The 72,089-nt window shown below is 35.6% G+C and overlaps 1 protein-coding gene and 2 pseudogenes across 2 annotated transcripts; all 3 read right to left on the reverse strand.

Annotated features, from left to right (window-relative positions):
- Positions 1–11,505: 11,505 nt before the first annotated feature.
- LOC149555713 (pentatricopeptide repeat-containing protein At2g13600-like) lies at positions 11,506–15,874 on the reverse strand (annotated as a pseudogene).
- Positions 15,875–16,817: 943 nt separating this feature from the next.
- On the reverse strand, positions 16,818–33,973 carry LOC149555714 (endoglucanase CX-like). Its single transcript, XM_089833683.1, has 5 exons — positions 33,876–33,973; positions 21,400–21,502; positions 20,911–20,960; positions 17,345–17,536; positions 16,818–17,087 (listed from the first exon to the last, which is right to left on the reverse strand). Exons 4-5 carry the CDS (start codon positions 17,486–17,488, stop codon positions 17,004–17,006), a joined length of 228 nt encoding a protein of 75 aa, XP_089689809.1. The 5' UTR covers positions 17,489–17,536; positions 20,911–20,960; positions 21,400–21,502; positions 33,876–33,973; the 3' UTR covers positions 16,818–17,003.
- A 12,929-nt stretch (positions 33,974–46,902) lies between these two features.
- LOC149555715 (dirigent protein 1 pseudogene) lies at positions 46,903–47,572 on the reverse strand (annotated as a pseudogene). The gene has a single exon (XR_016365336.1). The product of XR_016365336.1 is annotated as a dirigent protein 1 pseudogene (transcript).
- Between the last annotated feature and the right edge of the window lie 24,517 nt (positions 47,573–72,089).

The raw sequence follows: 72,089 nt of genomic DNA on the forward strand, positions 1-72,089 counted from the left end.
CTAGCCCATCATCCATACTATCTCCAACATGACTACCAAATGTGCATAAGGATCCATATGATGTGCACATGTGACTGCGATGCAAGAAGGCTCCTCTTCAACTAATGGACTTGAGTAATGAATGAGGGTCTGCGTCAAAGCATTAATAGTCCCTAGAGTGTTGGTCTCTACATGCTCCTTCACAACTAAAAGAATAATCACATGCTTACCCTATGGCTTGACAATAGGTGCCCTAACTACATTAGGGTCATGATGTGCCCCCGACCTCTCAAATGATAACCCCCCACCTCTACCCTGAGATTCAAATATATCAAAATAATTGGGGATCTCCTTAAGGAAAAATTCATAATATAATTTATTTAAGAAATACATTGGAACCTCATGATTATTGTAGGGAGGGGCATCAAAGACCATCCACCATCTGTCCCAAAAATTATTTTTAATACCATCATGTATGCATCAATGGATGGGGAATCTTTTAGTTATAGTTCTAACAATATTTTGTTCACCAAGCTTTTTAAATAATGCACAAATGCTACCTTTTTCTATTTCTTTTTTTTTACATCTTGATATGATAATTTGTTTGCATAATATCTTCTTTGTTCATCCCTCTTAACTTTCCAAATATCCAACTGACCACTAACAGAAGCTACATGGGTCATAATGGGCTCGAGGGAGGATGTCAATTATGCTTTCATCGAATTGGTTTGTCCACAAATTTTCAACCTACCAATGAGTGCTTATAATTCATTTTTTGCTCTTTCTATTGCATTCATTATGTTTTCTTGGGTGCTAGGAGGAGGTCTTCCAATCGGTGAAGGTTGCAAAATTTCTTGTTGTGGAGGGTTTTGATTTTCATCTTGTGGAGGGTTTTTGTTTTGTTGATTTGGCTAGGGATTTGATAGTTCATTATTCACTTTCCTAATAAAAAACCAATTGCAATCTAAATAAATAAACAAATTTAAAGAAAAATTGAAAAAACCTACAAAACAATGTAAAAACTTATAAAACAATACAAAAACATATAAAATAATACAAAAACAAGAGTAGAAAACATACGACATGATTTCAATATTGAACTTCGGTGATGAGGAGGCATTTTGACAAGGTAGGAGACAAAATTCTTTAACTTCTTCAATCTGTGTGCATGCTATTTGGGAGAAATGAAAAGCACAAATAAAATGATAAAATGGGTTGTTAGTTTGTAGTTCATTTATTAAAAAAATTCAATTTATAAAGTGCGTACATGCTATAGCATGCATGTGCTTTGGCTTGGGCTCCAGAAGCCTAAGCACACACTTTGGCTTGGGCTCCACAAGTCTAAGGCTTCTGGAGCCCAAGCCAAAGTGCATGTGTGTTATAGCACGTATGCGCTTTGTAAATTTAAAAAAAAACATTTGGTGTCATGTTTTTGGCACCACAACTTAGTGCACATGCCCAAAGACTAGACCACAAGAACATCTAAACTCAACCAAAACTAACAAAATTATTCTCCTATGATTTTGGAGATTGCATTTTGTGATGCCATATCATATATTCATATGCTATGAGTTGTTTTGTATCATTTTATAGTTCCTACTATACTTCAACAATTACAGAACCAATATACATTTTCAGCATAGCTAACAAACATGATTCTCAAAGATCCAAATTGTGATATAAAATGGCAATGCTTTTGGAATTCAAATATGTCTCACAGATGTTGGGATTATCCTTAGACAAAAATAATAATTACATGCAAATATACCCAATATCAAAAGATAATAAATTGCACAAAAAAAAACACAAGACACAAGGATTTAATGAGGTTCACCCAATCCCTAGTCTTCGTCCATAAACAACAAGTCTAATATTATTATTATTCAGTGATTACAATCTACAATCCTGTACAACTCAATACTCTAGAGAGAAGTTACAATATCACCATACATTATGAAATCCCTAACCCTAAGTCATTTTATACAAGCATTTGTCACTTACAAAATTAGGGCTAAAATAAGTAGTCCAATAGAAAAATAGTAATCGATGATTTTTACAATATAAGTTTATTTTTGGCTTCGGAGGTGCTACCTTCAAAAACCCCCATGAGGGCATTGCCCCTTGACCCCACCATGCACTGCGATAGGAAGTGCACTTGGGGTGTTGGTTGAGGACCCCACAAGGGGCTACCCCAAAACACCCATAGAAATAATATGGGGGAAAACCATGTAGAATAAACCTCTAAGTCTGATTAGGCTCCACATCACAACAATCTCTCACTTGGAGACTGATCAGACTCCACAACAATAACCTCCCGCTTGGAGACTAATTATATCACTACTAAACCTGTAGCTCCCACTAGAATATCAAATCACCCTAGACTATGTTGTTCTTTTATTATGTTCAATCTAGAAGAGCAATTAAACCTAAAAAGGAGTTCAACTTCTCCCTTGTTACTGCCTTGGTAAACATATCTACTAGATTATCATCTGTATGTATCTTCTCCTGCTTTACTGTTCATCATCCAAAATTGACCTAATGAAATGGTACTGCAACTGTATGTGTTTTTTCTTTGAATGTAGAGCATAATTCTTTGCAAGATGAATGACACTCTAGCTATCTGTGAACAAATAATTACCCCTCTGTGGGTTTCTCAATTCTTTCATGAAGAACAAAAGTCTTTGTAGCAGCAACATATTCTATCTCTATAGTGGATAAAACATTCACCTTCTATAAACGAGAAACCCAACTCACTGTTGCCCCACGAACATTAAATACATGGGTGAACCCACGATAATGGGTTCCACTTTAGTGGGATGAACAAAAGCAAAAAAAATTGCAAAATGCAAAATTGAGTTTACCAAATGTTCGTAGCGACATTCTTTTAAACCATATTCGCAACGAACATATTTCATATGTTTGCAGCAAACATACATAATAAATATGTTTGTTGTGAACATATGAAAAGTTGACTTTCGATGTTTTAAAATGCCATTTTTACCCTTTTTTTTGGGCTGCATGTTTGTTGTGAACATGTGTTTGCAACAAACATACGTAATATGTTTGCTGCAAACATACAAAATTACGTTTTTTGGGGCCCTTTTCTCTTTTAATCTTCCTTTTCTCTTTCAACACCCATAATTGCAGATAAATGATCCCCTATTGTAAAATAAAAAATGTCAAAATGTGCTGCTCGGAGCAAGCTTTCCAATGACTATAATTGTAATACATATTTTAATCATTAAGACTTTCAAATATGAGTTTAACTCATCATAGGTTCATTACCGATTGAACATCAACTGACTTCGACACTTTGGAAAAATTAGTAAATTAGGTCAATTTTTTTTTTGAAAAAATCTAGGAAATAGCTTATTGAGTTACCTTTCTATTCAAAAAAGAAAAAAAAAAGATTTATGATAAATTGACTTCAAGTTATCTGTGTCAAAACAAACGTATTTCTGAATTACGATTGGTGTCACTTCAAAACTTCATAAACTATACAATATTCAACCAAATGTATCCTCTGGATATTGATGTTAAAAATCCAACTTCGAAATAATTACCTCATTATCTTTTTTAGAAAAAAAGTTATGTGTGTCAAACAAACTGTCACTCTTTAAAAATATTAAATTTTATTATGTACCACTTTTCAGAGGTAAAGAAAAATTAACATAAATAATTTTTATTTTAGATTTAAAAATATAGTTACAAAGTAGGAATAGAGTACTAAAAATCACTAGTTTATGTCATCTTGAAATTATTTATAATTTTAGAGATATAGTCTCTCGAATGTGAGGTTTGCTTCAAAAATATTGATTTAAGTGTCAAAATTGGTCAAAAAGTGGAACCCATTATTGTGGGATCACCTACATAACCTATAGTACTCCATCTAGTATCAATATCCCCTACCAAATTTGAGTCAACATAGTGTTGTAAAGTAGTAGTAGTAGAGCCTCTAAAATTTAAGCACTTACTAGATGTTCCTCTCAAATATATTTGAATCCATTTAACTACATTCCAATGCTCAATTTTTGGATGATTCATATACATGCTAACAACTCTCACTGCATGTATATCTAGCCTTGTACATACCATAACATACATCAAGCTTCCTACATCTGAAGCATAAGGTACCTCGGACATCTTATCCTCCTTTTCTTGTGTCTTTGGATACCTCTTTAGTCAACTTCAAATGACTAGGTAAAGGTGTGCAAACTGCTTTAGCATTTTCTATAGAGAAACATTGCAACACCTTCTCAATATAATCGGTCTGAGATAATGTCATTTTTCTATTTTTTTGATCTTTGCAAATTTTCATACCAAGGATTTGTTTTGTTGTCCCCAAATTCTTCATAGCAAATAAATGTATTAATCGTTGTTTTAACTGCTTAATGTGATTCATGTTAGACCCAACTACAAGCATATCATCAACATATAAACATAAAATAATATTGTTGTTGTCATCCAACCTCTTAAAATAAACACAATGATCTAAATGAAACCTATTATATCCATGCTCATGCATAAAACTATCAAATTTTAGATACCATTTCTAAGGTGCTTGCTTCAAGCCATATAAACATTTATGCAATCTGCACACTAAGCTCTCCTTACCTTTGATTTCAAATCCCTGTAGTTGTGTAATATATATCTCTTCATCTGAATCACCATGAAGAAGGGTTGTTTTAAAATCTTTAATAACTACAATAATTAAAACAGTGTGAATAGAAGTCATTTTAACAACATGAGAAAATATTTCATCAAAATCAACGCCCTTTTTATTGTGAAAATTCTAGGTGAACATTGCTACAATGGAAATTCATTAACATCTACACAATATAACAAAATAGGACCAATTGGACATCATAGTTAATAGATGGTTTCACATATATTTGGGGCTCCACGTCATTTCATGCTCTCAATTGTATATATATTCAGATTAAATGATGGTACATGAAGAGGAACTAGTAAATTTCAAAAAATCTATAAATCGGTATTCCTCTGCAAAGCAAAGATAGAATCAAAGCAAGACACTGTGGTGATATATTTGATAGAACATTGAAAAGAATTATCATCAGGCAGCCTTGGCGTCGCCTCCAACCTCTCGCATTGCCATTAATGCAATTCTAGCTGAATAGCATGCGATGAAGACGAGTTGAATCCCGAGTAACAGAAATCGGATTCTACACACCCACAAAGAAAAACCACTATGCCTAAACACTTTGGAATAAAAAGATTTTCAAATCGTCCATCTTTGGTAGTGTCTAATCAGTGAAAGTCATTTGAGATTTATCTTTTCCTCGAAGAATCTACATGTGGATTCAGATCACAAAAACTAGTTCCAATCTAAATCTTCAAAACCAACAGAATTTTAAAATGAAATTAAATAACCCCACAGCATGAATCACTCAAATAAAGTACCCTAATATGGGTGTAGACAAACGAAAAAATAAAAATCTGCATTAAAATTCGAAAAATATGCAGAAGAGTACCTTGTTCTTTCACTGACGAGCGCTGCAATTCCAAAAATGAATAACTTGAAGAGCATCCCTGGATGCTCAAAATCATTCATATGTGATGGATTGAGAAGCCCATTAGCAAAACACTTAAAGTGGGTAGAATATAAAAACTCAATGCTCATATCCACAAAAGAGCCAATTATAATGAAGTATATCTCCAAGAACTTTAGAAATGGGTTTTTTCCTTTTACTGGAGCACATTTAAAGAATTCCTTTGCTTAGCTTATAATAAGCATGTGGGCTTTTGTATCATTTGGAACGATGGTATTTTATTGATGGCTCCTTCATATTAAAACATGTCATAGCTCCTTGAACAGGAACTTGTATTTCTACTGAGTGTTCTTCGTCTATATGTGTTTTCATCAGAAAATAAGGGTTTCTGATAAAACCTTCAAGTCTCTTACCCTCCTTTGGCCCTAAAGTCAAAAACCCTTACTATTTTGCCATAAACCTTGATGCTTGAAATCTGCAAAATAGGTGTGGGTCTATTTTCATCCACAGGAAACGCAGATTTGTAGATGAGGGTTTGAACTAAATTGCAAGTTGTGACAACTCATTTTTGCAATCTTCATACCTTTTGATGTGTTTTTCTCGTATCTTCTACTTTTAATGTAAATTGTGCAACTCTTTGTGATCTATAAACAGGCCGCTTTTATTTCTGTATGTATTGACGCTCTCGGGCTCTCATTCTGCGCAATCTGTGAAAATAAATAAGAAACTAAAACTTTCTTTGATACTTCCGTGCTTATTCTTTTCAGTAAACTGCAAATCTTTTCTATGTAATTCATTTTGAGGCAAAGGTTTTCTTGATATTAAAAATCAGGGCATCTCTGGCTGTCAGTGATCTTTATGTGCTGATAACACTTGTTTGTTTCTGATTCTTTGAATGCAGTCTTGTGATAACTCAGTTTTATTCATTCTATTGTAAACAACATTCAAATACTATAAAATGTTGTTCTAATAATGGACATTTGTATGGAACTAAATCATCAGTCATAGGATAAAAACCTTGTTACTTACCCTGTGACTTTACTGTTCTAAAACTGAAAATTACAACAATAGCATTAATGTATAATTCTGTGATGAACTTGGAACAATAATACCTGGTAAAATGAGTGTCCTTGTGACTAGAGCAGTTCCTTTTCTTTATTTTAACTGTCATTTGATCACCGTGGAATAGATTATCTGCTGCCCTTTACATGTGTTGAACATTTGAAATATATACCTTGTTTGTGATAAACCAGACCCCACACTCCGCTATGACAGCATTATGAAAAGGAGATACTTTTGTTTCAGGCATTGTTTTAGAGATATAACTGCTCCTTTACAGTTGCCCCTGGAGGGCATGTGTATATCTTCAACTGTAGTTATTTTGAATCTGATATATGAGACTCTGATGGTATGCTGGTTGATCTATACTACTGCAATTTGATGTTGCTCCATGATGTTCAATACTTGACTGCTCAAAACAATATCATTGCATTGGTTGTTCTATAACTTTTTGGTTGTTGATTATTATGCTGAACAATTACATCTAGCTATGTTTTGTACTAATTTAATAATGAATATCAGTGACCTTATACAGGATATCTGCTTTGATAGAACATGATAATATGATGTCTGTCCATTCACTGATACCCTCTTATTTGACATTCATTGCTGATAGTAAGTTTTCCTCTTTAGTATTTCATGCCATGACTATAGATGCTGCTGCTATCATTGTGCTATTTTCTGGATCATACTCGTGGATATTTTTCTGTTTCGAAATAAGACTGCAATTTATGAATGTATTTTCATACTTGACATATCAATAGTGGCATTGCCCTTTCTTTTCCCTTATGTTTTGATCTGAGAATGTGATTGAAATATACATGAATGGTAGCCAATTTTTATAGATAGGGCAAAGACCCCTCAATGCTCAGTCCCTTTGACTGACGCCATGCTTTTCCATTTTGCAGGTACCCAGAAGATACAAAGACAAGTCTTGAGAGGCTGGATACAACATAGTCCATCATTCCACCAGGCAATGATGACTCCTTGCCGTTCCCTTAAATTTTGACTTCTTTCATGTGTATTTCAGTCCCATTGTTTTAGGAGCTGTCCCACGACATTTGTGGGTTAATTGTGTATTTGTCCTTCCTCATAAATCTAAAGAAATGATTTAAGTTGCAAAATATGTATTGAAATGCTCTTTTTTTATCACTTTGTATATGAATGAAATGATGTTCTTTCATGAAACAAATGTTTTTTTTTTCCCTTGTGTGCATTTATTTGTTTTCATCTCAAACACTTTACTAAAAATGAAAATTGTGAACACTGAAATATGCCAAATGAAAAATCCCATGGCTTCTTTAGTCAGACACCTAAATCAAATTTTTATCAAACCATTCTTCGCATATATCAGAAGAACAAGCAAGGAGTCTTTTTACTTGGATTTTTTTCTCAAATACCCCAATAGAAAGCTCTTATGAATCAGAAAAGATCAATAAAACAAGCAACAACTTCATTCATTTGAAAAATCCAATCCTGATACCCAAATCACAGAATAAGTTTTTTGGCACTACTCAGCAGAAATCAGCCGACCAGAAGGACCGTCTGTTCATTTGATAAACCCATATTTTACAAACACCCACGTATGCAACTTTCTTTACAGTTCTTAGTAGCGATCAATACAAGAAAAAGGAAGTTTGATCATTTGGGCAGTTGACCGGCTATGCATTTTTGTTTTTTAAAATGAAATCATTAGCCTAGATAGATTGGAAACTCCAAAATTTGGACAGCTTTATGGGCTCATTAAAATAAAATCAAATGATTTCACTTTGATTGTGTCTAGAATCTTTTGGTTCTCAGTCAATTTATGACTGTTATGATGAAGAAAAAGTCCTTTCAGAATAGGGACGGAGAGCCCACATGTTTATGCTTGGACCAGATTTTTTAAAAGTCAACAACCATGCCCTCTAACTATGGGTAATTTGAGAGTAATTTTTTTAGTCAATAGGCTATTATAGGTGGGAACTTCACTTCGAACCTGTCCGATGCTGAGAATATTGGTGGTAAGTTGGTTAATGGTTTGAGTCATCTGTCAGTTATTCAGTCATCAAGAAAATCAATAATCCTATCAAACCAAATCTTTTCTAGATCATATCACAGATTTAAATCAAATGCAATCAAATCAAATCTTTGATAGATACAAATAGCATGTAATAAGAATTATGCAATCAAATCATATCTTTCATCGATACGAATAGGGAAAAATATGGAACTTGGAACTTTCAGCTCAGGACTCATTCCAGCAATTTTTAGGACTTTGATTGTCACAGAGAGGAATTTAATAATTTAGTTATGTCCGTGGATATTGTGAAGCGGACTAGCAGGAATGTCGAGCTCGTCATGGGAAACTCCAAGAAAATAATCCAAATCTATTTCGCCGGTCTCGGTCCGCGGTATCCTGGCAGTAGGTCGTATCAGGGGCCACAAATTCATCTCCAAAACCCTCATAAGATGTGGAATATTCACAATAGAAATCTCAAACACTTTAAATTTTTTTTTATCTAAATATAGTGAAGGGGGTGGATAGAGTGGATCAAAAACAAACACGAACTAAAAGATAAGCATTCAGTTCAATATGTAAAATACAAAGACTATGACAATGTGCTATAGCACTTCACACATAAATAAAATTTATTACAAGTCCTTAGAATGCTACATCATTCTATCCACTAATGATCCACAATGAGAAACCCAAAATGGGCTCTGGTGATCACAAGCCTAGTGCATTGTATTTATAGAAAATACATAGTAAATGCTATCTTGACTATGGCATAGAATTAGCTACAATATTAATGAGAGTAGCTGAGATGGACAACTGAGTTAGTTGGATGGTGCTTGGACAGCTAAGGACAGCTTTGGATGGCTACTTTTTTATTGTTGACGACTGTTTGTTTGTGGTTGTGGACGGTGGTAGGCAGCTGCACATCTTGCATGTCGATTGTTTGTCTGGCGGGTAGGTGGAGAAATTACTATCCACCAACACTCCCCCTTAATTTCTTCCACTAATGCTACTACATTTATATTGTTTTCCCTCATCTTAATCACTTTGGGTTTTACGGCTTACCCCTAACCAATGTAAATGGTTTCTAGCTGACCAAAAACTTTACATTTGAATGGTTTAGGCTAACCACGAACCTCACATAATAGTGGTTACAATAGAGCACAAACATTACAAATGGTTTCAGATTACCACTAACTCACATGATGGGAAAACTATCATCACTTTGGCTTTTCTCCTTCTTGACGTGCATCAAATTGGTTATTGAGTCCATATAAAAAGAAATACATCTAGCGAGATACATGGGTGCCGAGCCACTATACTCGCCAATTCTATAGGAATCTTTTTCACATACATGGTTGATCAATATGTCAAACCAAAAACCTTTGGGGTGTCGGAACAAAGTATATAAAGTATATATATAGAAAAAATGGACCATAGTATGGAAAGGAACAAAATTTCACTTATTTGGCTATATTTATTTTTTCTAGCTAATAGTCCATTTTTCAATTATTTGGCACACTTTGGTACCATTTCTCTATTTTATACCATATGCCTTAATGTATGTCTCTTTGTGCATTTCATTTATCACTTTTTTATTAGCTACATTTATGCAATTCCATATCCTCTCTCCCTAATTAATACAATTCTTGTGTTAAAGATATGGTGAGAAGATGCCCCTTGTAGTGATGCAAATCATGTTTTTTTGAAAATGAGTTGTATTGGCAATGTTCACATAGGACAATATCAGATTAATGGTCATTTCATCCAAACTTTTGCTTCTTGAAATTAGTTATCAACCACTTTTTGATTTGGTGGTTTTGTGGAAAAAATCACATCTTTTTTTGCGAGTGTGTGCTATTGAAATCCATTTATTCTTGTTCCAAAGAGATACTATCTACCACCTTGTACTACATACATTCTATTAAACTTACAAACAAAAATGTGTAGTTGCCTCTATTATTTTGCTTCAAAAATAGTTTACTAAGTGGGCAAAGCACATACCAATTTAAATATCTTTGTTTTTTTTTTTTTTTTTTTTTCGTTTTTACATATCTTTTTCTTTTATAATAAATGTATATGAATTTAACTATTTCATTTTATTAATGTTTATTTTGTTTTCTTCTTCTACATTTCCTTTAATATTATATTAATTGTTTGACAAAAAATATGTGGCCAATCTTCTTATCTCAACTTGCACTTTTTGTCACTATCGACGTACCCCTTGCTCCTTCAACTGCAAGTGCTAGTTTATCTTCCCTAACTGAGAATAGAATAGAAATTCACAATATAAAATGATGAACTAAACAACTCCTACATTTTCAAACTTCCAAATTTTGTTAACATCAAACATCGAACTTAGTAACCCTTAAAGCCAACAAACGCAAATGGTAGGGTTAGAAACCAACCTGAAGATGGAGCATTTCGGAAGTCAAGTGAGTCTATCTTGCAATGGCGGCATCCTATATATAGGAGAAGATAGTGGCATCTATCCATCTACCCCCACTTCCTGCCCTCTACTGCATCACAAACTAAATTCCATTTGCTACAATGCCAAGGTGGTAATACATCTATGGTAGAATGCAGTGGTGTCTATTTCACTAAGCGAGTAATGTTCCAAAGCCGAACATGTATATTTGGCATCTAAATAGGGGATTCCAACTTAGACGGGACAATTTCTGGTGTAGAATCCGATAGTAAATAGCCTAATTGGCTAATTACATATGAGTTGTTTTCCAATATCATTATACAATTTATTCAAACATCTAGACACTTGTGAGTTTTGCTATATCATAATATATCTTGGGAATAAATTCTTTGGATATTCTGTAGTAGTAAACATACACTTGATGAGTAGTCAAGATCCTAATATTTGTGACAGTGATGTGTGATTCCTAATTTCTCGTGATGTTGGTAGGACAATGGTTCATTCTTCTACATACAATTTAGTACATTTCTTCAAGCTGAAAAATCTCCTCTCACACTACCATAATTCAAAGACAAGTTCTCCAACTGCTCATTGATGTCTCGAGTCTATGGGTGTGATCTGTCTCCTACGCAGAAAATATGTACCACTTTACAAACTTCAATCCAACTACATCCAGGTATCTTTTCAGTTCCTTTATCTTTCATCCATCTCCTTGTCTTTTGAACTTCATCCCACTTGCCCACGTCTGCATAAATGTTTGAAAGAAGGATATAGATTGTAGCATTTTCGGGTTCTAATTAAAAAAGGAGGCTTGTTGTGGATACCCCTAAACCTATATTCTTATGTGATCTCCAAGCACCAAGCAAACACATCCACACTACTGCCAAAGGTTTAATCACCATTTTGATGATGAAGTTAAGATATTCCTCTAGATAGCCAGGACGACCAAGAAGATCAACCAAGCAAGCATAATATTAAATATATGATTGTAGGTGAAATGGAATAAGATTTACGTATGCCATGAAGTATTTACAACCCTCATCCACTAAATCTATGTGGCTACAAGAAAATAAAAGACAAGCTAAGCTTGCATGGCCAGGGCATGTTCTGGATTGTTTCATTAGTTCAAATAGTTTGAGTGCATCCTTGCAAAAGTCATCTTGTGCATATCCTGCAAGCCTAGCATTCCATGAAATGTCATTTCTTTTAGACCCCATTTGTTTGCTGGAATAGGAAGATGAAAATCGGAATAGGTTTTATATTTGCTATTTGGTGCACAAAATTAGAATATAGAATTGGAATACATGTGCTCATTTTACCCCAAAAACGAGCATATGTCCATTTTAAAACATAGTTGTTATTGGAATAGGCCATTCCTATTCTAAATAATAATTTTTCAAATTATATAATTTTTGAAGTCTGCTCGTTGGCGTGTGCACCTCACACAATCACGAAAAGTTCTTCAGGAATGAAGTGGTGTTGAATGACTATAGAATTTAGTCTGATGATATCGTAATTTCTTATAGTTGAATGTTTGGAATTATTAGCCATTGGCTATAGGCAATGAAAATTTTGAACTTCCACAGGATTGACTGGACTGCGTCCACCATGTTAAGAGAGATATGAACACCATGGTTTTGAAATGGGGAGAAGTATTTTTTCCTAGCAATTACTGTAGTTTTTGCAGAGCATTACTATAGTTTAGTAGCAGGGAATATGGTGGAGATAGACTTCCACAAGGGGCTTTGCTCACTAGAAATCACACCCTAATCTACCAAAATGCCATGTTTGAATTGGGATTTTTTAGTCCCAGTGGAACAAACAATTAGTATATTGGCATCTGGTATGCCCCCATCTCTCAGAAGGTCATTGTTTAGGTGGCTAATAGAGATAATCCTGTCATAAACAAGCATAGAGTTCTGACATTTTCAAGGTATGGTCATCTCAAATTATTCGATAGAAGTAGCCATTTCATTTGGTCGATTGATATTGCCTATAGAGGATCACAAGCAGTGTAAATGGAGTCTGGCAATTTCATAATACTCGACGCCCAATATAACTATTTTCATCTTCCTCATACAGTGTGTTTCCACTCAGTTTTGGATCTCCTAGCTTTCTAAATCCCTGGAGACTACCAAGAGTAGTGGGTATTACTCCATCAAACTTCTTCTTCGAAAAATCTAGCACCTGTAGATTCGTGAGGCTTGTCATGGATGGAGGAAGACAACCATGAAGCTCATTATACCTCAAGCTCAAGACTCTTTTTAATGGTTCCCTCTTTGTAATGTATAAACTTAACTATATTCCAATTCCAATTTTGTACAATCAAACAAGGGAGTAACATATTCCCAATCAAATACCAGATGAACCAAACAAGAATGGGATTGCTATTTTCCATTCTCATTCCCCATTTCCATTCCTATTTTAATTTTCCATTCTAATTTCTATTCCTATGCCGACAAATAAATAGGGCCTTAGGCATTTGGTCAAACACCTCTCTTACCTTTTGTAGACTTCCAGATTTTGACTACATGTCTACAAGAGCACTTGCAACTATAACATGTGATAAAAATCCACTATCGATTGTATCTTGATGGATATCTCTACCTTGTTCTAAAGCTCCCATTTTGGCACAGGCTGAGATATTGCTAGCAAAGGTTGCAAAGTTTGGCTTTAGACTTGCCAGCTGCATTTTTCTGAGTCTCAATGGCCTCTCTAAGAAACCCCACTTTGTGCATAACCTGCAACAATGGCATTCCAAGAGAAAACATCTTATCGGGGCATTTCCTTGAGAAGCTGTAAAGCCTAGTTGAGAGCACCATTTTGTGCATATCCTGCAATTATCGCATTCCATAAGACCACATCTCTTTGAGGCATTATATCAAACAATTCACGTGTCTTCTGTGTCCACTGACATTTTCCATACATGTCTATCAATGAGTTCAAAACTACATCAGTGGAAAATCCGCTTTCAATTATACTTTGATGAATGTCCATACCCTATTCTAAAGCTCCCATTTGCGCACAGACTGTGAAGATGCTAGAAAAGGTTGTAGAGTTTGGCTTAAAACCAGCCAATAGCATATGCTTAAACGTGTCCAATGCTTTTAGGGCCCGTTTTGCTGTAGGTATAGGAATAGGGGAATAGGAATAGCTATTCTAGAATACTTATTCTAGAATAGAAAATGGGGCTATGTATTCCTGTTCTCTGTTTGGCTCAGCCAATATTTAATGGGGAATTCACGGACCCCAAAGTTTATGTTTTCTAAAATTAATAAAAGTGGAATAGGAATATGTATTCCAATAACACACCTATTTGGGTGGAATTGCCAAACCCCATTTTTGGGCTAAAATTGGAATACGTATTCCTATTTTACTTCATATTCCAATTCTAATTTGGTGCATCCAAATGAAGAATTCAAAATTTTAAGAATTTACATATGCCTATTCCACTTGTATTCCTATTGCCAAACAGGCCCTTACAGAAAATCCATTTTGTACATATCCTGCGACCATGGCATTCCGTGATTTCTTCAAAAAGTTTTGCAGCCTTCTCAAGAACACCATTTTGTGAAAATCCTGCAATTATTGCTGTCCATAAGACCACATCTTTTTTTTAGGCATTTTGTCAAACAATTGACGCGCCTTGTGTGAGCTTCCACATTTCGCATACATATCTATCAGGGAATTCTTCACTACAACATCTGACAAAATCCCCCTTTGCACTATGCTTTGGTGTATGTCCATGCCATGTTCTAAAGCTCCTAGTTTAGGACAAGCTTGTAGTATGCTGGAAAAGGTGAATTAATCAGGTTGAACCCATGTTCGTTGCATTTGGCCAAACAGATTCAATGCTTCGTGAGGATACCCATGCCTTCTGTAACCTACAATAAGTGCATTGCATAAGAGTCCGCCTCGTTCTATTTTTCATTCCATCAAAAGCTTTCCGCGCTTCCATTAAGCTACCACACTTAACATAACATACATGATGATAAGCTTGTCTTGAATAGCATTTCCATGTCCCTTTTGAGTGATAAGAGAGTGGATTTGTCTGCCCTGTGACAGCGATTTCTTGGCAATGCAGATCAACAATAACTGAAGATAAGCGTTAAACTCTTCAGATATACACTACAACATGAAGGGGGTTTTAAGACAATTTTAAAGTGAATTGTAGTAATTTGAGACAAAAAAAAAAGTTGTGTGTTGTCTTACGTATTGTCTTTAAGTGAGTGTCTTAAACTATTGTCATAAATTATTGTTTTATAAAGACAATAAAGAACAACACTATTATTGTCTGTTAGAGACAATTTTAATTTTGTCTTTATAGAAACTATTATGTCTTTAATCTCACTTATTGTCTTTCGTAAGATAATTAGACAGAAGATGGTACAAACTAACAAATTAATAAAATCATATTATTTAATATAAACTAAAATATAATTAATTAATTCATATTAAGGCACGATGGATTCGAACCACCATCCCCTGCTTCCAATGCAGGTGCTCGTCCATTGAGCTAGCACCTTTTAAAATAAGGAAAATTAGAAGTTTAAGGTTTTGCAAATATGAGCTGCAAATGGGAGAAAAAAAAGTTAATTCAATGAGTAGAAACATTGGTGGTGAGCTAGACTAGCATGTGGATAGATGGTGCTAGGTTTGACACATTCAAATCTCACACTCAGGGTTGCTCGCTCATCACACTTGAATTTGTTTTAATTGTAGACTATAAAGCATAATTTCAAATGTTGATTACAAGCTTTTGACAGTTTTTTTTTTTTTTAATTCTAATTAAAAAACCTTTACAGGTATGTTCTCAAAGTGCATTGACGTGAGGCTTTAAAAATGGGTATGCACATACAACAACAGAGAAATTTCAGCTGCAGCTGATCTGGTACACATGTACATCTAATGTGGAAGCAAAGACAGGCATGTCAACCGTTTGTCATCACCACTTATGCCAAGAATGAAAGTCGTTAAAAGTAACTAATTTACTAAATCAATTGTAAATCACTGCATTCCAAGAAGATCATTCAATTCCAATTCTAAACATGACAATATGCATCAAGTAGAAGTTGAATCAGGATGTCAAATGGAAGATATTTTTTAAAAGAGGGAAGTGCATTGGAAATTAGGGAAGCTGTTGAGAACAAGAAAGAGAAGTGGGCTTGTGGGTAATGACAGGGAGATGTGAGAAGGAAGAAAATAGCTAAGAAGGGTGCAGTAAGAGGAAAAATAATCCAGTGCCTATGGACTAAGTGTGTGGGAAGACGAAAACAGAGTAAAAAAAAGACAAAGAATGCATACCAGAAAAAAATACAAGACTACAAGAACAATAATGTGTGGCTGAAGAAAGATGGGGATTGTGTTTCTTGTTTGGATTCATTGATTATGGGAAAGTGAATCTTTGTCAAAGACAAATTTTAGAGTTTAATATTTTGCAAATTGATGCCATTATAATATAAGTTATTTTTTGTGAGCTTGATCAAATCTCTCTGGATGCACAAGGACTTAAAACTACGAGCAATTTATACCAATAACTTGCTGGTTTAAGTCGAGGATTGCCATTCCTATTTGGAGACCGATGTATGTGAATGGTTTTGACACGCTATAAACACTAGTTTTTTATTTTTGGGTTTCTATCACAACAGTAGAATCCATTCAGTCAAATAAAGTAATTTTTAACTAACCTAGTGTGTATTTAGTTCCAAAAGTTGATGTTCCAGGCACAGTAGAGAAGATAAAGTTATCATTGTGATATTTGTAATCTTGAAGAGCACTTTCCCAATCAAGAACTCCTACACAAAACAATGCATACCCAATTATAGTCAATCCATGAAAACAATTTGTACTAAAGCATCTACTTAGCTTTATTTAAAATAACATAAGACAAAAAATTACCAAGAATGAAAACTGGAAATATATTAGTACCCATAACTTCAAGTTTTTGTAGCTTTGATAAAATCACTTCGGTTCCAACATGTTCATTGAAACACCCAAATATATTTTCTGATCCATGAGCTCCGAAACCCTAGCCGTTTTCTTGAATGTACATCAAATATTTGTCACTTTTTATTGCTTTATATATCCACCTAGCTCCCCGCAACAGTTCATCCTAAGAGAACACCCAAGAAAATCAATTCAACTAATATTTTGCTGCAGTATTATCTGAAAGCATACCACATTTATTTACTTTTACCTCTAACCCCGAAGAAGAGCAAGAGAATGGACATACTGCAGACCTAAGCAAGTTATTGTAAGATCCTCTATGCGTATCAGCGAAATCAAAAATCTAGAATAGGAAGTTTGATAATCTACTCAACAAAAAATACAATTTAGTAAAATTGAATTCATAAAGCCGTCAAAATTTACCATGATGGAAGTGTGAATGAGCCTCCTAAAATAGGAAGTGTTCGTTCTACAGAACACTAAGGATGCAGCTGCAGTTGTTTGAGCAGCAACATCTGAGCTAGGATTCTGGCCATCGAATTTATAAGCAGATCTGACAGTGTCCATATCCTCTGGCCTCTAGCAGCATTTGTGATCATTGTAAGGATCACTGACCTGCATAATTTCAGACAAGCCTCAATAATGTATACACCCACTTGAGACAATGATAATAATTCATGACTGAAAACATTCACACAGTTTATGCCTGAACAAATATGGTGCATGGGTGAGCAGTAGTCTTGAGAAGATATTATGTGACCCAGCATATAAGTCTTTGTGTTGGAGAGCTCACTACCCATGAATCTACCAAACTCCAAATAACTCCAAGAGAGAATTGAGCTATTTAAGTTATTGTTGGGCGCAGAGTTTATTGAGCTAGAAGAGGAGACATTCCTAGCCACTACGGCTTGGCATAACCTTGAAAGCTAGTTGATGGGGTTTATGAGGTGTGATGCAAGAATTGTGAGACTTGACACTGTATTTTTCCTAGAAAGATCATAATAAGTTTGGTTAAGGCTATTCCTCTTTGATTGGGAACTACACGAGGAATACATATCACATCTCTCATTATGAAATGATGGTCTCCTGTGTTATGAGAAGCTCCTTGGTCAAAATTTTAGAAATATACGAGGAAAGAATAGACTTTGTTGAAAGAAATGTTGGAAGACTTACTTGAAAGACTAGGAACAATCTCTGCAAAGACATTTGGAGATTATATATGGTCAAAGTACAAGACAAGTGCGGATGATGTCGGTGCTCCTATTTCTCTATGTTGATACTTCAAACAAAACCAAACAACCAATAATTTATAACCAATATCATAGGCGAATTAATCAACATTTGAATATATATAATATATAATGTGGGGTAGAGGATATATTAACCACTAGTCTTCCATTGTCATTTTAATTGATTTATAAACCACTCTTCTTCTAAACTAAAAAAATTGTAGAAAGAAAATTATACCACTAGAGGTCTGAGTTTAGTGTAGGAATATGTACTATGTTTACCTTCTCCCTACAGGTTGAGAACTCCTTATAGAGGTCTGAGTAGTCTTTCTAGTTCTTGGAACATGTTGGATTGTAGCTATGACACTCATTAACATCCTTAAATGGAGATAAATTTTCCTCAGAACAATCACTTGTTCCGAACACATCCATACATGATTCATCTATTGTTCCTGGTAAGGTTCTTCTTGATTTTCTTGCTTCACTTTCACCTCAAGTTTAATCCTATTGATTCCTACATGTGCTTCATTTTCTCCATCAATAATTGGATGTCACTAAAACCTTTGATTTTCTCCATATTACTTGAGTTTCTTGCTTAAGCCTTTGATATCACTAATATATCCCAACTCAATCTCCACAAAGAAAACAATAACCTGCAAAGAAAAAATGAACAAAATATAAATGGGAAAATTGATTCTCTTTTCAACAAAGGTATGTTTCTATAATAGGAGTACCAGGCCACAAAGGACAGAGTATAGTTCATCAAAATAGTGGACTCTGAAACTCTAAAACAACAAAGAATAGTTCATCACTATTGCAACTCTAAAACAATGAAGAATAACTCATCATTATGGTAACAAGACATCAAGGTAACAACTCATAACAGAGAGAGTACAATTATGCATATGACTGTCAGTGACATTATGCAAAAGATGCAGTGACAATGGAACCATCAACAAATAGTGGCATTGAACATCAAACTAAAATACATATGCAGTCATGTGCTATAGAAAAGAATAATCTAACCATCAACACTAACGACATAGCAGAGATAATGTCTGAAAATAATTGTCATGGTTATCAAATAGGCAAGTTGTTTTTGAAAAGGAAAAAGGGTACAACTATGTTGTGATAAACCCAAATCAATGTTACTTGAATCACAGTGATCAATCTAAATATAAGTTTGAGAAGTATGTTAAGGAAATGCTATAGCAGTAAGCTTATAAAATACAATGAAGTCATTGCTGCATCATTGATGATAACACTAGGGCAGCATGCTATTGTAGTGGTAACATGCAGCTATAGGAGTTAATGCACTCATTGAGCAATCCCAAATCAAAAGAAATCATCAGCAATAAAGGAAACATTAATATAATGAATATCATTGATATCTCATGAAAGGAAATTGTGTTGTATAAAGCGACATGACAGTACAATGAAGGTGTTAGCGCTGATTTATTAATACCATTGGCAACTGCAAGAGATTATTGTTTGATGGAATATATAAGTGCACTGCCTTGAATGACAGTAGGCCATGTTTATAGTTAATACTGATGGTGATCAGCAAAGTCATATATTATGACAATGTCACCAAATATGCCATTAAAACAGAGATGGCATAAAACCTCCACATTGACGTTGATGCCACCTCTGTTTGGGGTTGTAAACTCTTTGATTTGCTTAGGCTTCCTTCTTGACATTGCACATCTCAGTTATTCCTTTGACTACAATTGGTTAGTTTGCAGAGCATGCATATGAGTAAACCAAATTATAAGAAAATAATTTTAAAAATATATTCAAACAAGTCCCTTTAAACGTCTTAAGTTCAAGGTTTCACTACATTATTATTTTTATAGTATCTTTTTCATAGTTAAAGCACTGACTAAGCACAAGTTGCTCAAGTTTGTGCATACTTGTACACGCATTCACCTCCTATAACACTTCAACAATATCTTAGGGTGTTAACTTATGACACTTTGCTTGTTTTGTATGCTTCTATTCTAGCAGTTGAGGGATCCCAGTGGCCTTGGTTGTTTGGAAAGGTTTTGAGGTTGTGATTCACTGGCCTTAGATTTTAGAAAAGACAAATTCTGAGAGGGGAGAGGTGGGAAAAGGGTTCACTGGCCTCGTATGTTAGTAATGATCTTTCGGGGGCTGGGGTTGGGCATTGTGGCATGGCCTTTGATGTCAGAAGAGGTTCTAGACGAGGTTGACTTCCTTGTGGGATTGTTCATTATGGCATTTACCTAAAGAGTTTTCTGAATTCTGCATTGACCCAGGCCAGAAGGCTTGCTTCAGACAGTGCGTTCAATCTCCATCTCCAACTGTGGGTGATCTTCATCAGCTCTATTCTTCATTAGGGCAATTTTTTTTACTTGGTTCTCATGGTTTAGGGTTGAACTACTTGAAGTCTATATCTTCTCTTTATGTACAATTTTTTAGTGCTTAATGTTTGATTAATTTTAGTAACCTAGGGTCTTTTTACCTGAGCACTCCCCTATTGTAATTGAATATACTCTTATAACCTATTAATGTACTTTGTTAATATTTGGACGTTAATACATTGTCTTTCTTTCATTTTGTATTTGTCTCTCACAGTCTATTGTGTTTTCTAATTATACATTTAATAGCTTCAATACTCTCAATTATAGAACCAATTTGGTCCAACTTAAAAAATGGTTGCAATAATAACTCAATCATCACATTGTAGAACAACAACAAAGATTTCTAATTGTATGAAGGGAAGGATAATTAGATTACCTTCAACAAAGAAAATTTCATGATTTTCCACCGAACACCTCTCATACACCCTGCTCCAATACTCAATAACCATTAATCATGATAATTGATAATTAAAAGAAAAAAAGACTACAATGCTAAATTATAACCATTATTGAATAATAATACAATAATATAGTACTAAAAAACACAACAGTACTACAGTAACTAAAAAGACTACACTCTGCTCCAATAATCAATTACCACTAACATAGACAATACCTCTTCCACTAAACAAAAGAAAACTTTAATCCTTATTTTGTTTACATAGGAACATCCAAATTATATTAGCAACAAAACCTACCCATTAGTAAGATTTCAATAAACTAAATAAACAAATCAATGTCTAAAATATACTTTTTTAATCCACACTGACATGTACATGGTTACATAAATATATACAAGGATATGGCATGATTGAAGCAGGAGCAGTAATGGTGATGTGCCTTGCATTTGCAAAGAAACCATTACCTCTAAAATCTGACTCAGCTGGAAATGTGGTTAGGAATACCCAGATAAAGATTGTTGATTTGAACACCAGACTCTCACTTCCTCATTCTCAATCAGGAGAGATCTGCATTCACAGGCCATAGCAACGTATGAATATTTATGATGTATTAAGACTCATCTTTGAACACTCGTGGTACTAGATTATGAGAGTCATTAGAACGTCTTTCTGAACAAGCATTCCCTTCTAAGAAGTTAAACATTTAGTCAGTAAACATGATGTGCAAGCAATAATAGAAGCAGTCAATGTATTCCTCTAAATCTTGAGCGCTCAGCTAGTGAGTTTCACAAAACTGACCTGAACATCATCAACCCAGAATCAAAGCTACGACTGATACACGTTCAAAACATTCATCTGCTACAGGTAGTTTAATGATTGTCTACACCAAGCTCTAAGAAGATAGAATATTCAGTAATCCATGAACCCAGTAAATCTTTTGTAACGCTTTAGAATAAAATGTCTAAAAGGGATTGAGCTAGAGGTTCTAGATCAGTATTCGGCGTTTAGTTGATGACTAAATTTTCTGAATGAATGTGAAGGTTGACCAGTTTTCTGACTCCGAATGGAAATTTTGGAAGCATTTACTCTTGCACAGCCTTCCACACTGGTCAAAGTTTCCATTGTTACACAGTCAGCAATTTCTTGTCCTGACGCTTTTCTTCCCTAAATTTTCCAGAGTCAGAGGGCTACAGGACCATTCTCATTGAAAAAACTGTAGCAGTCATGCTTTGCAGCCGTTCCACTGTCAAACCATTGAAAATACCAACAGAAAATCCAATCAGTACAATTCATCATGTTACAAGCTGTTATAATCTCCAAACCAAAAGCCCTCAGCAAAGAATATGCCCAGAAAAGAGCGGAAGAAAATTCATGGCACTTGAACATGCAACTGTGTGATTTGATTTGATAATATACTTCTGTACAGTCCCTATGAGTGTGATTTGATTTGATAATATGCTTCTGTACAGTCCTATGACCAATATTGGGCATTGAGAGGAATCAATGTCTGATTTACATCAAATCCCCATGAACTAGTTCTATTAAGATTTATATTTCTAAGATTGTGCTATGGATATTCTAATTGAAGTGTGCTCTAATTTGTTTGATAGAAGTCCTAGGTGACTTTCTACTCCATCAAACATAACTTTAATGAGGACTTATGCATATAACTTGTAGAATTGATGTATGATTTCACCACCTCTCTCTATTTGGATGAGATAACTGTGGCAGGAACCATACGATAAATTTGTATCATTCATTGGATTGTCAATTATAATGACACCTGCCCCTCCAGATACATACACTCCTCCAGTTTTTTCAAGAACTTAAGATGGAAAATTGATAGAAATAAATCTCAATCATTATTGACAGCCCTAGAATACAAATACAAGAGACCAAATACAAATCTATTACATTAATCTAACATGCTGATTGTGGACAGCAGGCTAGGAACATGCAGGACAGATCAACCAGACTTTTTAGAAGCATGTGAAATATGGCCTTAATTCAATATGAAATATATGGAGGTGACACAACTACCTCATTATTACCGTATGTAGACAACAGTTCAAACAGTCATAAACCCATGTAGATATATAAGAATTTTGAGGAGATTATATACAGTCAAAATAGTCTTCAAGTATAACAAACTAATTCCTACCACTAATACTACTTAAGTTCTACCATATATGTTACAACATTCAAGAGATCCTATGCTCATGATCATTGTCTTTCTTCTATCCCATTTATAGTACCCAAATCAGATTTTCTGACTTTTCAAATATTGTCAAACTTCAAACCATATTTAAATCTTTAAATTTAGATCATACCTAGGAAATCTGATGCAGAGCACTTTGAACCCACAGACTCCAACAAGATAACTTTCCATTTTTCATCATCACAAACAACACCTAAGAAAAACTCTTTAAGGGGAAACTACTTCTCAATACCCATATCCTCATTTTTTAAACATCTTACAATCTTGGTTTTGCATGGCATAAACCAGAGGGATCAAGCTGATCAGAACTTATATGTTCTTGGATGATCACTGATCATTAACAACTTCTTCCACAAAGTAGGCCTACCTCCCAATACTTGCTCACATTGATGAATAATTCCCCAGTCCAAAGAAATTAAACTCACTTCACTTCTACTAGTGAGACACCAAATGAAACTAGATCCTTCAAACACACTGTCAACTCCCATCCCATTAATTGATCACATTAACAATTAGGTCTATTAGGCAGTTCATGGAAATGTCACTCCGTCCACCTATTGCTCAACCATTCAAAAAGGGTGAAAATACCTGAAGATGTCTACCACAAATAATGAAAACACTATGCACCTATACCATTCCTACCTACTTTGACCAAAGTTGACCAATCAAGGCCTCCAAGATCACTATGCACCTAATGGCTTTCAAAGCCATACAAATGAACTCAAATGAATGCTGCCTATCTAACTTCAAGAACAATAAAAATGGCCTTAAATTGGCCCTGCTACATCATTTGACTAAACAATATAAATAGCATTAGATTGGCCTTCAATTTTCCTTACTACATAAATTGGACTTACTATTAAAATTTAGCACAACTTCTTTGCCTTAGAGATGCTTGGAGAGGAGACAAACAATGACATGGTCATCATGCAAATAGAGAACTACATCGAGTACTACAGATTTAAGTATAAAAATATTGATAATAAAAAGAAACAAATAATAGAAACTGTAAGAAGTTGCAAATTGAATAAAGGAAGTCCATGTGTATGTTTTGTTGCTACAAAATTGAATAAGGAGAGTTGACAAACATGGCATTGTGCAATTGAGATATTTAACAAATGGGGCATATGGCTGATGTTAATATAATTAATATTACATTTAGGGGAGACTAGTTCATGGTGTCTTCTAGATCAGAATAGATTTTGACAAATACTTAAGGAAAATAATAAAAATACGTGGAACATGAAGGCTAGTGCTGATGAGTTGTGGTTTCTTCTAACGTGGATTCAAAAAAAGATTCTTGCTATTCTTTAAGAAAAGTCTTTCACAAATATAATAATATTTAATGTCAAATAACAAGTCGACGAAATGATAGATCAATGCTATGAGCCTCAACATCTTTCCACTGCAACTTCTATCACCATTACGCAAATTCAACACCAAGAGGATCAAATCAAAACCAATAATAACCATTATACCTAGAGTTGTCTGCTACGTACAGACAAGTTTCTCATGCTTTCAACTAAGGAACAAGCGTAAAAAAATCCAATAATGAAAAGAACTTACAACTAATTGAGCCACATTTCCATTTGTATAGATTAAATTAGGCATGGTTTCCATGTGTATGGAATTCTCAACTGGTCCTCTATCTAACGTGCACTTCCATAATATCTAGATACAGAATATGAAGATAAACATCTGGGCACATATGGGTATTCCTTGATCTACATGGAATGCTTGCTTCAAAGTGACTACTGTTAGCGAATATCCACAAATCCTCAAGGCAATATCTGTTAGAGGTAGAACAAGAGTGGGAATCAAAGTATTCAGTAGGTTACAGGACTAACAATTGTTATTTTAGTGAGTAGCTGAGTTGCAAGAGTTTAAATGGTTGCAACAGACTGTAGTAGGGTAATCAATATGTATTCTCTCTCTGAGCTTTTTGAAACTACATTTAGCCAAAGAAAGGAGTAAGCAGTTGCTACTTCTACTTCTTGGATAAATATTTTGTGTAAAATTTGTCCTGGTTTCTTATCATAGGTAAAAATATGCATTTTTTGACTTCTTACTGTCAACTCCAACACTTCTAGGATCGGTAAAATTAAAATTCTTAGTGATTGGAAAGTCACTATCGTGGAATCACTGACATATGGTGAGATAAATCATTTACCTCAAATATCCCACCATTGAATTCCACCAGATATTTTATCAGAGGAAAACAGAAAGTTTAATCTAGAATTACTGATCAACATGAAACATCCTTGAAATAATGAGGAAAATGTAATGGCCCTCTCTATAAAGGCCACAGAAACCCTCAAACCGAACTTAGGAATTTTGTCAAACACTTGGCGTGTAACAGTAACAATATTCAGAATATGGTAATTTCAGATTTGATACTTTCAGAATATAATCACAGAATTACAATATATATAAAGCCATTGAACTATATTTCAATTACAATGCAATAAATTCTGAAATTATTTTATTACCAATTCTGGACTGATTATTACAATGACTGTATGATAGCAAATTTACCCAAAAATTGACATATATTTCAGAATGCAAGAACCTGGTTTGAAGAACTATGGAAGAACACCACGTTTTGCTACAGATCGTTGATGAAGACCTCCAACTGCACCCCCAAACTGTCCTTAATTTGCTGCTGCTGCCCAAACTAGCAAGGCCGTACCAGGCCGTACCTGTACGGCTGCTGAAATAAAATAATATTAGGGTTTTGGGACCCCCAAATGCAAGGAAAATGGACGCCTAGGGTTAGGTAGTAACCCTGTAAAACCATAAAAAATAACTCCAAGGGGTTGAGGAGATATGAGCAATTATGTGGTTCCGAACCCTGCTTTGCCAATTCTGAAAATGCACTTATTCTGTCTTCAAACTCTTGTCAAATGCTTCTCCAATGATAGGGCAAATTTGAAATCCTTATTCCAACCAAAAACAAACCCTAACAATGAATTCTCAATAAGCTCCAATGAGATGGCTGAATTACCAACTCCAATTATGCAACAATTCAAGTGATATTTCACACCCTCAAAGTCGCCAATCCAAGGGAGTGATTCGTTCCCAAAGATCGAATAATTTGCAGATCCAAAGTCCACAAATGTCTTCACAATGAAGAAGTAGAAGAGTTCTCCAATCCAAGCATGTCCAAATGAGAGGCCCAGCCCTCTATTTATTCACTTTTCTAAGAAGTTGCTAGAACTTCTAGAAACATCCTTTATAATTTCTCATTATAATGCACTTTTTTATAATAAAGTAATTTTATAAAATAAAAAGTGCAACTCAAATTAAAATTATAACATGTGGGCCCCAATATCACATAATGATAAAATATAACCTCTTAACACTTCTTCAAGAGTAAGATATGACTATCTGATCCGCAGAATTGACTCTCTTTCCACACCATTTGCCTAAGAGAGTCTGGAATAGGCAAATCCATGATCAATGCCATGTCGAACTAAAGAGGGGACATTACAGTCCGCCCCTCCTGAAATTGCTTGGCCTCAAGCAATCTCAACGCCGGGTGCTGCAAAATAGCCTCCCCCTCCCAAGTAGCATCCTCAACAGGTAAATCTTTCCACTTAACCAAGTATTCTCTGATCACCCTTCTACGAAGCTGCTTTTCTCTGCTCTCCAGGATGGATTCTGGTACTAAAATCAATTTTCCCTCATCGTCTAAAGGAGGTAATACTGCAGAAGGCACCACATTCTGACCCAACGCCTTCTTGAGGCGTGACACATGAAACACATTGTGCACTCTGCTGTCTGTGGGAAGCTCCAACTCATAAGCCACTTCACCAACTCGCCTGATAATCCTGAATGGCCCATAATAGCGTGGCTTAAGTTTCTCTGCCCCACTCTTCTTAAGAGTAGATTGCCTGTATGGCTGCAACATGAGGTAAACCATATCATCTACCTCAAAACTACGCTCAGTTCTCTTCTGGTCTGCATACTGCTTCTGCTGGTTCTGAGCTCTTGCAATATTGTCTTTGAGGGTAGCAACTATATCCTTACTCTCCTGTAATAATTCACCTGCACTGGGTACCCGGCTGTCGCTCAACAACAAATCCAAGAAACTAGGTGCTTCATAACCGTAAAGTGCCATGAAGGGTGTCATCTGTATAGTCATATGATATGTAGTATTGTAACAATACTCGCAGAGATATATCCATCTGACCCAAGCTCGCTGCTGAGCTACCACATAATTCCTTAAATACCCTTCCACCCATTTGTTCACAATTTCTGTCTAACCATCGGTTTGTGGGTGATAGCTAGTGCTGGGTGTAAGCTTCGTGCCACATAACCGGAATACCTCCTGCCAAAAGTGACTCATGAAACGGCTATCCCTATCACTCACAATGTTCTGAGGCAAGCCGTGCAATCTGAAAACCTCCCGAAAGAAAACCTCTGCCACCTGAGCTGCTGAATGTGTAGTGGTGATAGGAAAGAAATGAGCATATTTCGTTAATCTATCTACCACCACATAAATACAATCTTGTCCTTGTACCTTGGGCAAACCTGTGATAAAGTCCATGGAGATGCATTCCCACTTCCTGTCGGGAATCGGAAGTGGCTGTAGGAGCCCTGCCGGATAGCTGTGTTCTTGTTTGTTTTGCTGGCAAACAAGACACTCTCGAACATACTACAAAACATCAGCTTTCAGCCCTTTCCAAGTGAACCGTTCTCAAACTGACTTGTAAGTCTTGAAGTACCCGGGATGGCCTGCTGTCGGTGAGTCATGAAGTGCTTTCATAATCAGTTGCTTAACCTTCGATCCTGGGACTAGGTAAATCCTGTTCTTGTGAATGATCAAATCATCCACAAGTGTGTATCTGGTATCAATCACTGTTCCCTCTACTATATCGGAGGCCCATGTATCCCTGGCATACTCTGCTATAATCAAGTGTCGCCAATCCTCTGATATCTGAACCATAAGAGTGAGGTGTGGCCTTCGAGATAGAGCATCTGCAACAACATTCTGAGTTCCCTTGACATATGAGATGTCAAAATCATATGCCTGCAACTTACTTACCCACTTTTGTTGGCGATCATTCAGGTCCTGCCGTCCCAAGAAATGCCTCAGATTGTTATGATCAGTTTTAATACAAAATTTGCTACCCACAAGATATTGTCTAAATTTGGCCAAAGCATGCATGATGGCCAACATCTCCTTATCATATATACTGAATGAACGCTCAGGGCCTCTGAGCTTCCTGCTCTCATAAGCTATGGGGTGCTTATTCTGCATAAGTACAGCACCTACTCCCTCTCCAGATGCATCACATTGAAGCTCAAATGGCTTCGTGAAATCAGGTAATGCTAGAACTGGGCACGTAGTCATTATCTCCTTAAATCTCATAAAACAGTCCTGTGCCTTCTGAGTCCACACAAATTCCCCTTTTTTCAGTAAATCTATCATGGGAGCTGCATGTCGTGAGTAGCCACTGACAAACCTGCGATAAAAACCACATAAACCAAGGAACCCCCTTAACTGTGTAAGGTTCTCTGGTGGAGGCCAATCAACAATAGCGCGAATCTTTTCAGGATCCATCCGCACTCCCTCTACACTAATGATGTGTCCTAAATATAACAGCTCGGTCATCCCTAAGTCACATTTGGACTCCTTTGCATACAAGGACTCCTTCTATAGAATGCTCAACACCGTCTCCAAATGCTCTAGATGCTCCTGCCATGATCGGCTATAGATCAAAATGTCATCAAAAAACACCAGCACGAATTTCCTCAACTGATGGTGGAAAACTCTGTTCATAGTGGACTGGAAAGTGGCAGGTGCATTGGTCAGGCCGAAAGGCATGACTACAAACTCAAAGTGCCCACAATGACATCTGAAAGCAGTTTTCTCAATATCCTGTTCACGGACTCTGATCTGGTGATATCCTGATCTCAAATCAATTTTCGTGAAATAACAGGCCCCATGCAATTCATCTATCAACTCATCAATGCGAGGAATAGGATACCTGTTCTTAATGGTTCTCTTATTTAATGCCCTGTAATCAATACACATCCGAAGCGTTCCATCCTTCTTTTTTACCAAAACAACAGAAGATGCAAAAGGTGACTTACTGGGTCGGATGTGCCCCATCGCTAGCAACTCCTCAATGGTCCTTTCGATCTCATCCTTGAGTCGCTTTGGATGTCGATATGGTGTGACCATGATAGGTTTAGCACCTTCCTCCAGCTCAATAATATGCTCAATGCCTCTGTCTGGTGGCCTGCCTGGTGGAATCTCACTGAATACCTTTTCATACTTAATCCTCAACTTCTGAATATCAGGATGATATTCCGCCTTATGTTGCTCCTCCTGTGTAGGTATCAAAGTACAAACTGCTGCCCACTCTATATCATTATGCCTAGTTAATCTCTCCAGCCACCTAAATGAGATAGTCCTGATGTCTCCATTACGGATAGCCTTTAGTACATGAGTCCTACCATTCATTTCGAATTGTATCTCCATATCCTCTAATCTTAGGGTAACCACCTTCAATGAATGTAGCCACTGCATTCCAAGTACTATGTCCATGTCACCCATGTTGACCACATGATAGTCCGCCTTAAACTCATAGTTGTTCAAGCGCAAAGGTAAGTCTCGTACCATCCTGTCACAACGAAGAGTGTATCCATCAGCTACCTTGACTCTTAGTCCCTCGAATTCCTCAGTAATGAGTCCACGCTTCTCTACGAATCGTGCATCAATGAAATTATGCGTGGCACTTGTGTCCAACAATGTAATAACCTTCTGTCCAGCCAAGACTCCCCGAAGTCTGAAAGATCCCTCTCTCTGGATACTAGACAGTCGTGCTTCCTGTAAATGTAGCTCTGTTTCCTGCCTTTGCCCTGCACTGTCTATCTCCTGCTCTCCCTCTGCTTCATCAGGATCCTCATCATGATGTTCTGAACCATCTGAATCTGAGCCTTCGTAATAAGCCCACATTGCCCGGTTGGCCTTCCCTTTTGGCCTCAGAGGACAGTCATGGCCGTACTCATACGGGCCTTTGCAATAGAAGCATAGCTTCTTCCTACGCAAGTCATTAAGTGTCTCCTTGTCCAGCCTCTTACTTTCTTCCTTAGGTAGCTGTGCCTCTCTATGAAAGGGTTTCCTGTCCTTATCTTTTCCTGAAGGGAAACTCTTTGCCTGAAATTTATTTTTAGAAGCTGAAGAGGAATCCATGTCACGAGCTTTCTTAATGGCTTCCTGTAAAGTGGGAGGGTTGAGAGCTTTAATCCACCCTCTCAACGGATCAACTAACCCATCCATAAATAAAACCAATAGCCTTCGTTCAGATACATCTGTTACTAACACTGCAAGTTTCTGAAACTCTGAAATGTATGTTTCCAATGAGCCCCACTGTTTAAGCTGGGCTAATTCCTTGAAATGGAGTTCTGGATCTTTCTTATCAAAACGTTCAATCAGTCTCTCCGTAAACTCCACATATGAGGTAATGTGTGCATGACCCATAGTGATCATACCATGATGCCACCATTCGTGTGCTAACCCATCCAGGTGAATTGCTGCATACTTAATAGCTTCTTCCTCAGACATAGGGTTCAATTGAAAGTATGTGTCAAGCTTTTGAACCCAAGCTCTTGCTATAGACTTCCCCGAGCCATCATAATATGGTAACTGTAGTTTGCCTACTTTCTTTCGTAGCTCATAGTTCTGAGTCCTGTCTTGTCCACGGGGCATATGCTTCATCCGCACATCCATATACTCTCTAAAGGTGATTGCAGCTGTAAAATTTGGACCTCCTGCTTCCCAATCTCTCCTTAGCTGATCCTGTATGTCAGTGATCTGGGGTTCTGGTACCGGCTGCTCTGGAGCTCTAGGAAGGAACGTAGGAATCATAGGCCTCGAACTCACTGTCCTAGCTTGCTGGGGGGCATGACCGAAATTGTTCCCAATTCGTTCGCCTCCATTATGTATCTCATCCTGATTATTCTCATTCTGATTGTGACCATTTTGATTATTTCCTCCACCTATGTTAGCGTTCAACCCCATTTGTCGAGCCATCATCTGCATCATAAGCTTCATTCTCTGGTTCTGTTCCTGTGCTCTCTGTTCTGCTAATCGCTGTCCCTGTGCCAAAGTGTCTAATAACTGTAAAAATCTCTCCTCTCGCTGATCTGGACCAATATTCCCACCTCTATCCATATTGTAGTCGTAGTCTTGATCAAAGAATACCTCCCCTGTGTCAGTATGACTGGATTCTATGTCCACCTGGATAGACGAGCTAGACTGTTCGTTCTGCAGGTCTGAAATCCTATCTTGTCTTGCTTTGGTATTGCGGAAATTATAAGGCCTTTGTCGCATGCTCTAATTTTAGTGTTTTGACATTTCGTCAAACACTTTCCCTCCTATCCAGCTGTTCCAAATTCCCTATAAGACCTCCACAGGATGGCAGGACTTATAGCTCTGATACCACTGTAATGGCCCTCTCTATAAAGGCCACAGAAACCCTCAAACTGAACTTAGGAATTTTGTCAAACACTTGGCGTGTAACAGTAACAATATTCAGAATATGGTAATTTCAGATTTGATACTTTCAGAATATAATCACAGAATTACAATATATATAAAGCCATTGAACTATATTTCAATTACAATGCAATAAATTCTGAAATTATTTTATTACCAATTCTGGACTGATTATTACAATGACTGTATGATAGCAAATTTACCCAAAAATTGACATATATTTCAGAATGCAAGAACCTGGTTTGAAGAACTATGGAAGAACACCACGTTTTGCTGCAGATCGTTGATGAAGACCTCCAACTGCACCCCCAAACTGTCCTTAATTTGCTGTTGCTGCCCAAACTAGCAAGGCCGTACCAGGCCGTACCTGTACGGCTGCTGAAATAAAATAATATTAGGGTTTTGGGACCCCCAAATGCAAGGAAAATGGACACCTAGGGTTAGGTAGTAACCCTGTAAAACCATAAAAAATAACTCCAAGGGGTTGAGGAGATATGAGCAATTATGTGGTTCCGAACCCTGCTTTGCCAATTCTGAAAATGCACTTATTCTGTCTTCAAACTCTTGTCAAATGCTTCTCCAATGATAGGGCAAATTTGAAATCCTTATTCCAACCAAAAACAAACCCTAACAATGAATTCTCAATAAGCTCCAATGAGATGGTTGAATTACCAACTCCAATTATGCAACAATTCAGGTGATATTTCACACCCTCAAAGTCGCCAATCCAAGGGAGTGATTCGTTCCCAAAGATCGAATAATTTGCAGATCCAAAGTCCACAAATGTCTTCACAATGAAGAAGTAGAAGAGTTCTCCAATCCAAGCATGTCCAAATGAGAGGCCCAACCCTCTATTTATTCACTTTTCTAAGAAGTTGCTAGAACTTCTAGAAACATCCTTTATAATTTCTCATTATAATGCACTTTTTTATAATAAAGTAATTTTATAAAATAAAAAGTGCAACTCAAATTAAAATTATAACATGTGGGCCCCAATATCACATAATGATAAAATATAACCTCTTAACACTTCTTCAAGAGTAAGATATGACTATCTGATCCGCAGAATTGACTCTCTTTCCACACCATTTGCCTACAAGAGTCTGGAATAGGCAAATCCATGATCAATGCCATGTCGAACTAAAGAGGGGACATTACAGAAAACTGGTCAGAGTTTGGCCTTCTATGGTTCGTAATCCTCCAGGATATCACCTGGATGTACATTAGGATGTATCCAAAGCCTGGTATAGAGTTCATAGAACCACCAAAGCCACTAGAAAACAATATATTATTATGTTTTTCAATTTTGGCAGTAGTCCTGTTACAAGTTGTCATCTAAGGTACTGTATATAGTTTTTATTAGTAAAGTAAGGCACCATGTACTTCTAGGTACATTCAAAGATTAATTTTGGGTATTTTGTCAAACTGCAATTCACAGGCAAATATTGCAGTGCTTCTGGAAAGCTGGGCCTTTCTGGCTAAATCATTGATTTCAGCATTATAAATCTGTTTCTTAATAATGTGTATTTTTCAAAATATCCAATTTGTACTTGTCTACTACAATTGACCCTATACAATTAGATCTAAAAAGGGAAAGCACATTGGACCGTTGAATCAACAGTAGCAGCACCCGATGAACATTATACTTAATACAGTCAACACAATGAAGCAGTCGATTATCACAGTCAACCAAACTTGCAACAAGAAATATAAGAATTTCACTGTAATATCAGATATTAAAACTGTATGCTCAGGTTGAACCAATGACTTATAAAGTCATGAGGGCATGAACAAAACGTTTTACTAAGGAGATGACTTTTCTCAGCATTTTAGCCATGAAATAAGAATTAGCATATATTATTGAGTCAGCATATACAGCCACCGAAATGTAAGAAAAAAAGAAAGAAAAGATACGTCCAAGCAGTAAACACGTAGTGGGTAATCGATGGAGAAAGGAAACAAAAGATAGGCTATGGATAATTTCGTGGACCTTTAAAAGGTAGTGCATAACACAATTGATTATAAAAGAGGAGTGAAAAGGATCGAACAATTAGAAGAGTTCAAAAAAAAGGAAACATGAACACCTTGGAAATAAGCAGCAATAATATGTAACTTTCAGATTCCTATTCATTTTCTAATAATACAGAGTTTATATATATATTTGTATTCATGATCAGTACACTAACTATTATAAGGGGCAGAGTATTACGTACTTCCAATCAACCTATGTAGCTAGAAAGAAGATCCACAACTGTTTGTAGAGGTAAAAACATGTTCTCTAGAAATTATTGCTTCGTTGAGATAATCAAACCAAACAAGGGAATACCCTGAACATTTAAAAATCAGCTATTTAGAGTGCTGGAGTTAGAATCAAATCAGGAAAAACTTCTCATGCTTTCAATCACAAAATACATATCAACACATCAGCTTAAAGAATATAAGAGACAGAATATAATTGAGGGTTACTTCAGACTTCTATGCAACTATGTCTACGAAACAAATAAAATAGAAACTCAGACATTTATTAATAAAGACAACACCCTTATCCATTCTTAACTCTACCCAAATCTTCATATCTGAGATTTATAACTTAAAACATTATTGCCAGTAATGCTCCAGATGTAGATTATCATAAAAATCATAGCAGAGATGGATTATTATGCTGATTTACTCTACGTGTAAGATGTACAGTTTAGATCATTGGGAAGATACCTAATCAGATTCATAGCATTGTCCTTACCATTATTACTATTATTATAACTACACATTAAATAACATGAACATTCAAGAGATATCATAGCTTGATTCATTGGAACACTCAAAAATTCAAGGAAGGAAACCTATTCTCATTAATTTTACAAGCTACTATCATAAAACTTATAGTATCTAGGCCAAAATATTATAATACTGATAACATATATTAGTATTGTGCCTAGTTTGATTTTTACACACCATTGATGTTGGACTGTTGAAAGGCTTTCTGAGTCATCAGAAAAGTATTATTGTCTGAGATAAGTAATCTCTGATATTATTAAAAATTTTGTCTACTGTAATGATTTTCGAAGACCTTTTTAATAAAATTCTTTTCTTCCAGGCTTTCCCCTTTGGGGGTATTAACATCAAGATTTTTCTCAATTTTCTATGTCATTTTCAGTCATATATTCTATTTGCTATAGTGTTTTAGATTTATGTTAATGGTGTATGTTCATGTCAGTTCATCTTTTTACATATCACTATTTATTCTTGATATCTTTTACAATATTTTTGTTTGAACATGAATTTGATAAAAGCATGTGAACTTAAAGAAAATTGACGTGAAAGTGAATAGTACAGTTAACGACATCATTTTCAAAATTCTATGATATGGAAGCATCAAAGATAATGATACTCGTGAGGAACAAATCTAACAGAATAGATGTGTGAATATACAGTCACTAAACTGAAATGACATTTTAATTGAACATTGGAAAGACATGTATCAAAATGCCACAAAGTGGGTCCTTCAACATACAAGAATGAAAAACAATCAATTGTATGGTTTCCACAGAGAATATGTTTACATCTGAGAACGAGGCATGGTGTAAGCTAGTTACATTTAGGCAAATTTCATTTCATTACAAAGCAATACAAGAGCTCCATTTTTTTTGGGTCTTCAAGTTGGTTAGCTCCACAAGTATTTCCATTACCGCCTCCATTTCTAACATATCCAATTTGTTCGATGAGTCCTAGAGAGAAAGGTTTTAGTTGTGGATATACGACATCTAAAATACGAAAAAATCTGTTCACAGTGATTTGTATATCTATAAAGGTGCTAGAAGACTCCAAAGGAATTATCGAAGCCAATCATTATAGACGCACTACATTGGAGCCCGATGTCCTTTGTTTTGTTTTCCAACATAAGATCATGATGCATGCTCTACAAATGAATCAAAATTATATACAGAAGTTGGGTTTATTTCTATTGAAGATGGTGAATGGGATATCTCAGAGTACCCATGCAAACAATGAAAAGGGACAATAATAAGGAAGGAATAACTCGTGCACACTATACAGAAATGAAGAAACCACCATTGATAATAACCAAGGTGGATTTCAGAATAAAAGACCCAATGTTTAAAAACTATTCATCTATAGGGCAAGTTGACAGTTTGAAACCCGATACTTAGAAATGTTCCCTCTTTTTGATTCAGCAAAACATTAGGGTACATAATTTTGTAATTTCATTTCATCATTTTAATACGAAAGGAATTGCATGTTTATCTTGCCAGGCAGTAATATCTGCTTTGTCTGGAAGTATTTCTTTTAGATAAAAACTTGTGTGCAACTATGTGTGCTTCCTAGTTCATTATTTGTATTATATTGCCAAGAAAAACTTATGATGATGTATGCATAAGGATTTTAGAAAAAATGTTAAGACTTGAAATATATTTTGTGTGCTATAGGAAAGAGCAGATTCATCTGTGAAAGAAACAGAAACAGAAAAGATAGCTTCGTTGTGTAGGCTTTGCCATTTATTCATAAGTGGATACCATGCTCATTCCCTATGGTCATGTATTGTGCCAAAGATGATGTTCTGTTGTAACAATATCATATTCAAGAAGGATTAAAATCATTAAGGGAAAAAAATAGTAGAGATTGAATCCAAAAAAAATAGATGATTTCCATTATAACATAAGTTTCCTTACTATTCACATCATGACCACTTCCAGCAGACATGTTACTCACCACAAGTACCATCACTCACCACTTGATTAAAGTCTAAACCATTAAAATATGACTTAACATGAAGTGAGAAGATTATAGAAACACGAACAATAATATCCAAAACAATGTTTCAAAAGCCACTCACCTGTTGATCTTGTCGCCTTAATCTTTTCTCAATTTTGGTTATTCTAGGTACTAAGAAAAAGGAGAGCATGCATCCTGATAAAGGTAGCATTTCTTCTTAAAAAGTTATCAAACATCCTTCTCCCCGGGACAATTCAACATTTAAGTTTTAGAACTGAATATGGGAAATAGCAGAGTCTAAAGACGAGCTCTCTGAGTGACTAGAGTTTGGGGATTCCAAAGAGAAGCCTAGTGTTTAAATCTACATAACACATGATGAACTATTGAATTTAAGCTTCTTGATACCACTGTCCCACTGCTATGGCACACTGGCATCTTCCATGAGTAGATAGATGAAGGCTAGAATGACCGCCATGAGCAATTGATCAAGTATTTATGCAGTACTTGTGGTTGTTGCCTAGATTAACCACTCCCCTTTCAAAAGCTTCATCTCCAACACCAGATCTTCCATTTTCTTTTGTATTTTATTTTACTATTCATTTATGAAAGTTAATGGGCAAGTCCGCGGGGTAATATGTGTGACTGTTGGCCAAAACTATTATCATGGTGGGCAGCGTTTTGAATTTCAGAGGCTATTTTCCGGTTAGAGTCCTTCAAAATCATGGGAAGACAATTATTTTTAGCTTAAGAAGGGCTTTAAGCATGCAGGTAAAATGGGTTTGTATTTGGGCTTCAAAGTGGGAAATATGTTGAGGATTTATTTAGGGAATTTGAATGGCACTGGGGTCATGCATATGGGCCAAGATCAGATTTTTATTCGAAAACTGAATCTACAAGCCCAATTGATCCATTACTTGCTTGAAGGCAATCAAAGTCTGTGTGCCAATCATCGGTCCCCCTAAGGGTTTATACCCCAACCTACGCATCCCCCAAAAGTTGCAGGAGCAGCCTGAAAAGCTATATCCAATTACCCATTCTCTACATGGAAGGTAAATCAGAAAGTAGCTCCTAGAATTTGTATTTTGTTTCAGTTTTGGTATGTTTTGGCCTTACCTACAATGAATTGTAGTGGGCAACTTGAATTCGAAGTCTGCGCAGATACATCCCTTCCTAACAAAAGCATGTCAACAAACTGCCAATATTGAGATCATCGTGGGTTGATTTGACATTGTTAAGTACCAAGGGAAGGTGGAATACCTTCAATAGTAATGTGGGTTTCCTTATAATGTTTCAACTTTCTTAAATTTCATACCATTATAAAAATAGCATATTATTATTGTGTTGATTTGACATTGTTAAGTACCAAGCGAAGGTGAATATCTTCAATGGTAATACATGGGTTTCCTTATAATATTCCAACATTCTTAAATTTCATACTATCATAGAAATAGCATATTATTATTGTGAGACTAGGTGAACAAATTGTTGAATAGCATCCATCACAACACCGATTGGAAAATACACAAACGGGAATAGAGAGAGCATATTACGAGGTAATTGGTAAATACTTGCTTGTTATTAACAGAGACCGAGAGGTCAATTTATACAAAAGAATGAGACGATGTGTCCTTAGGAAACGATCGTAAAGAATAGAAAATATTCTATTCCAGAGAAAGCAAAAAACAAAAAGGAAACTAAAGCTAAAGATATTTACAAGATAACCATTAACTAATAATAGACGTCTTATCTATTATTGTAATACCCTCCCTTAATGGTTAATCTATCGAACGCACCAAGCTGTCCTCTGAATTTGACAAACTTATCAGGACCAAGAGGCTTGGTGAGAATGTCTGTAGTTTGATCTGTGGTAGGAACATACTGCAGATCTATAGTCCCATTTTCAACCAGCTGTCGTATGTAATGACAATGAACATCCACATGCTTGGTTCGTTCATGGAAGACTGGATTCCGTGCTAACTTGATAACGCCTTCGTTATCAACAAACAGAGTAGTCGGTCTTGCTGGTGACATCTGCATATCCCCAAGCATCCGACGAAGCCAGACAGCTTCACATCCTGCCTTAACAGTCCCTCTGTATTCAACATCTGTAGAAGAGAGAGAAACTGCCTGCTGCTTCTTGCTGGTCCATGTGACTGCACCGGATCCCAAACTGAACACATATCCAGATGTTGACTTTTTATCATCAACAGAGCCTGCCCAATCTAAATCTGTGAACCCACTGAGTTTAGGATTAGAACTCCGAGAATACAGAAGTCCATAATCAGAAGTGCCCTTCACATAACGAAGCACACACTTTGCTGCCATCCAATGATCAGCCTTAGGAGCTGTCATAAAGCGTGAAATATAGCTGACTGCGAAGCTGATATCAGGCCTAGTAGCAGATAGGTAGATGAGGCTGCCTACTAGTTGCATATACGCAGTATCATCAACGGAAGGAGAATCAGACTTGGCTGATAACTTGAGACCTTTCTCCATAGGTGTAGATGTAGGTTTGCAATCCTGCATTCGGAATTTGTCTAACAAGGCCCTGGCATATTTGGACTGAGAGATGAATATACCAGAAGACTGTTGCCAAACTTCAACACCTAAGCAATAATGCATGAGCCCAAGGTCAGTCATATCAAAGGACTGGCATAAGTGTTGTTTGATTCCCTGAATCAAAGATGCCGAACTGCCAGTGATGATCAGATCATCCACATAGATAACCAGAAGGATGATGTCATTGTCAGTAGTCTTGATGTACAGATTTGAGTCTAAAGAACTCCTTTTGAAGCCTTGATCACTGAGGTACGTATCAATCTTGATGTACCATGCCCGAGGGGCCTGCTTCAAACCATAGAGAGCTTTTACCAATCTGAGAACCTGATGGTCTTTACCAGCAACCTTGAAACCAGGAGGCTGCATCATGTAGACCTCTTCATGGAGATCACCATTCAGGAAAGCACTCTTTACATCCATCTGATGGACCTTCCAGCCAAACTGTGCTGCCATGGCTAGGACTAATCTGATGGTGCTCATCTTTGTAGTAGGAGCAAAGGTCTCCTCATAATCAATGCCTTGACGCTGAGAAAAGCCTTTTGCCACTAAACGAGCTTTGTACTTATCCAAAGTACCATCTGATTTGTATTTGATTTTGTAGACCCATTTGCAGCTAATGGGTTTCTTCCCTGGGCGAAGATCAGAAAGGACCCAAGTGTTGTTCTTCAGCAAGCTCTGGTGTTCAAATTGCATGGCCTGTTCCCACTCTGGCATTCCTTTAGCCTCGGAATATGTTTGAGGTTCAAACACACTGTGAATGTTGGCCATAAGAGCAAAGTTAACAGAATCTGTAGGTTTGCTCTTTTTCCGAGCAGTTCTCCCATCAATGAGCTCATCATCATGAAGATCAGCAAGTGTCTTAGCCCACCACTTAGGTCGGAGAGGAGAATGACCAACAATAGTACTAGGAGATGCTTGATCAGCAGGATCCTGATCAGAAGAATCTGGATCAAACTCAGGTGAAGCATCTTCAAAACGAGGTGATCCTGCAAGAGAAGCCGAAGGTGGCTGTACAGGTATCACTGGCAGGACTGGAGCTGTAGGAGCTACTGGAGCCCTCCCATCAGGTGGACCTAATGGAAGCCGAACTCCCAAATCATGAACCTGCATAGGCCGATCTGTTGGATCAGGAACAGGAGAAACAGGCATGAATGGTCCTCGCTGCTCATCAAAGACTACATCGCGGCTGTATATGAGACAAGATGTCTCAACATCAATAAGGCGGTAGGCTTTGTGAAGACTGCTATATCCAGCAAGCATCAGTTTCTGACTCTTGGCATCCAACTTGGTGCGTGAAGCATCAGGGATCCAAACAAAAGCAAGAGAGCCAAAAACCTTCAGGTGACTGATTCTGGGCTTGCGACTTGACCAGGCCTCTTCTGGAGTTTTACCTTTGATCGCCACTATGGGTGACCGGTTCAACAAATAAACTGCAATGTTAACTGCTTCTGCCCAAAAACACTTCGGAACATGTCTGTGTTCGAGCATGGAACGAGCCATCTCGGTGATTGTCCTGTTCCGACGTTCAACTACACTGTTCTGTTGTGGCGTGTGGGGTGTGGTGAACTGGCGTTGGATGCCATGTGTATCCAAGAAGCTGGAGAAAACATTAGAACAAAATTCCCCCCCATTGTCTGATCTAAGAGTAATAATAGATTTCCCAGACTCTTTTTCAACTAAGGGTTTAAACTTCTGAAATACAGTAAATGCATCGGATTTCTTTTTAAGGAAATACACCCACATTTTTCTATTGAAATCATCTACAAACAACAAAAAATACCTGTACCCAAGAACAGAAAGAGTGGCCATAGGGCCGCAGATATCAGCATGAACAAGCTGAAGTACTTGAGAAGCTCGCCAAGAATTGCCACTGGGAAAAGGTGTGCGATGTTGCTTCCCAGCCTGACATGCGTCACAAACTCCAAGGTGTTGGGTTTGAATCTTTGGCAAACCAAGAACAAGCTCATCCCGAGCAAGTTGTCAGAGATAATGCACATTTAAGTGCCCATATTGCTGATGCCATAGTGTGCTAATGGAAGATTGCCGAGCAGCCATAGCTAAGTCTTGAGAATCACCAGAATCAGTAAGTCTGAAAAGACCATGATCCTCAAGACCAACTGCAACAGTAGACTTAGTCGCCTGATCAGTGATGGTGCACTGATGTGAACTGAAGGTGACTGCCAAGTGTGGAGAATGTCGCAGCAACTGACTGACCGAGAGTAGATTTAATTCCATCCCTGGAACGTAGTACACATCAAGGAATATGAGCTTCCTCCCAACAAACTGAATTTGAATGTTGCCTTTACCAACAACTGTCTACTCTTCTCCACCACCAAAGATAACAGAATCTGAATAAGGCCGGTAGTCAGTAAACCAGTCTCTGCGGTGAGTGAAATGTCGAGAGGCACCCGAATCAATGTACCAGGCAGATGACTACACATGATCTGCGGGTCTTTTAGCCATGAAGGCGTAAAAAGCAGATTCCGCCTGCTCAGTGTGCTCTGCACTATTCGCTTTGGGTTGCGAACCTGATTGCTTAGACTGGGCAGCTAAGCGTTTTCGATATGCAACCTTCATGTGACCATACTTGTGGCAATAGTTGCATTGAATGTTCTTCTTTTTGGTACGATCGGATGCTGGAGCAGAAGACTTCTCCTGAGATGGTTGCTGAAACTTGCCCTTATCCTTCTGAAAGGATTTCACAGCAAAGGCTTGCTCAGTGGAGGTGGAACTGGAGCTGCTACCGAACTGTTGTTTCCACTGATCTTGCTGAAGTAGCAGGGTGCAGAGATCAGTGAACTTTAGATCAACACCAGTAGATGTGATGTTGAGAGTCTCGATAAAATGCTCATAGGAATTTGGTAAACTCCGAAGAGTGATCACCACAATATCCTCTTCCTCCATCTTGCGACCGATGGCAAGTAACTGATCACGGATTTCCTGAATCCGATTCAGGTGTGCCTGGAGCGAGGTGCGCTCATCCATGACAATAGAAAACAGAGTGTTTTTCAGAAAGAAGGCTCTGCTCTTATCGGAAGTCTCATGAAGACCTTTGAGATGTGTCCAGATTTCGGCCGCTGTCTTGCCGGATGGAATCTGAGAAAGTTGGTCATCAGCTACGGAGAGTTTGAGAAGCATTACTGCCTCTCGATTGTTCAGATCCCATGTATCTTGATCAGGACCCGGAGAAGTCGGACTCTGCTTAACACCCAAAACAAGTTGATCGGTGTTTCGATATTCGAAGATTGCGATGATGCGCTGCTTCCAGGTTCCATAATTGCGACCATTGAATTTGGAATTATGCTCGAGCAGAATATTTGTCAGAGATGCCATAGCACGTTTTTCAATGAAAACAGTGAAAATCTGTGAAGACACGTTCTTTGAGGCAAAAATACGGAAGACCCAGAAGAATCAGAGAATGACCCAGAAGAGAGCTCGAAAAACCCAAAAGGAATGTGCTGTCGTTTTTTGAATCTGCTAGCTCCAAAATCGAGGCACAAAAATCGAGGCACCCAAAAAAATGGACGACAACCCAGTTGAGCTCTCGAAAAACCCACCAAGAATTTGCAAAAAAAAAAAAAAAATCGACCCCAAAAATTAGGGTTTCAAAAAAAAACGGCCTTAGCTGAAAAAAGCTTGAAAAAACTTCAGATTCCTTCATAAAAAATGGTAGAATCTGCTTCCCAGAGCACGATGACAGACTGAGACGGCTATGAGCATGAAGATTTGATACAAAAACATGCAGATTTTCACCCCAAAAACGCGCAGGCTGAAGATGCGAAAATGGAGTGTAAAAAAAAAAAACACGATTTGCAGAGGATGTTAGGCAAAAGAAATCGCGATTTTCAGATACCAGCTAAGAATGGTACAAAACGACCACGATTTTCATGCAATTTGTAGACCTGAGTTCAGAATTTCTCTAGACAGAAAAACCTAGGCGGGTTTTTGGAGAAAATAGCTGAAATAATTTTGGAAAAATTTAAACAAATAATTTCAAGAAGAAATTATAAATTTTAACAAAAAAATTTAAGCATTTAGCTCTGATACCATATTACGAGGTAATTGGTAAATACTTGCTTGTTATTAACAGAGACCGAGAGGTCAATTTATACAAAAGAATGAGACGATGTTTCCTTAGGAAACGATCGTAAAGAATAGAAACATTCTATTCCAGAGAAAGCAAAAAACGAAAGCAAACTAAAGCTAAAGATATTTACAAGATAACCATTAACTAATAATAGACGTCTTATCTATTATTGTAATAGAGCATCCAGAAAGAGAGAAGATACAAGAGCTAGAAAAGCGTGAAACAAAGGAATAAAGGAAGTTGCAAAAGGGCTTAGCAAGACTGTGTAGAGAAAGAGTTCAGGCTTGAATTTTTTGTTCTACGAATAGCTTGGTGGTTTGTCAAAAAATAGTTAGAAGGGCTTGAGAGGCCAATGACATGTTACAAGGGCTTGAGAGGCCAATGACAATGTAACACCCAAACAATAATAAAGAAATCCAAGGAGACAACACTAATCAAAATGTAGAATCCACGAGAACAGAAAAGTTTGGGGACAAGCAACAATGCTGATACACATGCCAAAGAAAGTGACCTCATGGTTCAAGAACCTAAAATGAAAACTACCTACTAAGGACCTCCATGATACATAGAGAACCATCAGACTTTAAGAGCATAATAGTATAGAATGGGCCCCCTCCACTTTGTCTATGGTTGTGATAAGTGATACTTCAACGAGGCATGTGGGAAGAGACCGACAAATTACAAAACCTACTGGAAGCTGACTGTCCACACGACTCATGAGGAGGATCCCTACCCCCAGCTACTACTGCTAAATGGGGTCAGAAGGAGAATGAAATCCAGCTACTATTGTGAGTATTATTCACGGATTTTGCTACCCACCAAGCTTTGTAGTTAAGGTTTTATCACAGGCCTACATAAGTTTATCCCTCAGCTTGGTGGCTAAACCATTAGCTCAGCGGTTTCGTTTATGGCATAGTTGAACATGTGACTCTAATCCCCTGTTCCAATCTCCTTTGGCCTCTTTGTCAGATGGCCATTTCATGCCCTGGACAATATCGGGGCTCTACTGCTCAATGTTCTTTAGTACCGCTAGTGTGTAGTAGTGATACTTTGTGAATTGTAACCAGAATATGTAGCGCCTTTAACCCACCGTGCTCTTGTAATGCTCTCAGATTGAGATGGTCACTGGACGTTCTTGGCATTGTGTCATTAAAATGAGACATTGGATTGTTATTCAATTTATTTATCCATAGGTACGAGTTTTGAATTTTTGCGTACAATTCATAGATTTCAAAGTTAACAATATCGTGCAATCTCTTTCTCCCTCTCTCTCACACATAAAAGAAGTAAAAGGGGATTAAGTGACAACTTAAATGTAGAAGTGTGAAAAAAATAGAAATTGGAACTTTTATAATGATTAATTTTTTAAAATAAAATTATGTGTTAGAAATTGGAACTTTTATAATGATTAATTTTTTAAAATAAAATTATGTGTTCAAAATTAAGCTACATAAATATCGGTTGTGCAGTTAAAAGAATCTATTGTTAAGAAACAATAATGAAGTCAAATTTGTATAATGTTAACTTATATCATCATTTGATGGAAGATAATAAGAAGTAGTGGAAGGTATTGTTCATTATTCACTTATATCATCATTTGATAGGAGATAATAGAAAGGAGTGGAAGATATTGTTCATTAAAAGAACCTTAAAAACTTCAAAGTCTCTTTCTTTGTAAGAGAGACGGTGTAAGTTCAAGCATTGATAAACTTCTAAGGAATTACATCAATATACAATGTATTGTGTCTTATTTAGATAGGCTTGAAATGCATGATGAATATTAGGAGCATTGTGTTGTGCATAATATTCATCATAATACATTTTCATTTGGAAAGTATAAAATCTACATAAATTTACATAGGTTGCATGAAACTCATGTACAATCTCTTCCATTGTGCTAACTTCAAACTCTTTGATATCACATGTATGATCACTGGGTACTTTTAATTGTTCAACATCTTGATGACAACTAATAGAAATGCAACATGCAACATGCAACATTCTGGATGCTTATTATATTAGGCCCATTCCAATTCATGGGCAATTTATGGTGTTGGAGGATTGACTTTCAAATTCTGACTTGAAATATCAATCATCTAATATGGTTGTCAATGATTTTCGAGGACCTAAAAAATAAAGAAAAATATTAAATCTAAAGAAGAAACTTGCAAACAATATTTACAATTGTTGTTCTCCTTGTGAGAAGATTCTTTTTAGCACTAGTGATGATGGTTGTTTATTCAAATAATGCTATCAAGTAAAAATTTGAACTAAATATTATTCTTACATAAATGAGTCAATATATAGCATAATGTTTCTTTTAATGTAAATCCTAATACAAAAAAAAGAAACTTTTCTAAATAAAAGTAGAGAGAAGAATGCATTCAAAACCAACTCTATATTAAAGATAAAGAAGAAATACTAATACATTAAAAAATGCTTTAGATTATAGAAAATGATTTTTTTAATAATAACATATTAGTAATGAGTAAGTTGTGTACTTAAAAAAAATACCAAAGCTAATGTTTCTAAAAACTATATATTTCTTTATGTAATAATCTAATGTAGAAAAAAGACATTGAAAAATGTTGGACTTTGTTAGAAAGTAAAGTCTGCCAAGATATGAGAGGGGTAGATGAATCAGTTATGCTCTTAAAATAACTCTCAATATCTTTATTAATTTTGAAACATGTCAATAGTAGATGCAACAACCATTGAAAGATAACCATGCACAGTAACACCAAATATGTTAACTAGGAAACCCTTGATCAGAGGGAAAACCCTAGTGGGGATGGTACCCACAAAATGATGTATTAATATAAAAGTTCCTTGTTAAGAGTCAATGGAATACAATCAACATATGAGTCACTATTAGGAGACTTTGAATCCCTATTAGGATATTCCAACCCTGTTAGGAGTTGAAAGGATGACTATTGAACCCACTATCCAAATAGCCTCATTGAACCCACTATCCAAATAGCCTCGGTACTATTCCTTCTGAATAATGCAATGTGAAACAACAACTATCCAACTAGAAACTTATCTTGACAAATACACTTCCTTGTAAGCTCACTACATCTTAATCGCACCAAACTCTTTGGTTTGATGTGTATTTTCAAATGGCCAAACTATTACTTGGATTCAATAATTGTATGTGTAACATTTTAATGCAAATAAATTGCTTTAACTAGTTTAAGAGTCTCATACTGTAAAATGAATAAATAGCTAGTAAAATTCCCAATCTTTTTCTTAGACATATATAACTTCTGAGTAAAATGATTTAGTTGCAGCCATCCCAATTGTATTAGAGGACAAGAATAAAAAATGACATAAGCCACATTTTGCATTTTACAAAAGAGAACAATAAAAGGCTATACTACTTAATAACAAAATTCACAATTTAGAATTTCATATTAGATTTCCTTTTAAAATTTCAAACTGAATATCCACAAGTATTTAATACTCCAACCAATATGTTCAACCACTTAAGCATTAAAATTAATCATTTGAAATAAATGTATTTTTAATACATTTCTCAATCTTTGCCATTCTTAAATTTCATAACCACTTAACTACTATAAAAAAAAATATCATAAAGATATTATGTAAAATTATTATTAATTATTAAATAAAATTCTCAATCTGTTTTTTATAGCTTATATTCACACTCTCAAAAGGCATCTTATTATTTTGAAATGATATGATCTATAAATATATAAATTAAAGGAAAACCATATTTTTTTCCCAATATTATTGTTGCTTATTCAAATATTTTGAATTATTAGAACAAGAGAATAAAGAATAACAGCAACAACAAATGCATCACTAACTACAAAAGACTAAAACTGATCTGAATAAAATGAAAATTAAGAAAAAGAAGCACCTCACTTAGACCGCTTAAACATTACACACTAAAATTGACTTATTTTTTACAAAATTAATTTTCTCCTAGCATGGAAAGTTTACCCAAGACGAAAGATAGTATTAAATTTGATAATACCATCCAGTCCACTGGAGCTTTGGAGAGAAATGATAGCATAACCACGAGCATACCTAAACTTTCCTGTTCCTCCCACCACAGCCACCTCTTTCTCAGAGCTCTGCATGAATTGATCTGTTCCTTGCAATTGAAGTGTGCTCCCATTATATTCCTTCTTCTCAAAAACAACAGACAACCCAAAGAAAATGGCAACTCCATTCACATCCGAATTGGAATACAATCCTTTTGCCCTTCCCACAATAGTAGAAGAAGGATCAGGCTTTTCAGTCAGAAGATCATCAATAACCAGCACTGTTCCAAAACCCAACAAATTTGACGATGTCCCATTTACTCCTGCAACTATTGTAGCCGTTAAGTTGGGTTTACTCACAATGTCATGCATGTAGAACACTATATTCTTCTCTTCTCCAAGGCACCAACAACATGAAGACATAAGGGCAAGGAATACAAGGCCAATGAAAGGCTTTTGTGAAGTCATTGTAGAGCACTTCAGAGGCTTTATGAGTAAAAAACCAATACAACTAAGAATACTTATGATACTACTCCCTAGGAATACTTATACCACTCAGATTATAATACTATATTCTTCCTTTGTCACAGTTCAATACCCGTCATATTCAACGTCTCCATTGATTGAAGTGTGCTGAGCTAAGATCCAACGAAGCTACAGCTACCACATTTTGGCATGTTATAATGTAAATGAGCAATGTAGAAAGTGCAATCAAACAAATTGTCTTCGTTTTTAGGTCATATACATCTCTGCACGGCTCTTTAAACTATTTCATAATGATTTTCTTATGATTTTATGTTTAATGATTTTATGTTTGATCCACCCGGAATTTGGATTTGAGTGAGAGTTGTAGTCATCCACCAACCCATATAAACGTGATCCTTTATTTTATATGTATCAGATATTTAGGCCAGTTTGTTTTATGCTATTGCCGTTCAATTTGATCTTTTCTTGCTAGAAAATCCTACATTCAAGCCTCCCCTTCTATCAGATTCTTGTGCATTTTCTTGGTCTCCACCATGCGTGTAGAAATACTGATTGAGCTATCCGGCACGTGAATTACCTACAGATAGATTCGGCGTGCCTACTAAACTCGGCGTACCATACTGAAGTTCTCCAATTTCATTATTGCACGTATGGTCTAAAATGGCAATAGCGTATGCAAGACGATAGAAATCCTCGCCACCGTCTAATTTTTAACTTATGATTCGTCCGTCAAAATAATGGACGGGAACTTTTATATCTCCTACGCGCTTTTCAGACGTTTTCCTCAAGGCCCCGTTTGGTTGGGGAAGATGATTTTTTGACATAACCAGGTTATCTTATAACCAGGTTTTCGAAAACCTGATTTTGTGGTTTGGAAAGCCAATGGTCCGTTTGGTTGACACGGAAGATGAATATACTGTGGACCCCACAATATTATTAAAAAAATTGTCATAAAATTCAAAACCTGGTTTTAATTTCGAATTCCACCTTTTTATTGGAAGAAACTTCTTCCAATTTTTGACCAAAATTGGAAGATGAAATTGAAAACTAGCTTATAATTTTAACCAACCAAACACCAAATTTTTTTGCAAAACCTGGTTTTGCCTCTGATAACCCGGTTTTGGCCCTCATCTTCCAGCAACCAAACGGGGCCCAATCTAATTGTACACACGCGTGTGATGTGTTGGAAGTAAATGATAGCAAACCCATACTAACACTAATCCATAAAATCAGGACAGTTAATCGAATTCTACCCTCGTCTGTTTCCAGCGCTATTTTTCAAGCTGCCTTTTTTCTGGACGAGATTGGTAATGGGAAGGTGGAATGGTTTAAACATCACATATTATGTTTAATTTTTAAATCAAACGTGTTAAATAGCTAAATAATTAAAGTTGATTTTTTAAAGACGAGCAGTCGAACTTCCATATGTAAGATTTTACAATCAATCTGAATTTTTTTTTTTAAAAGATAAGAAAAAACAAAACTATTGACTTGAAATTTATATTCATTGATTACAATTTGCATAATAATGCAAAGTATATATAGAATAAAATCTTTAGATAATTTTAATGCAGTAGTTGGTGTTTAACTGATACATCAAATAGTTAACCAGTCGTTAGGAACAAAGATCTTTAGTTAGGGCTGTGAATCACTCTGACTTAACATTGCATTAGCAACTTCAATTTGGGCATGAGAAAAACAGATTATACGCAACGGAGATCCCAAATCAGTGGACAATGCATGAAAGATTGGAGTTTGACCCTGCATGAGAAAAATGAAGTTGGAATTATGCACCAACACCCCTCCTTAATTTTAACTTCGGAGAAAAGAAAATTTAGAGGAAAATAAAGAAGAAAGAGGGAAAACCTAGTGGGAATAAAGCCCCTCTCAAAATAGATGCTAATAAAGCAATAAAACTGCCATGCTACAATCTCTTTCACCTCGAGAAGATCTCCAAGAAAGTGAAATGGAAGAGAAGATAGATCCCTCCACAATGTATAGTCAATGATAAATACTTGAAACTAAGTGCAAAAGGTGGTCCATGATCTTCAAACAACATTCTTCCCTTTAGGAAGAAACAATGTTGAAGATGTATGAATCAAGTCTCCCCAACCCTGAATGGAATATGTAGAAAGAAATCTCAAAATGTATGACACCTTTGAAAACTGCTCCATGGTCTCCATGTAGATCTTGAAATAACTTGAATCTTTTAGAAATTGATGGATAACATAATCAAAAGATATATTTATCTCCTTAGAAGGCAAATAGATCTCCTCAAAATGTTGTGGAAATGTATTTGAACTCGTATCAATCTGTGAAGAATGACCATGTAGAGAAGGAAGAAGAGGAAATGAAGGCTCCCTCATAGTGACTGAAGAAGAATCACCTTCATCAAAGAGAAGATATATGAAATCAATACTGCCATCCAGATCTGAAATGAGAGATTCTACAAGCAAAAATGCTATGTTTGATAGAAATCTATCCCAATGAACTAAATCTAGAAGACACAAATGATCCTATTGCAAAGAAACATTGGAAGCTTTGGATGAAGCAACTCTAATCTCTGAAGAGACAACAGGAGCACTAAGGTTATTGATAAACTGATCATCCAAGAAGGATGTGTCCACACAAGATGAGGCAACTAAAATCATGGTATCACCCATCGAAGCTTAATTATCCAAGGAATCATCACTCTTAGATGAAGAACCGATGTTTCCATACAATTGTTGGATGATGGTCCAAGCAATGAAAGGGCACTCTGTGTGCTCTATATGATATAAAATATTCTTAAAAATAGTAAGACATATTAGTCCATAGACAATATCATTACCATTAAACCATATTATTTTTTGTTCATACTCACTTGGCTCAGAAATGTGTCCAAGGAGATAGGCATTAGATCTTGCTCAATTCAATGATCCTTTATCCCTTTTTCCCAAGACAAATAAATTTTTGAGATTACCTTGACAACAGATGGATGAAAATACATACTAGACATCATTGATCTCCCCCAAAATGAAATTTTATCTTAGTTTGTGATTAGAAATAGAAACACATTAACAACCCCTAGTCCAATGAACACAATTCATCTAAAAAAAACTCTGATCTACAATACCTACAACAAAAGTAATAATACTTCTTCTTCTAGCAAACTAGGATTTGATACCATGTAAGATTTTACAATAAATTTGAAAAATAAATAAAAAATCTTGTCAAAAGAAAAGCTACAAATTACAGAAATAGAAGAGAAAACAAAGCTATTGGTGTTTAATTGATACATCAAACAGTTAACCATTCTTAGGATCAAAGATCTTCAATTAGGGCTATGAATCAATCTAAATTAACATTGCATTAGCAACTTCAATTTGGGTATGAGAAAAATAGATTATACACAATGAAGGTCCCAAATCAATGGACAATGCATGAAAGATTGGAGTTTGACCCTACACGAGAAAATTGAAGTTGGAATTATGCATCCAAACCCCTCCTTAATTTTAATTTTGGAGAACACCGCCCCCCCCCCCCCCCCCCCCAAAAAAAATTAGATGCTAATAAAGCAATAAAACTATCATTCTACAATTTCTTTCATCCTGAGAAGATCTCCAAGAAAGTGAAATGGAAGAGAAGATAGATCCCTCCGCAATGTGTAGTCAATGGTAGATGCTTGAAATTGAGTGCAAAAGGTGGTCCATGGTCTTCGAACAACATTCTTCCCTTTAGGAAGAAACAAAGTTGAAGATGTATGAATCAAGTCTCCTCAATCTTGAAAGGAATATGTAGGAAGAAATCTCAAAATGTATGACATCTTTGAAAACTTCTCCATGGTCTCCATGTAGATCTTGAAATAACTTGAATCTTTTAAAAATTGATGGATAAAATAATCAAAAGATTCATTTATTTCCTCAGAAGGCAAATAGATCTCCCCAAAATGTTGTGAAAATGTATTCAAACTCGTATCTCTATGAAAAATGACCATGTAGAGAAGGAAGAAGAGGAACAGAAGAGAAAATAGAACTGTTGAATTAAAATCTATATTCATTGATTACAATCTACATAATAATGCAAGATATATATAAAATAAAATATTTAGACAATCCTAAATATAATGCAGTAGTTGGTGTTTTACTGATACATCAAATAGTTAACCAATCGTTATGATCAAAGATCCTTAGTTAGAGCTATGAATCACTCTGAATTAGCATTGCATTAGCAACTTATATTTGAGCATGAGAAAAATGGATTATACGCAGAAGAGATCCCAAATCAATGAACAGTCCATGAAAGATTGGAGTTTAACGTTGCATGAGAAAACTGAATTTGGAATTATGCACCAACACGAACTAGCATGGATTTTTTTATTTCATGTTTCAAGCTACTCAAATTCGCCCTAGTTTTTTTATTTTATTTTATTTATTTATTTATTTATTTTACTAAAAGAGGGGTAAAATTTTTATTGAATATCAAAGAGAGATGAACAACACAAGAAACAAAGAGAACTACATAACTTTATCCTGGTCCACAAGTTGATCCAGCATCTGAGATAAATCAAGGGGAAGCATCCTAGGATCAAGAATCTTCCAAGTCGGCCCCTGCTCAGAGGCCCATTTAGCCAGACAATCAGCCACATCGTTCCACTCACGAGGGATATGCATAAAGGACACAGAATCCAGAGAATTGCATAACTGAATGATCTGTTGAATAACCAAAGCCAAATGCCAATCCACATGCACAAGGTTCCTATTATGCAATAAGTTCACAACCACCTGCGAGTCAGTCTTATAGATGATTCTTTTCCAGCCACGTAGACAACACTGTTCCACTGCAACCAAGATAGCCAGGGCTTCCATGAGGTTATTAGTATGGTAACCCTTGTATATAGAAAATAAAAATTGGATATCACCAGAACTATCATGCCCAACTCCCCCAATACCAGTCGAACCAGGATTTCCCCGAGAAGAACCATCAGTGTTGATTTTAAGAGTGCCCACCTTAGGAGGAGACCAACGTCCCTAATGATTAACTCGCTGAGGGTGTTGCTTAGCTCTATTCCTAGAGTGGGTGTGGGGGATCGAGGGAGAGCAACCCTGAAGAGGAAAGGAGAGGTGAGAGTAAATACCAGCATCAATAGGATCCAAACCCCCACTGATGTCACATTTAGCAAGGAGTGTTTCTTGAAGAGAATTAACAATTCTCCCCCACAAGTGCCTAATCTCAAACTACAAATCATGAAAGATCATTTTATTCCTCTCAAGCCAAACATGCCATAAAATAAGGGAAGGGCCGATAGTCCAAGCAACTTGAAGAAAAGAAGCCTTGGAAGGGGAATGGCCCAAATGGTCCCAGAATTCAAACAAAGAGGACACATGCCAGCACGTGCATCCCCACACACTCCACTAGAGGTGCCAAATCTATTTGGCAAAGGGGCACTGGAAAAAAAGGTGAGATACAGTCTCTTCACTATTGCGGCAAAGAACACAGATGGAAGGCCCTTGAAAGCCTTGCTTGCAGAGATTATCCCAAGTGAGACAATGATTGTAAACCAAAATCCAGAGGAAAAAGTTACACTTAGGCCATGAAAAACTATTCCAAACTTTCTTCCACCAAAAGAACTCCACCTCACCAAAAAGTTGATTTGTTAGCGCAAGGTACCTAGAAGAAACATGATACTTGCCAGAAGAAGCACCTCTCCAAGCCAAAACATCATGTTCCTACAACGAGCTGCACTCCCTAGAAGCCAATATTTGAGATAGTTCCATCTGATCTCCCAGTGAGCCACCCAGAGGCCAATCAGAAGAATTCTTCCATCTATAACCCACAACAAGGCCCAAGTTAAAAGCCTCCTTATAATGAGCCACCTTATTCCATCCAGCAGAAAGGAAAGAATCACAAAGAGCCTGCAAGTGAGGATGAGAGGAAAGGAGAGGAGGATTCCCATTCCAAGAATCACTCCAAAATAGAGCCTCAGTGCCTCTGTTGCAGATCCAAAATAAACTTCTCTTCACCAAGTGAACACCAATCTTGAGGGTATGCCACATCATAAAGCCTCTTCCCTCAAGAGAAAACCTGGAAACTTCTGAAGGTTCAACACCAGGTAAATACTTGTGTGACAAGATACGGGCCCAAAGCTGAGACTGACTAGTACACCAACACCAATAGAGCTTGGTAGCAAGAGCTTGACTACACAAGATAGTAGATTGAAGGCAAAGGCCTCCTTCCTTTTTTGGCATACAAATAGTATCCCAATTGATGAGGCTCCATTTGGTATGTTGCAAATTGCCACTCCAAAGAAATTGGTGAGAGAGGGCATCAAATTCTTTAAGAAAATACACCGGGGTAGCCTGAACCATGCTTCTATATATGGGAAGAGCTAGAATTACAGATTGAAGGAGTGTCACCCTACCAGTAGTAGAGAGTCACCTATGAGTCCAATTATTGACCCTTTGTCAAAGTTTGTCAAGCAAGCTTTGCCAAAAAAGGCTAGGCTACCTACCCACCACAATAGGGACCCCCAAGTAATCAGAGGGAGAGATGCAATATGAAATCTCAAGATATTAGCAATCCTCCGTTGGATCGGCTCAAGAGTGTTGAAGAAAAAAATAGAGGACTTGTGGTCATTAATTTTCTGCCTAGAGATAGCCAAATAAGAATCCAAGGTGAGCCGAAAGGCTTTAGCTTCCCGAATCCGAGCTCTCCCAACAAGGGCAGTATCATCAACAAACTGAAGGTGAGAAAGAGCAGGAAAACCATTTCCCCATTGACATCCTTGAATCAAATTTTGGGAAACATGAAACTTGATAAGTTGACCAAGTCCCTCGGCCATAATGATAAACAAATAAGGCGAGATAGGATCCCCCTGATGAAGACCTCTAGAAGCCCCAAAATGCTCTGTCGGTTCACCATTAAGAAGGACCGAGAAGGAAGGAGTAGTAACACAGCTAATAACCCATCTAACCCAATCTTGATTGAATCCAAAAGCAAGAAGAACTTTTCGCAAGAAGTCCCAATTGACTCTATCATAAGCCTTAGCCATATCAAGCTTAATAAACATAGCACGTTCCTTGGAAGTACACATAGAGTGAATAGCTTCAGAAGCAATAACCACCCCATCCAAAATTTATTTTCCTACCACAAAACCCCCTTGTTCCTCAAAGATAACGATAGGAAGGCAAACTTTAAGCCTCTCTGCTAGGAGCTTAGTGATGATTTTATAGACAACATTACACAGAGCAATGGGCCTAAAAAAGTCCAGCTGATTAGCCTCTTCCTTTTTCGAAATAAGGACTAAGAAAGTAGCATTCAAGGCCCAAAGCATTTATTTGTTGGAAAAGGATTCCTAAACCACATCCAAAAGGTCATGATTGATAATATCCCAAAATTCTTGAAAGAATTCAATAGGGAAACCATCCGGCCCCGAAGCTTTGCCCTTCTGCAAGTTGAAGACCACCCCCTCCAATTCAGATATATTAATTGGCCTCATAAGAGAATCATTCATCTCCCTGGTCTCAACAGAGGGAATACAAGACAAGATAGTATTCTCCTCAACCTCTGTTGGAGGTAAATCATCTGAAAAAAGAGCTGAGTAAAACTGAATAGCTTCCTTGGAAATAGCTTGAGAAGAAGTCAGACGCATCCCATCAAAAGTAACAAGAGAAGAAATGTAATTCATGTTATGTCGAGCCTGCACAGATTTATGGAAAAATGCAATATTCTTGTCCCTTTCCTGAAGCTAGTCAACTCGAGCCTTCTGTTTCCAATAGATTTCTTCTCTAAGATCCCACTCAGCTAAATCAACAGAAGCTTGGGATTCTGCAATGCCAAGAGCTTCTGAAAAACCCAGATCTCGAATCTGCCTGGTAATAACATCAAAACGATCTTGAGCCCTCTTCTTCATAATATGGAGATTACCAAAACAATTCCTGTTCCAATGCTTCAACTTCCTTTTAACAAATTGAAGTTTTTTAGAGAAGGACAACATAGAAGTGCCATAGGCAGGGCCTCCTTGTCTCCACCAGTGAGCCATTAAGTCATGAAGAGAAGAGTCTCGAAGCCACATTAGCTAAAACTTAAAGGGAGGGTTCTTGGGGACAACAACATAACTAGCTATGAGCTTAATAGGCTAGTGGTCAGAACCTCTCCAATCAAGAATTTCATAAGAAAGCGAAAGAGAACCAAAATTCCAAAAGAAAGAAACAAGGAACCTGTCCAAGCATTTTGAGATAGCATCATTTCCAACTCTTCAATTGTTCCAAGTAAAGAGCCCATTGAGAGGTTTGACATCAGAGAGATGTAAAAGATCAATATTTTGTCAAAGAAGCTCATAAGAAGGACCCAAGCGAGCTAGCCCACCCCTCTTCTCCTCTAAACTGAGAATAGAGTTGAAGTCTCCAGCCACAATCCAAGGCAAGAAAGGATGACAGCTTCTGACATGCTTAATATGATCCCAGAGCTTAGACTTGCCAGGGAGATAAATAGGAGCATACACATTAGTAACAAGAATCATCTTGCCAGTCTCTAGAGAGGACACAACCATTGAAAGAGCCGAGAGGCAAGAAACCCAGTAAAGTGGCGTAACTTTCCTAGGATCCTAGCTGATGGCAAGACCACTAGAGCTCCCCAAAGCACCAATACACTGACATTGGCCTAGAAACCAAATGTTAGGAGCACATCTAAACATGGAGTCCACTGAAAGCTTGGTCTCCTGGATACAAAGGTTATCCGGAGAATGCTCAACCACAAGATAATGAATAGCTTTTTTGTCTGGGGATGCTATTCAACCCCCTCACATTCCATGAGAGAATAATCATTGAGTAGAGTGGGGAAAATGCTCATTCAAGGTCTTGAAAACCCCAGACTCTACCAATAAATTGCCTGTAAGTTTAATTTTTTCCTGATCCTGCTTTCACCCAACTCTTGAGGGAGTAGTAAAAGAGACTTTCTTAAATGGTCTTTGCATCAGGCCCAAAGCAAGAGAAGATCCCTTTCCTTTACCAAAGGTAAACACATCTTTAACAAAATCTACCAGAAGAACATTGTCCTTTTCCTATGAAGCCAAAACTCCACAAGGGCACCAGACTCAGGGCCAATAGAAGTCTCTGGCATATGCTAAACTACAACATCCTAGTTGCCACTAAGAGTAGAATTCCTCCCCTCTAAACTAGTAGCTGCACCCTGAGCCTCTATAGGAATACCTTCTTCTATAACCATATTGTCAAGAACCTCAAAATGATTAAACCCTGAGTCCACTTGCCGATCTAGCTGAGATCATTCTTGACCCCGCCCCTTAGCATGGTTTTGATCTGGGATAAAACCATCCTTATTAGGACCAATAGAACTGGATGGCCTTGGCCCCTAACTTGAAGTGTTCATATGAGCTTTCCCTGTACCTACACTATCAAACTGAGCATTTCCTTTTCCACTAACATTTGGACCATTCCCCTTTCCATCATTAGCCATCCTTGGGCCAGAAAACCCAACAGGGGTACCATTGCCTTTAGAGGCTTGAGGGCATTGACAATGACCATACACATGACAAAGGTGGCAACAAAAGGGAATAGATTCATAGTCTAGCTATTGGATCCAAGAAGAAGAGCCAAGAAAAATTTCTAGAGAATTTGGCAAAGGATTATTTAAATCAATTTCAACACAAATACAGGCATAGGAAATAACCTTTTTTTTCAGAGATTGGTGGGCTATAACAATCGGCTTTTCGAGTACAACGACAATTTGTCGCAAGATATCCTCACGCCAGAACTCTAAAGGAAGTCATAGCAGGCAGACCCAAATAGGAACTCTTGAAGGAAGATCCTTAGCGAAATTGAACCTTAGATGCAAGGGTTTGATAAAAAGACCTACTCTGTCATAAAAATATGGGCCTCCCTCAAAGACCCGATTTCAATTTGACATGCAAGAGAAATTCACCAAAAAGTAGCTATTCGCAACCAACATAATGTCCATATCACCTTCCACCTACCATGAATGACGAATCCAAGCTTCCAGAGCTACCAGGGAAATCTGAATACCAAAAAACTTTCATATCAATGCATGTGTGGCCAAATAGTCCACATCCTCCATACCGCTTCTGGAGGAATAACCAGCATAGGCCAATACTGGCTACGCGAAAAACAACCATTAACTTTATTTAACTTTTGGTGCTTGCTAACATAAAATGGCTCCTTCTCCTATGACCGCGCCCAGATAGAAGAGAAATTCGCACTAGTTTTGTTTGCATTTTGATTGACCCATTTATTATATAGCTCATCAACCAATTTTTTGAAAACCCCACTCTTTCAATATTACTTTTCTAATTTTAATTTTCAAAAATTTTCCCTAAAAGTAATAAGAATTTTTCAATATAATTTTCATGTTAGCATTTTTTTTGCTCCTCCATGGAACCCCACATAGAGGTCTACATTTCTTTTGGGTAATGTCAGCATTATGGTGTTGCTAGGAAGAGCATAAACTCTGAAATGGCTTTTCTATCACAACGTATAATGATTTTAACAAATTTTTGCTTAGGCTATGAAGCTTGTTGGTGTCTAAACAAATGCATCCACTTTGTTCTAGCAAGAAAATTTTAATTTCATGTATGCGATGGCTTATCAATGTCTAGAACATTTAAGAGGGGCATTGGAGGAATTTTACATTTGAGAAAAAACACCCTTTCATTTCATAGCTTTTCAACCAATTTTCAAGAAAGCCCCCTCTTGATGATTTCTTTATTTTTTAAATTTCAATTTTCTAAATTTTTCATGAAAATAGCAATTAAGTTTGTGGATGACACAAGTAGGCCACATTGTTATATCTATGGTTCTTAGTGGGCTATTTTCACTTTCAATTAAATCCTTCTTATAAATCTTTAAGTATATTCTTTAGTAAATGCATTTTCTGATACAATTAAAGTTATTCCATTTGTTAGAAAATTAATGCAGTAATAGTAGAACATATTTTAAATTTATCTTTAAGGTTTAGACTGTAAAACTAAAGAAAACATAAACAAACTTAAGAAAAAAGAAGAACAACACCTCAAACAAATTTGAAATAGAAAGATATTGTTTATTGATTGATTTTTGCACTACAATTACCTCTCTCTATATAGAGGCTTTTACATTTTGTAGGACCAAGAAAAAATCAACTAATTTTATGTGTGGAGAAGATGAAGATGAAAAAAAATGCAAGTTTACTCAATCAACAATTAATGGACTGAAAGATGTCAATAACAACTTGCTGTGTAGTTGTAACAAATAGCTAATTACACATTTAACAATGGAATTTTTCCAACACCTTCCCTTAATTTCTACCACTAAAGACTCTAAAAGTGGAAGAAATTAAAATTAAAAATTCAAATAGAATAGGTCTCGATAACGAGCCTTGTTAGGTACCTATTTTACAACATAAAAAATGTGGTTCCCCTTCTCACTATAAGAATGAGAATTTGTTCACCCATAATAATTTGGGATTACCCCAAGTAATAGAATTGTGTCTCCATTAGGTTTTTCACCTATGCAAGTGGATTTGGCTTACCACGAACCCTTCAACAGACTTCTAAGTTTTTCACCTAAACAAGTGGTTTCGGATTACCACAAACCCTTCAATGAACTTTTAGGGTTTTCACCTAAACAAATGGTTTTAGATTGCCACAAACCCTTCAATACTTTAAGGCTTTTTTTCACCTAAACAAATGGTTTTTGATTACTACAAACCTTTCAAGGACTTAGCAAAAAATTTCATTTCATTGATGGCAAAAAGCTATCTTTAATCTCACTTTTCATGGATATCTTGATAGATGATGATTTTGATTTGCATGAACCATTTGTAGTCCTTCTTGAGAGTCGACACTTTGATAGGTTTTGATTATTCCTCACACTTGAACATTTGTATCTAAACAAACCTTTTATCATACTTGTGATATTTTTCTAGCTTGATTGATAACTCCACCCAACGTCCATTTTGAAGCATTTCTCCATAGAATTCCTTTTAGACTCTTCATTCCAACATGTCTTTTCACAATGACTCTTTAATCCACAAAGACTGCATGGATGTAGATCCCAACATTGGTCTTTCGTATGTCCTTTCCTGTTACAATTTGAACATTGCATATATTGTTTACATTGAAAATTTTTGATTGAATCCATATAATCATTTCTTTCATCTATCATATATCCTTGTCCTTCATACTTTGGTTTCATGATTGGCTCAATAGGCTTTATGATTTCTTGTTCATGTTTTCCCAATCCTTTACCTTTGTAACTCATTTTCTTCATTATAATCCATCCAACATTCTTATTATCACACCTAATAGTATTTGATGCCACATTTTCATATTCATTATCACAAACAACCTCAATAGTGTCACACTATTCTAGTGGTGAATTCAAATCATCTGTACTACATGAAACATCGCATACTAATTTTGTTTTCACACATGCATTTCTTTCAATGACAGATTGATTTAGTTCATCCTTTAGCAAGTCATTTTCTTCTTTTACTTTCTTCATTTCCTCCTCCAATTCTTCCTTTAACAAGTAATTCTCTTCTTTTACTTTCTTCATTTCCTCTTCTAATTCATCATTTCTTTTCTTAACAATATCAAACAACATTAATTTTTGCTCCCCATTTGCTTCTATATAGACATTAAACCTCACTCTGATACCATGTGGAAAACTAAAATATAAAATAGCACATTATTGAGTCACATAGCTCAATAGTAAGAAGAATAGAACAAAGAAAACAAAACTAATTTTATTGATAAATATATGTGATTACAATATGTCACAAGCTGTGATTATGCCATATGCTGAGCCATATGCTGAGGAGGTTTCTAGAATTCAAATTAAATCCCATTAATAACTCTAACTACCTTCCATGTGGCAAGGGCAAGTTGTGAGTGGAAGGAGTCCACTATACCATTTTGATAGCAGTGAAAGTATCCTTAATTGTTGGCTAGGAATAGGAAATGTGAGTAGTAGATTTACTTAGTCAGTAACAAACACTTTATGGAACAATAGTTTTGTTGCAAACCAAGTATGAGTTTGGTTGTAACAAATTTATTGCTTTCATAAATTTGTTACAACTAAACTCATACTTGGTTTGCAACTGAATTGTTGTTCCATAAAGTGTTTGTTGCTGACTAAGTAAATCTACTACTCATGTTTCCTATTCCTAGCCAACGGTTAAGGATACTTTCAGTGCTGTCAAAATGGTACAGTGGACTCCTTCCACTAGGGTAGGTTTTGAGTGGAAGGAGTCCAATGTACCATTTAGAGAGCCTTGAAAGTATCCTTAATCATTGGCTAGGAATAGGAAACATGAGTAGTAGATTTACTTAGTTAGCAACAAACACTTTATGGAACAACAGTTTAGTTACAAACCAAGTATGAGTTTGGTTGTAACAAATTTATTACTTGGTCAATGTCCAAGTAATAAAGTGTTGTTCAATAAAGTGTTGTAACAAATTTATTACAACCAAACTCATACTTGGTTCAAGTGATAAATTTGTTATGACCGAACTCATGCTTGGTTCGCAACTAAACTGTTGTTCCATAAAGTGTTTGTTGGTGACTGAGTAAATCTACTACTCATGTTTCCTATTCCTAGCCAATGGTTAAAGATACTTTCAATGCTGTCAAAATGGTACAGTGGACTCCTTCCACTCACAACCTGTCCTTGCCACATGGAAGGCAGTTAAAGTTATTAGTGGGATTTAATTTGAATTCTAGAAACCCCCTCAACATATGGCTCATGAAAGTCCTCTATAAATAGAGGCATAATCACAGCTTGTGACATATTGTAGCCAGATATATTTATCAATAAAATTAGTTTTGTTTTCTCCGTTCTATTCTTCTTCCTATTTAGCTATATGACTCAATAGTGTGATATTTTATATTTCAATTTTCTATATTCATTTCATTTCTTAACTATGTCAATTCTTCTTTCAATACAATTTTTCTCACAAATTAAGTCTCCATTTTCTTTCTTCATATTTATTAATTCTTCTTCTAAAATATCTATCTCAGAAATTAAATTTGTATTTTCCTTTTGACACTCTTTTACCTTGCTTCCCCATTGTGATTAATCCACAAATAAAACTTTCTTTGAATTAATCTAGTATTTTTACCACACTTCAAAATCACAAGGACAATTTTAGATTTCCTCATCTATTCCTTTAAGAATTCAAATGTAAGATTATTGGTCATGATCACCATCTCAACAACATCACACCAAACCCTATAACCTTTTCTCTACATTGATGAAATAGATAATTTTACCTCCAACAATTTCATTCTTCTCTTAATGTAGCCATAGACAACATACCAACAATACACTTTTTATTCTCATTTAGGTAGCAACTTCAAAAAACAAAACAATCCATTCCACTGGCCATCTTGGCTTTCCAAACACCTAGAGGTTTCTTTGATGCTTCTTAATCATATTATAACTTGCAGTAAAAAAATTCACACAAAAAAATTTGCCACACCCCAAGAGTCAATAATGCTCTGATACCATGAAGAAAACATAAACAAACTTAAGAGAAAAGAACAAAAACACCTCAAACAAATTTGAAATAGAAAGATATTGTTTATTTATTGATTTTTGCACTACAATTACCTCTCTCTATATAGAGGCTTTTACATTTTCCAAAACCAAGAAAAACTCAACTAATTTCATTTGTGGAGAAGATGAAGATGATAGAACTACAAGTTTACTTAGTCACCAATTAATGGACTGGAAGATGTCAATAACAACTTGCTATGTAGTTGTAAGAAAGAACTAATTACTCATTCAACGATAGATTTTTTCCAACAAAAACACATGTTTTTGCACGATAGAAATATACATGAATTTTCTAAAATATGTCAATATGTTATATGTTTTTTAATGTTATATATAACTTTTAATGACAACATTTATGATGAAATCAGAGATTGTCTAGTCTGAGACACAAAATAAGCTTGCAACTCTAACACTTTTGATGTTGCATGAAACATAGATTCAATTTATGTGATCTTAGAACCATTAGTTAATGTCAAAGTCCACTTGGACTTGTATCTATTTTGTTTTCTCAAGAAAAACTACATTACAATGACTTGTTTTTTATTGGGCCAATATGTAGCATCCACGAATGATTGCTTTCTTAAAAACATCTCTTAATGGGTATAATGTTTAGAGTCTAATAGAGAAGTTTAGTGTGATCCATACTTCTGATTCACAAATTTTGGTTAGAAAATTCAACCTAATATAGAGTTTTTATAGGTTGTTAAGCTCAATCTAGTGCATTTTATATGTGCAACTTCTAATGATAAGTTGTTTAAGGTTTTAATGTTTCTCAAGTTGGAAGTGTTCTTGTCTCTCGAGGTTGAAATGTTACCTACTAGATGGGGTCTCTACTGTTGTCAATTGTAGGGGATTTTTTATGTTCTCTCAAAGCACATACACTAGCATCTACCCAACCATTAGAACCATAAATCTTATGAGTAATCTATCTAGCTATTAGAAATCTAAATTTTACCAAGGAGAGCCTTGTTTTCTTAGGGTTTTTTCATCCAACTTTCTTTGATAAGATTTATTTTTTGATGGCTGAATAGATGCTTGTGACACAAAGGGGACAACTATTCCCAATTGAAAGGGATCACTTTCATCTTGGGAATGGCGAAGCATCCCTTTATTGTCCCAAAATGGCAGGAAACACTTCCAACTAGAGCCCCCAAATGGACATGAACACTAAGTCTCTCCTTCGTAAAATTTAGGTTTTTGATGGCTAGACAGATGACTTGCTTGGCATCTTGTGAAAAAAAAAAAACCTCATTGAATTTGTTTAGGTTTATGATCGTGGAATAAATGCCTCCCTTCACCTCTCCATTTGGAGGTATTAGAAAAATTAAGTCCCTCTTGGTAAAATTTAGGTTTTTGATGGTTGGATAGATGGATCCTCTTGTGTCCCAATTTGGGATTTTCCACATTTTTTGCTTAGTAAGTTCCAACCAATTTCCCCTCATCTGATGTCCAGAAGTATTCTTGTTAGAAAAAGTGAACCTTGAATTTGATGGTCACCCCTACCCCTACTTGTCATATTTATTTTTCATAATGGTTTGGCCATTTTAATAAAAGAGAACTTTTGTAACTTAACCTTCTTCTTTTTTGATAAATTTTTTTAGGGTCTCAACCTTTTACCAATAAAATATCCTTCTCAAATAAGAGGCTCACAATTTACTATTTTGTTGTAGGCTCTTGTCTAAAGATTATTATTTATTATTATTATTTGTTTAGATTAATTATTATTATGTGTAAATCTCAAGTAGACTTGAACTTGACACCTCTGAGATGAGAGACTCACAATACCTGTTGTGCTGGAGGTGCTTGCCTCAAATTAATAATAATTTACAATAAATTATATAGAAACTTTGGTTTGTAATAAAAATTAGAAAAAAATCATAAATTAGCAATCTATGTAAAAATCACACTTGATCAATTGCATCAGGGAAATGTTAAAAAAATCAATTCAAAATGGACGGACATCACTTCTCGTTGCACCAATAGATGTAGCAACATTCAATATTCAGGCATCCACAATTCATTTTGTACTACAAATACTAATCAAAGAAATGCTTCCATTGCAAGGGAAAACACTTGCATCATTGCAACAATCAATGCAATTCATATAGTATATTCTAATAGATGAAATGAGCTTCATTGGACCAAATCTAAAGGAAGAAATTGATAGACAATTATGGGAAGCATTTCCATGTCAAAACAATGTCCCATTTGGAGGATCATCTATGATACTATTCATTGATTTAGGGCAATTACCACTAGTAAAAGACATTCCAATGTATGTGTCAACATCATATGGGGGAACACTATGGTGCAACTTCAATACAATTATAACTTTGAAGAAAATATTTCGTCAAGATGGACAAGATGCATCTCAAATAAGGTTATGTAACCTTCTCTCAAACCTGCAAAATGCACAACCAACAATTGAAGATTGGAAACTACTGATGTCAAGATCATAGTCCTCAATGACCACTAAAGAGAAACATATGTTTTTACAATCTACACACTTATTTTCCACAAATGAAATGGTTTCATTACATAATTAACAAATATTTTTATGTACAACCAAGCCAATAGCCCTTTGCATAATAGAACAACTAAGAGGTTCAACATTTTCAGATCCAAAAGATGAACAACTACAATCAAAGATACTTCTATTTTTTTGGAAAGAAATTATGCTATCCTCTAATTTGTGGGTAGACACAAGAGTAGTCAATGGTGCACTTGGCCAAGTAACAACAATTGTTTACAAAAAAGATGAAACACCACCACAACTTCCCTTATTTATTGTTGTATAGTTCAAAAAATATACTAGCTCACCATGAGACAGGAATCAACCGCATGATGTGCCAATAACTCCATTGAGTCATGGAATTCAATGCCAAATACCACTAAAATGACATGGGCATTGACCATATACAAAGGTCAAGGCCTTACTTTGCAACATGCCACAATTGATATTGGAAACATTGATCAACAAGGAATTATGTTCACCGCAATTTCAAGAGTTAAAGATATTGCCTTCTTGTGCATAGACCCAATTTTTTGCATTTGATATATATGCAAGTATGGGCACAAATCCATTTGTAGCTCAGATGATAGAGGAGGAGGCACACTTGCAACAACTATCAGATCAAAGACCATCTAAATAATGATAAAAGATAATTTCATCTATGCCAAATTAATTTATGCAATCTAAACAATTCGCCCAAGCTACGTAATATTACTTGTAGCCCATGTTACAAGGGCATTTCTAAGGTCCCACCTACCTCCTCTAAGTTTACATCTCTTTGTATTTGGTAAGGATTTAGGGTTTTCTTGTTGGTTCTTTCTCTCATGAACCTTGAACCAGTGTTATTTATTAATATATCAAGACTTCACACTTTTAAAAAGATAATATTTCTTAACTAAGCAACAAGAACAAATCTACATCCACACTAATTAGAACACTCTTTAATGAGTTTCATGTAACCTAAATACTACAATTAAAAGCTACTTTGTTTTTATTTACATATAGCCAACCTCAAGTTTAAACAACTATTTTTTATACTTTGTCTAAAACCAATGATACTAAATCTTATTGGGGCAAAAAAAAAGATTTCATTAATTTAAATTTATCATTTCTCCACATTAAACACAATATAGATATACTTTTAACATACAAGCAAAATAATTTAACATACCATCAAATGTGCATGATGTAAAAATATTGATTACCAACACTTAATTATAATTGAGTCAATATTAATACCAAACTTATTCGACGTACCTATTGCACCCTTAAGGTGTGATTGCTAGTATGTGTATAAACAAAATTTATATAGAAGACTATAACAAATAATAGTCTTATAAAGGAATGTTGTCACTTCTTATTAGATAACGAAGAAAACAAGAATTTTTTTAAAAAAAGATTTCATTAATTTAAGCTTATCATTTCTCCACTATAAACACAATATAGACATACTTTAACATACAAGAAAAATAATTTAACATGCCATCAAATGTGCATGATTTCAAAATATTTATTACCAACACTTAATTATAATTGAGTCAATATTAATACCAAACTTATTCGACGTACCTATTGCACCCTTAAGGTGTGATTGCTAGTATGTATATAAACAAAATTTATATAGAAGGCTATAACAAACAAGGATGCATAGCATCTAGTTCCTGTTGATATTGCATCTTAGTTGAAGGTTATGGTCAAAGTATGAAAAATGTCTGCAATCTAGCTATATAGAATGTTCAATTGTGTATTGTATTTTTACCAAAAAATGTAATTCTTTTTTATTTCTTTTTTTAAGACTTTTACTTAGCTTAATTTTTAATTCATGTAATGAAAAATAAATATATAGATCTTTATTAGATATTATTTATTAAACTAAATCATATAAAATAAGAGCTATAATGTAAACTTTAGTGGTACCTTCGTAAACAATAAGAGATTTTTATTCTTTGTATAGAATGTTAAATATACATACTCATTTAAATTAAAATAATCTATTAATATGATATAAATATAATATCAATAATTATCATATAACTATTTATTTTTATAATTATCTATTATATTTATAGTTTTCAACAATTTGAAGTTTGTATAGGTCTAAAAACCTTAATGTATTTTTAAAGACTCTTCATTTTGAGTGAAAATAGTAGCAAGAGCATTTTTCAATTAAACTAATTAGTTCAACTAAATTAAAATCTATGATTGGTGACAATAATATTTTCATATAAAATGAGCAGTGTAATTTCAATTCTTGAATGGTTGTAAATAGATTACATTATATTTTAGTTATAAATACAATTGAGAAAAAGCCTAAAATTGAGGGGAGAAATATTTTAATTTAATTTCTAGATAAGATATGTAAAAAGATATTCTTACATATTGTCAAAAAAATTATTTCATTGTATTAAGTTGTCTTATCATATTTAATATGGTAGCTATAAAGTTGGAGTAGCTATAAAGTTGGAAAAGTAAATAAATTTTAAATAGAAAATTAAAAGCCAACCTATGATTGTAGCAAGACTACAACTAATAAGATTAGAAAAAAATATTTTTCTTAAAATTAGTAAAGTATCAAAATATATGAGAACTATATATAATTGAAAGTTTTTGAAAAATAGAAGATTGCGATTGGACAAAGTAATTGAGAAATAACATTTCACTAAATGCTATAGTATCCTGCCTACTACCGGAACTAATAATAGCCTTATAAAGGAATGTTGTCACTTCTTATTAGATCAGGAAGAAAAGAAGACTTCTTTAAAATAATAATATAAATAAGAACATGTTGACCCTTTTGTGTATAATTACACGAGTTTGATTGTACTATTGAAGTCAAACCATACTTCTAGAGTACATTTGATATAGTTATTAATTTCTTGAAATTCAAAATTGTGTTCTATTTTGTATTTCAAATATAATCAATTGATCAATAAATATAATCAAATATGTATCTAACATTTTTGGAAAGAACTAATGTTCATATTTTTCTATTTATCATCTCATTTAAACTTTAATTTGAAAACTCCAAGATTTAATGTTAGTTTAAAAACTTTCAATAAAGAGTTCAATATTATGCTATGAATTTCAAGAGTTCAAGATATTTTGTGGGTCAAAGTATTCTCTTGCAAAGATATTAAATTAGTCATGCATCTTGTGGCTACAAGTATTATCTTAACACACAAACATTGACTTAGTGATGCAGTTAATGGGTCCTACATTCCCCAATATTAATGTTGTCATCTCTTTTTTCCTACAATCTTTTGTTTGCCACTCATATTTGTTTCATGATTCTTATTGGTTAATTTTAATCTTGTCATTATTTCTTAAAATATAGGCTATAGTTGCAAAAAAGTGTAACAATTAAACACAAAATACATCAACAAAAGTTTTTTTTTAAAGTATAATAATGATATGAGTTTAATACATTTGTTTCATTTAGTAATATTAGATTTTCACCATCAATTTTTACAATTTCAATTTTGTTTCTGGTTTTGATTCTATAAGTTTTTTAGCATCAATATTTCAGATCACATTTTGTGATCCTTCATGAGGATGACATAGGAGGATAGTAAAGAAAGAAATATTTCTTTCTTTTGTATCATTCTCTCTCATCATCGTGATGGATAATTTGTTTCTTTACTATCCTTCTCTATTGTCCTCATGATGAATCATAGAGTGTGATAAAAAATGTTGATGCTAAAAAACTTACACAATCAAATCTAGAAACAAAATTGAAAAATGTGTCATTTTTATTCCGATTTTTAAGAATAGCATTGTTCCTTACTAGTGGGTATCTTGAGTAAATTGTTGCAAGTGTCTTGAAGGAACACATTGAAATTTTGGATATTTTAATGGCACATGTTTGTTAGAGGTATTATTCCCTTGATGTTTGAACTTACTTTTGGCCCCTATGTAAAGTATAGAATAATTCAATTTTGATGGAAAATGTTTGCTCTTTACCTTGCATAATGATTATAATGTACAATTAATACTTAATTATGAGCACCTAGGGAATTAAAGTATACACATGCTAAAATTTGGGTACAAAATAGTCAAACTGTGTAAAAATATCCAAAAGAAAACTTGAACAAAATAGATAGACATGTAAAAAATTCCTAGAAAAAATATTCACTTAGAAGCTTTTTAAAAATGGTTGGTAAATAGTTGATGTCCAAAGAATCTAGATGATAATGCAAAATTGGAGATCGATGCATAAGCATGAATTCAATATAATTATTGTGTTAGTTGTTAGCAATAATGCCAACCTTTAGCTTGTGCATGCTTTTTTGTTTGTGTGCCCAACCACTCATCCTCTTGTTTAGTTTGTGTGAAATAACTAAATTAAATAAATAGAATCGATGGGTCAGTGGCTAATAAATGAGGTTGTCATATCCTTATACACATTAGGCATTACTGGACATAGTTAGATTAACCTAGGGTAAAAGTACAAATTTGTGTGACCTATTATAAAGGAAAATGATATTAGAACTTAATTTGTTCAACTTCAATGATAAAAAAGGGATATTCTTGTTTAGAATTTGAAGATGATGTAAACTATAATAATTCTTTAGAATAATTGAGAGGCGGGGGGGGGGGGTGGTGAATCAGTTATTCAAGGTCCAAATGCTATGATAAAACTTTTTCTATTTTCTCAATAAATCCTTAATGGTGCATAACTGAACTTATCATGCATGCAATTTAAATATTGAAACAACTAAGAAAAGTAAACATGCATCACACCATAACACTAAGATTTTGATAACCCAGAAACCCTCCAGGAATAAGAAGGTAAAACTGGGGTGGGGATGGTAACCACAAAATAACTGCGCAATTGATTGTAACCACTTCTGATGGTTTGCCCTATGAAAATCCTACCCTGTTAAAGGCTACAACACATTGTTAAATGTGACCTTGTTAGAGGATTTCACCAAACTGTTATGAATGGGCCTGGTTAAAGGACTTTGGAACATTCACTTGGAATGTCACCCTGTTAAACGATTTACAACATGGCTATTAAACCAACCTAAGTCCATAGGTTTTATCTTAACTGTTACAATTGCTAGAAAGTAACAACAATGGCTTTGATTTGATTCAACTTACAACATAACTTGCAGATTACAAATCACACTTCAGTTCAATCCTTTGCTTGGCCTTTTAATCACTTCAGTTTTATTAGCTTGTCTTCCTCTCGAGCTTTGTTTCCTTGAGTCTTCTTTACTCATCAAACCAATGCAATCATATATGTGGTCATCCAGCGAAATGGAGTATTCTTTGTTCTCTTACTCCTTAGCACTTTTCTTCAGCATCTCATGATTTCATGCTTTCTCACCACCACACTTCTGCTTCGTGACCTCATGACTTCTTAAATAGAAATCTGAAATATCTTTCCCGCTCAATTCTCCCTCTCCAATTTTATGGTTTCAATGGATTAGGTAGGATACAATGTATCTAACCCATATTTCTTCTTCATCTAGAAACCTTGTCTAGCATCTAGTTGTATTCACTAAAAACCTTTTTACATGGTGTTCTGTGCCACCAGCTCATCACTCTTATCTTCTATCTGGTTTACAAACTTCTAGGTAACAACCTTGTCAGCTCAGATCTAGTGAATCTTTGATTTCAAAATAATGCAGCAACTCAGCATTATTGGTTTACTGATACTCAGCTTATTCTGTGTTACTCGACACTTGGATCCTTCTCGACATCTATATCTTTACTTGGCACCTGTTTCATGCTCGGCACTTGATGTTTACTTGGCACTTGTTTTTTTCTCGACATCTATATCTTTACTCGGCACATGTTTCATGCTCGGCACTTGATGTTTACTTGGCACTTTTTTTCTGCTCGGCACTTGACATTTACTCAGCACACTTGTTTTTTGCTCGGCACTTGACATTTACTCGGCACACTCTAAAAGTGAACTTGCTCGGCTTCAACTAAGAATTTGTTCAGCACTAACTTGCTTCCTCGGCTCTCTCTCTTTAATGAACTTAGTTAGACTTTACAAATGACTTAGCTAAAACCTTACATCTTTGATATGTTTCAGTGCGCCCATTCTCTGTGTCTTAGAGTATGTCTTCAACACACTTTTTCATCAGTGACTTAGCCGATCCTTGTATTTCATTGCAACATCATAACTTCAACCTTTCTCTAGGTACTCTAGTTACATCTTATTGATTGCCTCCTCCTTTTCAATCAACCAATTGATAATATTTGGATCACTAAAGCAATTGTCATTCCTGCAAGTAGCAAGTTTGACATCAATGACAAAATAATGATTGAGAACATTCTTTATCAATTCCATTACTTTTTATGTATAATCTCTTCAGTTAACAATCTTCCTTATGATCTTTTGTAATCATTTCCAACAATCTCCCTCTTTCGTATTGATGGAAAACCAAACTGATCATTTGATCAACTTAGTTACATACGTTTTCCTGCCACTTTCTATTTCTCCCTCTTTTGTTGTAGTTTTACTACTGATCATATATCTTTACTTTTTAGTTTCTTATAAGTCTCCCTCTTTCATATATATCTCCCTCATGAATATCTTTCTCTTATTTTTTTTATTTTGATCAGTTTCTTCATATCTCCCTCTTTGACATAAATGCCAAAGATGTAGCATCTTTAACATGTGAAATATAGGCTTTGCATCTCATATTTTCTCCCTCTGTCACCATGCTTGTGACTGATTTGGAGTTTCTGCTTCTACTGTCATCCTCTGCATGATTCTTCTACTATTTCGATGATTTATTCCTGTTGATGCAGGGCAGCTTCCTTGCTATTTTTATATTGCTTGAGTTAGGGGTATTACCCCCAACTTGCCTCTAATATATTCATAGGCATCCTTGGGAAATGGTTTGGTGAAGATATCTGCAGTTTGTTCCTTTGTGTGAATATACTCCATCTTCACTTGTTTGTCTTCTACCAATTCTCTGACATAGTGATACTTGATTGCAATATGCTTGGTTTTTGCATGCATTACTAGATTCTTAGATATGTTTATAACACTTGTGTTATCACAATACAATATCACAGGTTTGGTTACTTCTTCTTTCATTCCTTTCAATAAATGTGTGAGCCATACAATGTTTGTGCAATTGACTGCTGCTACCACATATTTTGATTCTGCAGTAGACTGAGACGTGCATGTTTGCTTCTTGTTGGTCCAAGTAACTAATCTTTTTTCCTAAAAATAGTGCTCCTCCACTTGTGCTTTTTCTGTCATCAATGTTACCTCCCCAATCTGCATCTGTATATGTATGGAGCTCAAACTTTTCATTCTTTTTATAACATAGATCAAAGTTATTAGTTCCTTTGAGATACCTCATTATTCTTTTTACTACTATGAGATGATTTTCTTTGGGATTCGAAAAGAATCTAGCCACTATTCCAACTGCTAATGCTATGTCCGGTCTGCTATGTACAACATATTGTAGTTTTCCAATCATGGATGTGTATATTTTTTGATTAACTTCAGCTGATACATCATTTT

This window comes from Cupressus sempervirens, chromosome 5 (assembly GCF_028749045.1).
Source record: "Cupressus sempervirens isolate cs-2001-9-10 chromosome 5, ASM2874904v1, whole genome shotgun sequence".
Taxonomy (NCBI): Eukaryota; Viridiplantae; Streptophyta; class Pinopsida; order Cupressales; family Cupressaceae; genus Cupressus; species Cupressus sempervirens.

Excerpts from the sequence above, each read along its gene's own strand:
- LOC149555714 (XM_089833683.1), bottom strand. The coding sequence starts at position 17,488 with ATGGACACTGTCAGATCTGCTTATAAATTCGATGGCCAGAATCCTAGC. Across the intron at positions 17,088-17,344 it reads TCATTCACACTTCCATCATG|GATGAACTGTTGCGGGGAGC; the intron begins GTAAATTTTGAC and ends GTGTTCTCTTAG.